This window comes from Gigantopelta aegis, chromosome 6 (genome assembly GCF_016097555.1).
Source record: "Gigantopelta aegis isolate Gae_Host chromosome 6, Gae_host_genome, whole genome shotgun sequence".
Taxonomy (NCBI): Eukaryota; Metazoa; Mollusca; class Gastropoda; order Neomphalida; family Peltospiridae; genus Gigantopelta; species Gigantopelta aegis.
The window spans coordinates 23,878,945-23,951,033 of record NC_054704.1 but is presented as its reverse complement, the minus strand read 5'-3'; the positions used below and the strand labels follow the sequence as shown (position 1 = coordinate 23,951,033).

Genomic DNA, 72,089 nt, shown 5'->3' with positions numbered 1-72,089 from the left:
TGGCCGCATACATCCCAGTACAAAACTTCATTTCGCTGACAAAAACAACGAAATGAAGGACCCCCAAGTCGAGCACACGAAAGCACGTGCAGTGTGCACACGCGAAACAAACACGTCTTACAACGTGGAGCTCCAGACTGGGAATGGTCAATTCATTAACGGAGCCGTACCACGCGGATGCGAACGAAACCACTTGCCAGTGACGAAAAATAGTTCCATCGATAAACGAGTTTTTAACTTCAAATGTTTGTAATACGAAATTGTCTGAAACAGATATTAATAAAAACAACAACTTTGTTTTATCAAAAATGTATGTAGTAAAAAAATAAAAATATTAAAAATAAAAAACAAAAAAACAACTGTTGCTAATCGCGCATTAATACAATAACACCACGGCCGTAATTAGGTGGCCGAGTTCAATATTGCAGCTTTTAAAGTGTATTTTATAGTAAAAATAAAATTAATTATGTATACTTGATTGATTATCAATGTTATTTTTAATCTAATTATTGCTTTAGCATTAACTGGGGTGGCTGGAAACTGTTGGAAATTACAGACGGGGTATAAGAGAATTTGGCTCCGCCCACAGGGGTATAAGGGATTTGTCCAACGGCAAACAACCAATGAGATTAAAGAATTTTACATGAAGGCGAGATAAACAATGAACAATGAAGACAAATTGAGAATTTTCAATGCCTGTTTCTTTTGGGAGGGGGACCTTTTTGGGTACCAGAGAATGTCTGGCTAGATCCCTGACATATAGGCCTATATGTAGTTATATTATAGACTCATACTGTAAGTAATGACTTCAGGGCCCCCAACCCTGACATTACCAAATGGTTTCTGGGGTAATAAAAATTATTTTTAAAAAATAATAATAATAATAATAAAAATAAAAAGGCGAGATAAAAGAATTTATTCAAGCTATGTCGGTAAATACCCAGTAAATACAGAATATGTAAAAGCTCGTAATATCAGGTTTAAACTCAGTCGGCACTGACAACTACTTCTAGACGACATTTTGGCTGCATAATTACAATTTAGGTGGTGCTTAATTCATTCCCAGGTGTTTTTATGAGGAAATCTAATAATAGCTTCTTGGCCGTTCAAAAGATCTGGCCTAGGAATGAGAACCATATACATGTATCTTTGTTGCTCATTTGTTTTGGCAGCAAAAACAAACTGAGTGGGTTGTTACGGAATATAACAGCTTATGGGGTTATATCAACGATTTGATTTGATTTTATCGGCTCCTACACCAATATCCCTCACCAATTGTTATTAACAAGCCCACATGAAATAAGCTTTTATGCAGCTGTTCAACTAGTTCAATCTGGATGTGGAGTTTTGAAGATGGCTGCCATTTATTAATATGGCTGCCATTTATTAATATGGCTGCCAAATGTCATTTCATTTTATACTCTTAGTGGTAATAACTGTTACATTCAGAATATTTATACAATGTGTAAATTGGATATGGCTTTAAAGGTAGACTAAACTCCAACAAGAGCCTTATGTGTTGGAAAGATGCATACCCGGACCACCGACACATACTGACACTTTAACAAATGAAAAACGCGTAATTTTAGAATTGATAAAAAAAAAAACCATGATTATTCCTGCTAACTGGGGGCAGCCATTTTGTTTCGTTTTTGTGACGTCCGGTGGTATAGCTTGGGGCGAAGTGACGTCAGCTCAGGTCCAACTTCTCTATTATGCACAGTGTAAACAAATGCTCTAATTTACAAGGCGCTTCGCTTCCATCAACCTGACTTGTAAAACAACATAAATGACTTAATAGTATAATAAACTATTTAATTAAATATATTTCAATTTGCATTAATATAACAAAATGGAGTTATAGTATTTTTTTTCTTGTAAAAAAAAATCCAAAGAAAAAATGCATATTATTAGGCCTATTGGTAGGATACGTTCGAGCAAAAACGACCACTCACGATACCCAAGTGATACTTTTCTTTTCTTTGGGACGACGTAATTGGTCAGTTTTGTGATTTTAGATGGGAAAGCCTACTTAATCAAGGGTTTTACAGAATTACTTACAGTAATAAAGCTGGTAAAGTCCATTACGATTTGAGGTTATCACACAATACCCTGTGATCTTAATAAAAGAGGCACGTCTTTTTAGTGTGTCTAGACACAGTGTCTAGGGACCGTGTGACGGAACATGCTCTTAATTTGTTTTCGCCTGTGGCGATATTAATTGTTTTAGAAGGCCGTGTGCAGTTCCATAATTGCACTTATCCAGGTGGGCAACTTGTTACGTAATACTTCTGCGCGACGGTCCTCGATCGGTACGCCTAATACACACCCAGAGTAGGTGTGGAGGCCATGTGGCTAGTAGTTACGTAATATCTCCGGTAGTGCTGTTTATGGCCAGGGGATTGGTCGCGGATTGGCGACAGACAGACTGACGATCAGAGAGAAATATACCGACTCTGGGAGAGGTGGAATATCAGATGATAGGGGGGAGGACCGCCTTGTACCCCCAGGCGATTTTCTGATTTTTTATAATAAATAGCTAGGGTTTAGAGATATCGGGGAGAAGCAAAAAGGACAGAACGAGAGGAAGGTATCCCGGGGGAACGTTATTCCGGTTGGACTTTGGTAAATATTTTATTTCTGCTCTGTTGTATAACCTTGATGTGATTGATGTGACTTTAAATATTTTAATACTGTATTATACCAATATTATTTAGACAGTGTCTTCGGTCATCTGACGAAGTAAATCGTAGTCTTACTGTTCTAACATTATACGAGTATTTGGTAATATAAAGCTTAGCCAGTCATCCTAGAAGACCTAGGTAAACTGTAGGTTATTGTCTTTATTGTGATAGGTACCAGTATTAATTCTGTGTTACAAGGTTACTGAATGAGTAGTTAAGGGTTAATTAAAAATTAATCAGTTAGGAATAGTGTTGTAATTCTTTTATTAATTAAGTTCCCCTAGAAGCGTTTCTCAATTATCACACGTATTGGGTGTTGTGTCACGGTGAAGTGATTAGCATATTGTGTAAACTAGACACCTAGAGATTAACTAATTAAGTGATCAGTTCTGGGTTGTTATTATTGTTGTTATTAATTAACTACTGCGGCAGTACATTTGTCAGTGTAGGTTAATACAGATTCCAAAGTGTATTGTGTTTTGTTGTGTTTTCTAGTGAACTAAACGTGCTATAATAATATATACTTTATATAAGATCTTATCTCTGATCATACCTAGACGAGCCAAAGCGGTTTTGAACTGCCCGTTACAGAGAGATCTAATAGATATACAGTTAGGAGAGAGATTTGGATAATCGTGTTTTATTCAGTTACGGGTATTATAGAATCCCCGTGACAGACCGTCTAAATATACACCTGCCAATCAAGAACCACAGGTACAGGTCACGGAAAGAAAAGAAAAGACCAATTAACCAAGAAAACACTCCGACTATTATTTCAGTACGTGGGTTAATTTATATACAAAATATAATACAGTTATTTCAACACTTTGACAATGGTGGTTTATTTTGTATTGAAAAATAAACCACATATACACGTTGCTGTGTTACTGGGATGATTATTATTACAGAACATTGTGATGCATCCGTAAAAATCAGGTATGTTTTGTTTCTTCATTTCGAAGACTAATTCCTGACGTGACACGTTAGGTATTACGTAACCACCAGCTCGCCAGAGGGCGTATTCACTGGGATGGTACAAAATGGCTGCGCCCGTTATATATAATAGCCGTCACATTTAACCGTTTTATTAATTAACTATACGATTATACTTGTTGATATTAAGCAATAATGTGCATTATGTATCGTTGAATATGCACACCAGTCCAAAAGCCTTGCTTTAGCATTCCTTTAAGACACGTTTTTCATATTTTTAAAATATCAAACATATTTATTCCTTGAATCGCTAAAATGTTTTAGTATATAATCGTGCAGAAATGTGGTAAAGTCACATTGTAAATGATGTTTACAAATATGGTAGAATAAAACCGTTTAAAAATAAAAGGTTAACCGTATTACTTCTCAACAATAACATACGTTTCAGTTAAGTATGTTTTTGTCAGTACTGAATTAATACAAATAAATTTAATACTACATAATACATTATGTTCCGAATGTTTCAAATTGTCGGAATACTAAATTGAAATTGTTTAAATTCTATCGAATGCGGCAATAAAGACATGGATTAATAAGTTCACGGTAATTATTAAGCCTTGAGATATTGACCCACAGAGGTCTAGTATAGATATATGAAATAAATGTGTGTTGTAATGAGCTAGTAGGACTTCTTGCTAAAAACAAATGTGTCTATTCTGACAAACAAGTTTGTCTCTACAGCTGGGATGTACTAGAATTAAGACTCCAACAATATCAAGGATTGTTGTTTTTCACTAATCACGTGGTCAAAGTGAATCTCAACTGTATAAATAAAAGGTAACAATTGCGTGACGTCATTTGTCTTTGTAACATAATAGCAATATTTAGCTTAGAAGGTAGAGCGCTCGCTAGAGGCGCAATGTCGTGCAGGACATGAAGTCGGTGTGAGTTAAAATGTTTTTCACGTCCAAACCAGTTCCTAGCGATTCTGAGATCGCAGTTTATGTTGTGGAAGCCAGACTTCGTTTCCAAGCGTCTAACAATTAAGTGATGTCATTAGTCATCGTGACATTAAGGTACATATTAAGCTTAGTGGGTAGAGCGTGATGTCGCGTAGAATATAAAGTCAGCGATTTTATTCTCGTTCCAATCAATGCCTTACGATTGTTGGATCGTTGTTTATGCTGTGGGAGCCAAACGTAACTTTCCGGGGTCACTTTGCGTGATCTGTTTTGTCATTGTAGGGCCTAACATAATGGCAATATTCAGCTTAAATATATTAATATTAGTTATATCCTACAAGACATCGCGTCTCAAGCTAAAGTGAAAAATTGCCATTATCTTACAATGAAAAATGGCGTCACGCAATTGTTATAGGCTTGCAAGCGAAGTTAGACTCCCACAACCTAAACAACGATCTAAGAATCGTTGGGTACTAGTTGGAACGAGAGAAAAAATTGAACTTGAGTTGCTGAAAGAGGAACAAATACCTTTAAACATTTCACAGCTGAAAACTGGTTGTGATATTAAACGTTGTTGTAGACTCCAAAGGGAATAATTTATATTAAACATTAAATTTATAAAATGTTACTGATCTAGATCTGTCTGGCACTTTGCCATTGCTAAACAGAGCAGTAACATGTTATAAATGTTACATTTATTATCTCCCCCTGGAGAAATAATTAATATGGTAGATATATGTTTTATACGTCATTTCTCTTTGATCATTTTGCCATGTTACACAGTGCGGTAACATGTTATAAATTATTAATGTATTAAGGGTATTGATATAGAATTTCATTTGTCGTAGATCAACGAAACTGTACTGCGCGGTACAATAGCAATGTTTGATACCCCTAGGGAATGTTATGTTCAGCATTGTCAGACAAAAACGAAATTTGTATTCTGTGGCACTATCAGGACCGTGATTAGTGGGGGCAGGGGGCAGTTGTCTTTCCAAAATGTACGAAAACCTCTCTTTTTTATATCACAAGTTTCCTTTCGGTTATCTGGAAAAGTTCCTCAAAATCTGTTAGTGTTCCGATTCTTGTTTTCACTACCACTAGTTATTCTACGTTGCTTACGGCATCATGTTATTTCAGTCTTTTTATGGCCTTGGAGACTTTCCTTCTGATTGGAGGAAAGCAATTATCATTCCTATTCCCAAGCCTGGTAAGGATCCAACCAATCCTACTAGTTATCGCCCTATCGCTTTGACAAGTTGCATTTGTAAAATCATGGAACGCATGATCAATCGTAGACTTGTCTGGTATCTTGAATCTCACAAATTGCTCACTAACGTGCAATTTGGGTTCAGATCTAGACGTAGCACGGTTGATCATCTTGCTAGATTTGAAACGTTTTGTAGGGAATCTTTCATCCATAATCAGCATTTGGTTTCAGTGTTTTTTGATTTGGAGAAAGCTTACGATACCACGTGGAAGTATGGGATTTTAAACGACCTCCATGGCATGGGCCTAAGAGGTCGTCTTCCTGTTTTTATATCTCAATTTTTAAGAGATAGATCTTTTAAAGTCCGGGTGGGGTCGACTTTGTCCGACATTCATCCACAGGAGATGGGTGTACCTCAAGGTAGTATCCTGTCTGTAACTTTATTTTCTGTGAAAATTAACAGCATCACCCAATGTTTAACACCTGGTGTGGATTGCTCGTTATATGTCGATGATTTTCAGATTTGCTATAGATCGTCCAATATGAGTATCATTGAACGTAAGTTGCAGCTTTGTTTGAATAAACTTCATCAATGGGCAACTGACAATGGCTTTAGATTCTCAAAGGCAAAAACGGTTTGTATGCAGAAAAGAGGTCTCCACTTAGATCCACAGTTGTTTCTGGACACAAATCCAATTCCAGTTGTGGAGGAGACTAAATTTCTGGGGGTTATATTTGATAGGAAGCTATCTTTTGTGCCCCATCTTAAATATGTTAAAAAGAAGGGCTTGAAAACTCTCAATATTTTAAAAGTTATTGGTAATACGGAATGGGGAGCAGACCGCAAGGTTATGCTCCGTCTGTTTAGATCTCTTGTGAGGTCTAAACTTCATTATGGATGCATTGTGTATGGGTCGGCACGCAAGTCTTACTTGCAGATGCTAGATCCTATACACAATCAGGGACTTAGGCTTTGTCTTGGTGCGTTTAGAACATCACCTGTAGAGAGCTTGTACGTTGATGCACACGAACCTTGTTTGGGTGCTAGACGTGCAAAATTTCTCTGCAATATGCTGCCAAGATTAAATCTTTACCAACACATCCAGCTCATGATGCGGTGTTTGACAACAAATATATGAAGTTGTTTGATGCAAGGCTAAATGCTATTCGTACATTTGGTCTTCGCATTAAGCGTTTTTTATTGCTTTCCAACATTGATTTATCAGACACTTTGGAAACACCTTCATATTTTGTTTTACCACCTTGGTGTCTTACACCACCTAAAATTGTATTTGATCTGGCGCGTCTGAAGAAAGATCGTACAGATGCTGTTGTTTTTAAACAGTTTTTCATGGAAATTCAAGACAAGTACCGTGATTACATTCCTGTTTATACAGATGGATCACGGGATGGAAATTCTGTGGCTTGTGCTACAGTTTTTCCATCAGACACTATCATTTCCATGAGATTGCCCGACTCAGCATCGATTTTTAGTGCTGAAGTTTGGGCAGTCATTAAAGCCTTGGAAGAAATTAAAGATTCCATAGCATCCAGATTTATTATTTTTACTGACTCACTTTCGTGTCTCCAAGCTTTACGTAATATGAAGCTGGACCATCCTTTAATTCATTAATTTTATGGCCTTCAGCATCAAATTTGTTGACACTTCGTGGCAGGTGCAAACGGATTATTGAACATTATGTTATGATTGATTGAATGAATGAATGAATGAATGAATGAATGAATGAATGGATGAATGAATGTTTAACTACATTCTAGCACGAAAAATACAACGGCCATTCGGTGTCAAACAAAGGTAAATATATTAATATGATCAAAATCGATGTAAAAATTCAAAAGTCAAACTAATACATGTGTAAACGGCTGTACAAGACTATTAATATTACAGGTTTGTATATTAAAATTGGACTAAAACGTAGAAACGTTTGACGTACACTGATCAGTGGCGGATCTAAGGGGGCTCCAGAGGCCCGGACCCCCAACCCCTAAATGTTGCGACAGTTATATTTTTATTTAATTTTTTCGGGCATCCTACCCCACCCCAAATTGATTTTCTGCATTCGCCATCCCACAGAAAGGATAGTACACACCACGGCCTTTGTTACACGAGTGATGGAGCACTGGCTGGAACAGGAAATAGCCCAATGGGCTCTTCGACAGGAATCGACCATAGACCGACCGCGCATCAAGTGAGCGCTTTACAGTTGGGCTACATCCCGCCCCTAGAAATTCAAAATACATAAGTATACATTAATATGAATACAGGTATGTTGCATAAAAGTACAATAAAAAAAAGCATATTACCTTTGTAACTTATTAGTTGCCCACGTTGCTATTGTTGTTTTCTAATAGTGTATATAAATACGTGCAATAATTACAACATTCGAGTCAAACTGTTTAATATTTCCGTGCGGAAAATCAGACACGGATCATTGTTATCAGATACAATTATAACAGTGTCACTAAATCATCAACACGTAGCTGTTAACAGGTAAATGCGTATGCAAAATATGTTCGTGTTTATCGTTCTATACCTGTACACTTGACATCAGATGCTCGATATGTGACATACATGCCCTTGGCATATATACTGACCAACATTAAAAACGCATATGATGAACATTGATTAATTTTCGTTTATTTGTTGTTGTTGTTTGTTTGTTTTGTTTTGTTTTGTTTTGTCCATTTTGAGGTTCAAGCACTCTGTTCTGGGCGTGCACCACTGAGTGACTGGCTGTCATGGACTGAGATTAGGCCTACTAGTTAATTTTGCGAAATTTCAACTTAGTAAAGTTACTTAGCCTACACCTTCGCTCTAAACAGAGTAGCCCAAGGCGCTGGGGACAAAAATAAAACAAAACAAAACAAAACAAAAAACCACCAACAAACACCATATTACCCCTTCCGATATAAAAAGAATGCAAGTCAGTAGGAACTGAGGTCCCTAGTAGGGGCCTATAAGTAGCATACGTAGATTGAACCAAGATACGTATTTCAAATGTATTTAATGCAACTACTTTACGAAGACGTATTCATGGAGACGTATTCTATGGGATAAAGTAGTGGAAAATGATAAATGTTTTTTCACAGTATGTTTCAACATATTAAATCATGTGTGACTGTTTAAAAATGTTTTTATACAGATTATTTTCCATGTTGTATAGACGTGAGGTACGGTGAAAATGTATCACCTCTTCTGTTTTCATTATTTCTTAATGACCTTGAAGAAACTTTCAAAGCGCATGGCTACAATGGAATTCGTTTTGAAAAAAACACCGATATCTGACGATGTGTTATACTAGTATTTGTGTATTGTTTTATTTGTTTTATTATATGCTTTTGACATGGTACTTTTCGCAGACAATTATCATCATATGCAACATATATTAGATGTTTTTAATGTGCATTTACATAGTACATAGAAAGTAACTATCAATTGCAAGAAGACTAAAGTTTTATTTTGTGTTCGTAACAAGAAGGATAATAAAAAAATTGTTTAATTTAAGAAACAAAATTTTAGAGAAGGTAGAAATCTACAAGTATTTTGGAATTATTTTTTGTAAGTCTAATAAGTTTACTAATACTAGTAAAGCTTTTTTTTCACAAGCGGAAAAAGCCATGTGTTTTATTTTAAAACGGAATGCGGTATGACCTTTCTGTACAAGTCCTCTTGAAATTGTTTGATTATATGGTAGGCCCCCTACAACCTATTTTGATACATGGTTGCGCTATTTGGTGTTTTGAAAACTTGTCTTATTTTTTTTTTAAAACTTTATAAAATAAATTGAACGGCTGTGAATATGTTATATGGAGAATTGGGCGTTACCCAGTCTCCTTTGATGTCAAGTTAAGAATAATCACCGTTTGGTTTAAAGTAATAACTGGAAAACACACACAGTTATCATTCTTTATATACGAATTATTACTGAATTATTATAAAAATGGAATATGTGATCATAAATGGTTAAAGTTTATCAAATCTAGTTTTGATGACGTTGGATATAATGATGCAGGGTGTAACCAGCTACCAGATGTAAATCTATTAAAACAAAGAATTGTTTTAAGATTATAGAATCAGTTCTTACACACATAGAACAGTGACATTGCTAACTCATCTAAAACATCCTGTTACACACTGTTTAAATCAAATATTGTGTTCGAGATTTATTTAACCAATCTAGAAGAAAAACCTGGTTACCATTATTACACCTTCGACTCTCGAATCGTTGTTTTCCCACTGAAAATGGAAAATGGAAAAAGATACCTTTGACAAATAGAACATGCTTTCTGTGTACAAATAACGAAATTGGTGATGAATTTCATTATATGTGTTGTCTTTTTTTAAAGATGAAAGAAAAAGACTTCTGCCAAAGTGTTGTCAAGTCTAGACCAAACGTTTACAAATTTAATCTGTTTTATTTGCATATAGCCTACAGTGTATGTTTTCAAATGCAAATATAAAGCCAGAGATATACACTTGCTTTGTTTTTTACATTTGAATATCTGATGTACATCATTATTATGACGAATGTGCCTTCTGGTCATTTATTTATTCACTTATATTTTACCATGTATCTCATATGCCGGTGAATTACTGCCAGAATGTAACTAAACTTCAGTTCGGATCAGTCGGGGATCGATCATAGACCGACTAGATTAATGTGTTAGAATACATTTATTGCAGGACATAACTGAAGGTAAAATATATTTAATGCAGAATGTCTCTGTAAGAGTACATCTATTACAGAACATTACAGAACCACCGAGATAAAACTTTTTATAGAACATAATTTTGTAAACTGTGGAAAAATATTTATTTGCTGTTATTCAGTATACTTCCGGTTATGTCAATCATGTTTGATTACACACCTATTTAAGAGTGCTCGTGTTATTTCCTGGTGTATATTAGCTCATATAACTGCTCATATTACTATCTGTTATAACTACATGTTACCTGGTATCTAATTCAACATGTTAGTTTTTTAAAGGTTCAGTAAATGCATGTAATATATGTACGGGTAAGTAGGAGACCGGGGGCGGGTCGTAGCCCAGTGATAAAGCTCTTGGCTGGTGTACGGTCGGTCTGGGATCGATCCCCATCAGTGGGCTCATTGGGCTATTTCTCGTTCCAGCCAGTGCACCAAGACTGGTATATCAAAGGTCATGGCATGTGCTATTCTGTTTGTAAGATCCCTTACTACTAATGGAAAAATGTAGCAGGTTTCCTCTCTAAGATTATTTCATATAGTATAATGTCAAAATTACCAAATGTTTGACATCCTATAACCGATGATTAATAAATCAATGTGCTCTAGTGGTGAAAGCCAGTACCGTAACACTAATATCTCCAGATTGGTGTCAAAATATGAAAAGATCTTGGCTAATGAAACTGTACTGATTTTGACAAAAGTTATAAAGTATCATTACTGTTTCATAATTTTTTATGTAATAAAAACACCATACTTATGTAATTTTGAATGAAATTTAATCAACATGATATAGTAAAAATATGTAACAATAACAATATTTTGATCAAAGTACCACAGTATTGCACATAAATACAAAGTATGATTTTTTTTGTTAGAATGTGAAAATTGAACAGTGAAAAAGTCAAACCAGTTCTGTAACTGAAGACAGATTTGTTTACTACAAGACAAAAATGGGAAACATAATGTCAGAATAAAATTGTACAAGTAAATTTTTAGCTGAAATTTATAAAACGTTTGTACACTGTATGATAAAAACTGTAAATGTTTACTACAAAATGACAGCAGATATATTAATTTTTTGTCTAAAATTTGAAAATTAAAAATGTTTGTACGACATGAGACAAGAATAGTAATTGAAACTGTACACTGTCATAAAACATATTTATTTATAATATGAAATTTATAAACATTTGTACACCATATTATAAAAATATAACTACAAAATGACTGTTTGTAAAATAATTATATTCAATTTTCACCTAAAATTTAAAATTAAATAAAAGTTTTGTATATCATGAGAAAAAAATAGTACATACCACTTTAAAATCTGTTGTATAAATAAAAATTTTATCCAAAATTTCTTTAGTGATTTGTAAAAAGTGGCTGTTATATAAGGTGCCCTAAGCCATATATAGTAGTAGGTTCAAATAAATATATATAAAAAAAAATCTCTGGGAAAATTGATGTATTTATTTTCTTTCATGCTTTTGTCAAATTAAGATTTTAGCACACTGCCACCCCACCCCCCCCCCCCCCCCCCCCAGGAAGGGTTTTTACCGAATATCTATTCTTGAGAAAACATTTAAGGTTTAAAGAAGTATTGTATTTAATAGTCAAACTTCTATTAAGTGCTGCTTCTATTATAAAATATATAATATTCTGATTTCAAAATCAGTAACATGTCCTTGCATTCAATTCAACATACTATATCATGGTAATCTGATTACGACTACTCATATTTAAACACCTGCAAGGATTCACTCTACTGAACATGCTCACAACTACTTTGATCTATTATTATAATGCTTGCTGTTATGAACTTTGAAAATATTATGACGAGACTAACTAGAAGCACTACATTGTATGTACTGCTCCATGGTCGTATTGGTGTACTCGCAAAAAAACTCTTAAAAAAACGTCCTTTCAATATTCAATAATATTGGTTCTTTACTGTTGTTCATAAAATGCACCGATACATCAAGCACATGCACATGCTTTCGTTAGATTTATACATTTTGTAATAAAATGCCCTTTTTTTAAATACTTCAATCTACTTAACTACTTGTGCAATTAAGTCTGGCTCAATTGTCTGCTTTAAAAATGTTTCATCAAAGAGTCTGAAAATACTAGTAATTTCACCAAACAACTGCAAAACAATTGAGCTAGTAACACAGTGTCTTAACCAATGGTTTCTTGAATGATGATGGTAAAAGTTGATATACAGCAAAAAGCTTCATGAGTGGCCTTAATAATACGTTAAAGAGTTGTTTTGCAACATATCCAATGAGCAAAAGCGAGTTGGATACATTTTTAAACAAGTAGTAAGATAAATGGTATCTAATGAGAATGAACTGGTGGTATTCTATTTCTTACATATGTCAAATCCAGTATGAAAATATATTTAAACTTCCTTTTCAACTAAATCTAGTTTACAGCGCTAGTACTAGCAGTTACACAGCAATCCGTTTAAATTTAATGTACATGTCATACAGCAATCAATTCTGATCATGCTTATTTAATTGGATGGAATGGCTGTGGTGTTACCTTGTTATCACCAAGGAGCAGCAAATCAGATGTTATTAAACTGATATCCCACTAGAGTGAGATCGCTATGTGATAACAAATATATCTTGCCCATTACAAGTGCCTCTTAACAATGCCAAAAGTAACTACTGTACACTCCACGAAGTGGCCAGACTAAGCCCACAGCTATCAGCTGATGGGGAATGGCAGGTGTGTGGCACAGATAGCCACAAGAGCAAGCACATGTCGCGGTGGGAGAGACAAGGACTGGGATGTGGAGGTGGACAGCAAAAGAAGTTGAAAGATAAGAGGAGTTGCCAGATCAGGAAGAAATGAGATAGAATTCAAAGGAGAGAAAGGAAAGGTGGCAGTGGGATAAAATATAGATCTCACCCAGTGGGCATGTGAGAAATTTTATGCACATCATCAACACAGGTTAAAAGACTTGTTAGAAAGAAAAAAAAAAGAAAGAAGTGTTTTATTTAACGACGCACTCAACACATTTTATTTACGGTTATATGGCGTCAGACATATGGTTAAGGACCACACAGATTTTGAGAGGAAACCCGCTGTCGCCACTACATGGGCTACTCTTCCGATTGGCAGCAAGGGATCTTTTATTTGCGCTTCCCACAGGCAGGATAGCACAAACCATGGCCTTTGTTGAACCAGTTATGGATCACTGGTCGGTGCAAGTGGTTTACACCTACCCATTGAGCCTTGCTGAGCACTCACTCAGGGTTTGGAGTCGGTATCTGGATTAAAAATCCCATGCCTCGACTGGGATCCGAACCCAGTACCTACCAGCCTGTAGACCGATGGCCTGCCACGACGCCACCGAGGCCGGTAAAAAAAAAAAAAAAAAAAAAAAAAAAAAAAAAAAAAAAAAAAAAAAAAAAAAAAAAAGACTTGTTAGAGGCATATTCCCTTACATTTTTATGGTACTTAGTTTTTTGCTTGCAAAATTAATTTCTGTACATCTGATATGTCAAAACCGAGGTTAAAAATAAAATATATTTAAACATCTTTTCCAACTAAATCTTGTTTAAGGTGCTGGTCTTGCAGTTACCTTATACATCTTATAATATTTTTTATGGTATTTAGTTTCTTGCTTGCAAGATTAATTTCTGTACATCTGATGTTTGCAGGACCTTAATGGTGCAGGTTATTTTATGAAACCTCAAACCTTTCAAGTGGTATCATATAAAATCATGATTTTTACATTTTCACAGGATGATTTTTAATCATCAATATAATGTTTGTACATAGGAGACATGTACCTTTAAAAAAGGGACGGATGATGCGATGTAAAGATAGAAGAGGTAGATAATGGTTTCACTATTAAGTGTTCAACAAATACATCAGTCTTTTTTAGAACATCAAAACATTCACAAAAGGCTTTCGTTTAACAACACCCCATAGTGTAATATGCTGTTGTCGATTATTAACAGAATTCACACAGAAAAAAAACTGACTGACAAAACATGGCAGTCTATATTTTCCTATTAAAAAGATGGTTGTTTTATCAAGATCTTGTGCACCACATCAGGAAGTCTCATTATGGTAGACCAGAATATAGAAGATCCTGCAAAAAACACCATGGTCATGATGTTAATATGCAATTTAGTGCAGGCTTGTCTAACTTGATCTCATCGTCTGGGAGTGAACATTCTATGGGAAGAGTATCTATCATATTGGCAGTCCAGCTGGTATCCTGAGAACTAGATAACACAAAATGGCCATGGTATTATTTGCAATGCAGTTAGTCATGGCTGTATTGATTACATCTGCTGCAAATGAATCATTATTAGGAATTAAGAGTCTTAGGTTTGTACTCTAGTAGATAGAATATGTTGAGAATTGCAGAAATCATCATGGTGGTGGGAATGAGTTGCACTATTGCTGAGGCATCCATGACTTGTTATGTCATCATCTGGGAAAGAATCACCTACAGGAAGTCTCAGGTTGATAGTCCAGTAGGCATATGTTGGGAACATCATGGTCATGGTATTGGTTTGCGATGCAAATGAGGCATGTCTGCCAGGTTATCTCATCATCAGGGTTGAAAATTAGGCGATCTTTAGGATGCTTCTCATGATGGTATCTTAGACAGTAGAGTCTTGGAACTTGAAGAAATAAAGACATCTTGGTGTTTGTCTGAACAGGCCAGTCAGCTCATCATCTCAGATGAACTTTCCTGCTGATGTGAGTGATCTACAGGCAGATTCTCTGATGGGTAAACCAGAATTTTGAAGATGTTCTGTGTTCATCCCGGGTTGAGCAGACTAAAACCGAGGTGAAAGGCCATCTCCACAAGGTTCTGTGGTGTGGATTCATGGAAACAAACGTACAGTTCTCTCTTCACAGGTCGGGAAAATCTCCGTCTGTAACATAAAATAATTTTAGAAAACATTTAAAGCATAATATAGACAGTGGTTCACATTTCCCATTGCCCATGCCAAAAGGAATTTCCATGTAGGACAAGTAAGTATGTTGATTGCAAAGTTATATATTTATACATGTATATTGCAGAATTGAATTTTATGTTTCTTTTTTTAAACAAAAACATGGAAAATTCCATTAATCTACTTATGATTACTTTTTATTAAGATTGAAAAGGTGAGACAAATAGAATAATGTTAGGAACAAGTAGATAAGTGATTGACACTTTTCTTTTAACATCTGATAGGACAAGATATAATATATTAAAATATTATTTTAAATTAGTATTGCAGACATCATCAGTGTTTGTTCATCTAAAGACAAGTAAGACATGTAAGCCTGTAACAATAAGTCTGTAAAGATTGATCAAATGTTACTCCTGCCTTTTACAATTATAAACTGTTATATTACAAACCATTCAAAGAGAAATATTTGTCTGCCAACAACATATTTGTTTTTGAGTTTTAAAAGTAACAAAGGTAACAGCAGGTAGCAAAACGTAACTTTCATAAATCATTACTATTACAAATATCACCATAAATGTGACTCACCCTACAACCCAATAGCAGAGAGAACTTGTTGATTTCTTTCCATCTGTGATGACGTGATGATCATCATGGAAGAGAACGCCATATTCCCGGATGTTCCTCAAACCGCTGTCTGTGTCAAACAGTGGTTCCTCATCACTGTGAGCATCCTGGGACAAACAAATCATTGTAAATACTACACTACAGTTCACAGGTATACACACTGAACATGAAAAGAAATGTGGATATAATTTTGATCTGTATCATTAAATTTGGTTTGTTTCAAAAAGGATTAACATATACTGAGATTCAGAAGAAGGAAAAGTTTTATTTAACAACGCACTCAATACATTTTATTTACGGTTATATGGAGCCGGACATATGGTTAAAGATCATACAGATATTGAGAGAGGAAACCCACTGTCACCACTTCATGGGTTACTCGTTTTGATTAGCAGCAAGAGATCTTTTATATGCACCATCACAGATAAGATAACACGTACCATGGCCTTTGATATGCCAGTCGTGGTGCACTGGCTGGAACGAGAAATAGCCCAATGGGCCCACTGGTGGAGATCGATTCTAGACCGACCACGCATCAAGTGAACGCATTACCACTGGGCTAGATTCAGAAGAATTAAATGTTGACATACCATCTTTCATTTTATAGAACGGAGCATTTGTAATCATTTAAACCTATTGAAATTACAAATTAACAATAACCCCGATTTGCAAATAGTCTTGGTGTTCAATATCTTGATAACATAGTAGGATCTGTGCTGGTTAATCTTTATATGCTGGCTTTTGTTATGTACATTTTTTTTTACCAAAGAGCACGACCCAAGCACTTAACTCAAGCAATGTATTGACTGAGTTAAATCCTGCCCTTTTTACACAAAAAACCCCCTAAAAAGTGCTAACCTTGCGTTGAGTTGAAACTGTGAACATGTTTTTGATTTGTGCAGAACACCTGTAGAAGTTGTGCAGCAGTTTTGCATGAGGAAGACTCTGTCTGGACGTAACAGGGGGAGTTATACATACTCCACTCACCACATCGTTATGGATGTAGTGAAATAAACAATTGCTTTTTCCTGAGGTAATTCTGTAAAAAAAAAAACCTCAAACAATTATAATATAAATCATAACTATCTTCAAATTGCAAAACTGTTTGGCAAATGTTTGAATTTATTTGGATATTAAAATACATAGTTATTTCACTCATCTGATAAGCATCTTATTACCCATATGGTTAAAAAGATCTTGGTACATATCAAAGTGTTACGCCCGACCTCGACTTCATACAATGACATGATAAACCTGGTGCATTACGACCTTACTGGAATGTTAATTAAACATGTTTAGTGATATAAATTCCTATAATTATTATCAGGTAATTAGGAAGTGTAGTCTATTTGTAACAAAATTAAAGTTCTTCATTCGACTCAACTGACTACACCGTGATAGTGACAGTGAGGTGATTTAGCAACACATAAATAATGACAGCTGTGTAATTATCCGACACTCAAATGTCAATGAGTTTGTTCATTTTAGGATGTCATTCACTCTTTCATTTCACAGAATTAAACCTCGATGAAAGAAGATATAGATGCTACTATCCAATAAATAATGGATGAAATTTGTTTTAAAACAAACTAATGTTCAGTATATTGAAAATAAAATGATAATATAAAAAATCTAACTTGACATATCAAGATTAGAAGACATTAACAAAATATTCAACTTTATTATTTTTGTGATGTAAGTTTTATGTTCTAAAAACTCTTTTTATCTGTGTTAGTTGTGACAGATATGATCTATTATGAACTCACTTTGAACACATTGTGTTTGCTAGAGAAATATCTTGTATCAGTGGGGTGAGTTCACTTGCATTTGGAAACAAGCGTGTCTTCCGGTTACTCTAAATAAAAATATAAAACAAAGCATCCCATGTAGCATCATGAGTAAAATATTTTATATTCTAAATGTGGATGTTTTTTATATTAAAAATAACATCATTAACCCATAAAAATGATATGTAAGTAATGTTTATTAATCATCGCCTATTGGATGTCAAACAGTCATAGAGATGAAACCCACTACATTTTTTCCATTAGTAGCAAGGGATCTTTTATATGCACCATCCCACAGACAGGATAGCACATACCATGGCCTTTGATATACCAGTCGTGGTGCACTGGCTAGACAGGGATCGATCCTAGACCAATCGTGCATCAAGCGAGCGTTTTCCCACTGGGTTATGTCCCACCCTTGTAAGTAATGAGGACCAAAACCGTGTATACTGTACACCAGAAACAAAATGTGTGCATATAAATTTTGTAATTCATTCGTAACATCAAGTCGCAAAATTTATAGTCACACATTATCTTTATTGCAAAAATGTGAAATTTACATGTGCTAATGAATTTTGTTTAATCTACATTTATTTGGTATTAATATTTTTAGTTCAGGGTGCAAAATAGCAGCCTGTGAAAAGCAATTCTTTTTTTTTAGCCTAGCAGGTGAAATAAATATTCACCTGCTAAAATTACCAAAAACAACTGCAGGTTATTTTTCAAGAGATGGATGTATGTAAGATCATCTCATCTTTTATTTAGCCGAGGCTCTGCACGTGATTTTAATATACAGTCGAATCCACTTTATTGCATATCGGTTTATAGCATAAATCGGTTATTTGCATATTTGTATTTTAATTTTATAATGCTCTAAAATATGTGCCAATTCTTCACACATTGTCCTAAACCCTCAACTGGATCCAAGCTGTCTTATTTCCAGCAGCCCATAGGTTTTTCTTAGCAGACCATATTTTGTATTAAAACAAAATAAAAAATAGCAGGCTTGTTTTACTTCCTATTTCGAGACCGGCCTCAATGGCGTCGTGGTTAGGCCATCGGTCTACAGGCTGTTAGGTACTGGGTTCGGATCCCAGTCGAGGCATGGGATTTTTAATCCAGATACCGACTCCAAAACCTGAGTGAGTGCTCCGAAAGGCTCAGTGGGTAGGTGTAAACCACTTACACCGATCAGTGATCCATGTCTGGTTCAATAAAGGCCATGGTTTGTGCTATCCTGCCTGTGGGAAGTGCAAATAAAAGATCCCTTGCTGCTAATCTGAAAGAGTAGGCCATGTAGTGGCGACAGCGGGTTTCCTCTCAAAATCTGTGTGGTCCTTAACCATACATGTATGTCTGACGCCATATAACCATAAATAAAATGTGTTGAGTGCTTTCTTTCTTTTTTTTCCTATTTCGAGGCCTGTAGCTGTTGTAAATAGTTTTACCTTAAAGAGCCCATCATTGCTGCCACTGCCACTGGACCCGTCCGATTCCACAGACTGCTTTCTGGCAGTGCTGCTCAATACTGGTCTAAGGGAAACAATCCCAGGTGGCAAGCTCAAGCTATTTTTTAAAAGGTCATCTGACGTTTTTGCTGAAATTAAACCAAAATATGAGGAATAATGTTTTGTTAGTTATTAAAGGTCATTTTGAAAAAAATCATAGTCTTTTTCACTATTATATAACTGCATATATGCAAACATCAACCAAAATATGTGTTAGTAACAGAAGCATTTAAAAGATAATATGTTGGCCACATTTGAACATTCTTTTAAAGCAGTTAATTATTTATTTATTTTAATTTTAATATACAACAAAAATGTAAATAAAACCTGACATTGTTTATAACAATATCAATCATCAAAACCATGTTTTCATACATATGTATATATGTATGCATCCATGCAAAAATAATTCTCTACAGTCAACTCTACTACTAAATCAACTATGAGAAAGACTATATACTGTAGATCCTGAAATTAATGTGATCATAATATTAATGCGAAATATGTGAGATCGCGTTATTCACATTAATAATATGACGCATTTGTTTCTATGTTTTGTCCAGCAATAATCCAGCAAGCTGTCACTCGCTATTAAAACAAATAAACATTAAAATTTTAATACATTTATAAAACAACTGGAGCACAATTCATTGTAGGCAAAAGAAATTGTCCAATAGTCAAGCAAAAGCTGACATGATTCATCCTGACGTCGACCATTTCTTTGTTTTTACTGTTCAAGTTCGCTGCAACTTTCTCAGCATATCTTAGGAAGATACAGTTGTAACGGTACATGTACATGTATGCTAATGTTTAGCCAGATTCAGGTAACTGTACACATTAGGTAAATGATTGCTGCAAAAATATGCTTCAAGTTGATCTCGCTCGGGACACTAGTGACTAAACAGAACTTTATTATGCTCAGACCATCACACAACAGCATATGAGGAACAAGTTAATTGATGTGTACACTGACATGTTAGTGAGTTGATCTCATTGAAGACGCCTATAACTCTGATTTTACTGAAAAGTGCACAGACATGTGTTATTAGGAAAATAATATTTCATATGGACGCCACTTGCATTAATTTCATGTCGCATTTTAGTCTGCCCACCGTCATTCACATTAATTTAGGGACGCGTTAATTTCAAGATCTACAGTATACATGTACTGTGACACATAAAAACCAGGCTTCTACAGCAGATATGTTTTAAGCAAGTATAACTTGATTTAAACAATATTATTTCTGTTTATATTAACAGATGGGATTGGTCAACAGGAATAGCCTATATAAAGACCTTTCCCTACATTATACAATTATAAGTATAACTTGTCACATATGCTTTTAAAATACCTGTTAAACTTTGGATCAGTTTATCTGTTGTCTTTGTGATATAATCATCAGCAACGGACAACATCGGAAGACCTTCTCCAGCCAATCTGAAATTACACAACATTGAACAAATAATCACAAAGAATAAATACCAAAACAGCATAAAAAAGAGGTCTCCAATAATCAAGAAATAAAATATATAAACAAAAGAAGAAAAAAAATAGAAATAGAAGTAAAAAAACACCTGAGAAAATGTTAAACTATCAAATAAAATATTACTTTCAATTACTATCATTTGTGCTTGAATCACTAATGCATTGGATGATTTACATAGAGACAGGAAATTTGCTCTATAAAACTAACACAATATAAATTGACTTTAGATTTTAAAAATATAAGAAATAACAGACCTGGATTCACAATGAGATACCACATGAATGGTCTGGGCTTGCATTAGAGTAGACCGCGCCTGGTCAATGTAGAACGGGTCTGGTTGAGGCTGGCCCTGAATCCTGTTAAACAAATATTATAAAATATAAACAAATATTACCTGACAATAACAGTGTTTTTAAAGAGGGAGGCGTACAAGAGGTAGTTCAGGATATACACAGCCACATGCTTGTGAAAGTTAATTATCAAAATACTTATATTTTTCATGCTGATACAAAAACAAAATTTTACTAAAATTATAATCTGATAAAAAATCTTTAAAAAATAAAAATTATAAAGTATAGCACTTTAGTATGAATATACCCATCTGATTATAAAACTAAAAAAATGTAAGCTTTTATTTATAATTAAAATCTTGTTACTGACAAAATATGACAACAATGAATTTAAAATGTCTATATAATTATATGGAATGTATCTATTCCAAAACAAAATAATAAACAAATAAATAAATAAACAAACTACTTACTGGGAAGCACAGCCTCCTGCCTCAAGAATTGTAGCAAACAAACCATGTTTCTGCAAAACAATATACCCATAAATATCTCCATGTTTTAATTTCATTAACATAAACTACATACCAACACACAAATAAATACACACAAACAAATACACACACAAATATTAAGTTCACCACTCTGAACTAACAAATATTTTTTTATCCATCTACATTTCTTTAACTTGTTTTGACACTGTACTTGATATTTTACATTATTTTTATAAAGTTAAAATCTCAATCTAACAGAAACTATCAACTTATCTCCACAAAGAGATAACAAATTAGCCTCATGCTTATAAAACTTTAAAAGTCTAGACTCCATTCTAAGTTTAATAATGTCTTAACCATGCTAAATAGCAGCTGCTAAATAGTATGTTTGCATGGACAAGGATTTATATAGAATACTAAACAAGCTTGCCTGTCATACCATGTTTATGAAATGAGTGAACAGTTTTGGTATCTGGTGAGACAGATAACAACACTGTTCACGAGTTTCATAAAAACAGTATGACAGGCAAGCTAGTTTAGTATTTTATTTATTACAAACCAACTGCAAACAAGTAAGCAGATGTAGGCAGAAGCAAGCAGATGTCGAGACCTACTACACGTTATTTTTCTACGAATTGGATCAGCAAGTGATCTACGTCACGTCACACCAATATTACACCAGTTGGATATTGAGTGATTGTTGTGACATGATGACATGAGCAATATCTTACACTGGTGTGTAATAAATATGAAAAACAAATCTTTAAGTTAGATTTTAACATTTTATAAGCACAGGGCCTGAAGACTTTGCTAAACAATGGAGTCTGGAGATTCAAACATGCTGCCCTGGGCACACACCTCAGCTATCTGGGCTATCTGTCCAGGACAAGGCTTTATTACAACAGCATAAAAAGAAAGATAACTCTTACCAGCCCAACTATGAGAAGAAACCACTGTGCGTGTGGTTCAGAATACCCGAAGTTGCTGTTGATCTGCGACACATCGTCACAGAACCTGGAGGGGAACACTTGACGCCAGATGACCAGCTGACTGATTGAGTGTTTCCCAGTCAGTGACAACAAACAGTGGTATTTGAGGTAGAGGTAGACGTCCGACAAATCTGCTTTAGACAGGTGACTGCATAAGAGGTAGCCCTGAAATATAGAACATACATTTACCGTTGTTCTATAGTTTGTATATTAGGAAGGAAGGAAGGAAGGAAGGAAGGAAATGTTTTATTTAATGATGCACTCAACACATTTTATTTACAGTTATACGGCGTCAGACATATGGTTAAGGACCACACAGATATTAGGAGGAAACCTGCTGATGCCACTTCATGGACTACTCTTTTCAATCAGCAGCAAGGGATCTTTTATATGCAAGATCCCACAGACAGGATAGTACATACCACAGCCTTTGTTACACCAGTTGTGGAGCACTGGCTGGAACAAGAGATTGGTCCTAAACCAGCTCAAACTAGGGTCTGCACCTTTAGGATCTATACAAACCCTCAATGGATATTTCTTGTTACCCATTGTGTCTTCATGATCAACTGCTTTGGGCTTTCAAAAACGAAAGCCAAGACATTTTTGTACAAAAATACCAATGTCAGGCTTGTGGAATGAAACTGCAGAGTTATACACATATTTAACCAGTTGCACCTACCTTATAAAATAATGCTGATCCTAAAATAGTGTATGATCTCCGGCAACCATAGAATGTATCAGACTGAAATAGAGAAAAACAGTTAACATGCAAATTAACTTCAGTAAAAGGCACATAAAAGATGATGCTATTATATACCTGTATTATGTTACTTTTTTTTCAATGATATACAATACCCAAAACACTATATATATTTGTATGTCACTGAAAAACAAAAATCCAATAACCATAGACTACTGACTGAGTATTAAAATCTTAATTGTCATCATTCATGATCAATTACATGAAAGTCTATGATCATGATCAATTCAAGTGAATAAAGAATTAAATTATATATATTTTAAAAATGAGAAAAAAAGGAAACAAGAAATGTCAACTAGCTAGCCAGTAAACACATGTATTTGATCGTAAGTCCGGTAAAAAAAAATTCTTACACATTAATAAAATGTAGATGTCTTTTTATAAGCACTCATTGATAAAAGTATAAAAATCCTTGGCAAGCTTCATATTTTATACTTTTATCAACTCGTGCTGATAAATTATTTATTACAAGACACTCGGGGAGTATGCTCTATATATTATCCATCATGTAACTACATATTTATCGTTTTCTTAAAATATGTATGGGATATTGCAATACCAAACCTATACTAAAAAAACAAAAGAAATGCATTTTTACATTTTTGTTTCATAATAAAATTACTTCTGCAGATACTGTCAAAATGGGTCATGAAATGTCCACAACCCATTGATAAATGTTTTAATACACTCAAAATCTAATGGGATTCAAAATGAATAATTTTAAATAAATTGAAGAAAACCTGATTAATATTCACATTTCACTTGATGTTCAGTATATATTTTGAGCAGATTGATTTATTAATCATCGGCTACTGGATGTCAAACATATGACACAATCATAGTGAGGAAACCTGCTACATTTTACCATTAGTAGCAAGGGATCTTTTATATGCATCATCCCACAGACAGGATAGCACATACCACAGCCTTTGATATACCAGTCATGGTGCACTGGCTGGAACAAGAAATAGCCCAATGGGCCCATTGATGGGGATCGATCCCAAACCGACTGCACATCAAGCGAGCGCTTTACCACTGGGCTATATTCTGCCCCCTTCAGTATATATCGTACACAAAACTATAAAACTTGAAATACAATACTGTAATGGAAGTAAACACCCTTACCATATCAACAAATTCTGCTGCCTCAAAGTCTGATAACATATTGCCAATATAAAGCTGAAAATAAATGAAAATTTGAATTTACAAGTGTATGTTGACAAGTGGAAAAGTACTGGTATAAAGAAATTATTTAGTACGTTTATATAAGTATAATAACAGAATTTATTATAAAAATGAATAACCAAAAGAATTATGATAATGAAATTCGCAACACTTGACTTTAAAACAATTTTCCAAGAAATATTACAAAGCAGCTGTACTGATCAATTTTAAAAGTTATAATACTAATACACTTTCTGTTGTTATACAATTTCAAGTTGTTACTGCTGATACATGAATTAATTATTTTTAAAAATGATAAATGATTATTATCTTGTGAGGGAAAACAGGGATTAAATATGCCTTAATGAGTTTATTTTTTGCTGTCCAGTGAATAATTTAATTACTTGTGTGCAGTGATGTTGATACAGCTTGAATTGTTTATTTTCCTGTTATGATTTATCGGTGCTAAATTATTTTGCACAGCATGGTAGACGTTAGCATTGCAATTACGATTACCATGTCTGTAATAATTAAAGGGAAAAAAATATAATTTAAAAGAATAGCACATGTATATTTGTTGACAGTATTATTGAAATCAATAAAAGGTACAATTGTACAAAAAGATGACTTCGGCTTGTACATGAAGCCGATGATTTTCTACTTGATATTTAGGGTCAAACTTAGAGGTTGGCTTATCCAAGGAGTCGGCTAATACAGGACAATATACGGTATGTGCCTGAACCTCTTTTGGATATAGGCACGCTAAGTAAAGCAAAGTAAAGTAACTATATATTTAATTTAAAACAACAGTAGATTCTCACCATAATATCATCACAAAGAGGTAGGTATTGCACTTCACTTGACTGACATAAAGATCTGACTAATGGAGATGGGTAACAATTTTGGTCTCCAGGCGATGCTGAGAAGTGACATCTGACAACTAATGAGAAGAGTTCATTCAGAAGTGGGTGGTGCTTGCAGTGTTTGAAAGCTGTGTCCAGTGACCCCAGCAGAACCCGGATTAGCCGCACAATCTCAACTGTAAACTGGCTGAGTAGGGAGGCCGATAACCTGAAACATAGAAAATAAATTAAATGAATCTGCTTGCTAACTGGCCTCGGTGGTGTGGTGATAAAGCATCGGACATAAGGCTGGTAGGTACTGGGTACCGGCTCCCACCCAGAACAAGTTTAATGACTCGATGGGTAGGTTTAACTACACTACAACTAACAACTAAAGTCCGAACCAAGTTGTTAACACCTACAATAAACTGCTCTTCTACCTTTATTTTTCGTTAGATTTTAAGGTACCTACATTTTGTCAAGAAATCTTGAAAAAAACATTACAATGACACAGATTCCACATACTAGATGATAACTATATCACCTATATCAACTTCGATGAGATTGCATAGGGCAAAAAGCATGTAATTTTTGCCTTTTTATGGAATACTCTTCAAGAGGGGTGAAAGCCTTCGAAAGTATGCGATGTAATTAATATGAAATCAATGTGCTCTAGTTGTGTCTTTAAACAAAAAAAATAAAAATAAAAATAATATGACATTATCACGTTTGCTTTTATATCATAACATTATAACATTGTTAGATTAAGTCATATCCTTTCACCCCTCTTGGAGAGTAAAATGGCAGACAGCAGAAAACTGTTTGTATATTGCCCTATGCAATCTCAGTGAAGTCAATATCAGTGACATTGTTAGTCTCATATGTGGAATCTGTGTCACTGTAATGGTTTTTCAAAACTTGTATATGGACAAAATTTTGGGAAAATGTAATGGTAATTGAAGGTAAGAGAGTAATTTATCATAGTTGTTAACAATTTGGTTCAGACATCTTTTTTTTTCTGTTTCATATAAAAATTATAAGGAATGCATTTATATAAATTTTAAAAATTATACAATGACCTACAACTGGTGTGATCCTGGTTTTGCTAGTAATTATACAAACACAAGACTATTTTGAGGAGCCCATCTGGCACATATCAGAAGTTTTATGATACCAGGGTTTTTTTTAACATGTATCATATTTATTTGCCAACATTCTTGGTAATTCTTTATTCTTGGATAGATCATAAACATCATTAAGCAATTTAATTGTTTCCTGATAATATTTGGAAATTTTAGGTAGAAGAATTGGGGACACATTTGTAGGTGAGTATGATTATATAGGTGACAAGATATGAGAAGAAATTACTATTACAAGCATTATATTAAGATATAGCCAGAAAGATCCTCCAATTTTTTTACAAAAAATATATATATTTATACTTCACAAAACCTATTTTCATGAGTCATTTTGAGTACAGTTTATTATGAACTTCAATTTGTTAAAATTCCAATAATTACAATCACTGAACAGTGAAGCAAATTTTCCTACTGACAAGCAGTGTTCAAAATAAGCATTTGTCTGTTTGTTCTGACAAGTGAAAATCTGCTTGGACAAACAAAATGTACCATGGTGGTTGTCCAGTGGACAAGTAAAAATGTACTTGAATAAAGTAATTTATTTGGACAAGTGAAAATATTGTTGGACAAGTCGATTTTTGGATGTGTTTGTCCGGTGGACTAGTGAAAATGTATGCTTATTTCTATCACTGACAAGGCTAGGGGAGGTCACTCTGGGTAGCATAAAAAAAAACCTGAGTTAACATGAAGATGATTTTAATCCAACTAAACTGTGTGTACTAACTTGTGAGCTGGAACTGTGATCAGCAGCAGATTTTTGTCTTCTTCATAATAACTGACATGAACTCTTTCATCATTTAGCACTACAGTAGATCTGAAAACAAAACAATACACAGTCATAATTTTACATATTCCTAGATTACAAATAATCATACTCATAAATGGGGACAACTCTATTAAAGGCTTCAGTGATGAAATGTACACACTGTGAACATGCTCTGAGGTGTGTATATGTAACAACAAAAAATACTGTAAAACAGGTATTATTCGCGAATGTGTAATTTTCGCGTTTTTAATTTAGCCACGAAAATTACACTTACACAAATAATAAAATCCATTAGAACAAAAAAAACAAAAAAACAAAAAAAACAGTTTAGCAATTTTGGCATGCTGTTCTGCATGATACAATCTATATTCACCGTGTTTTTGTTTACGATTTGTAGAAGTGTTTAATTTATCAACGGCATCATTGGCGGGCCTGTGTCGATTGAACTTTTTCGATCGTTAAACACGTTGAAGGGTCATGTAAACCAACAGTTTCAGGTTTGTCCTCGCTTTTTTTAACCACTGCAAAATTGAACCTGCCATAATGCTGTTTTTGTGAAGAATGATAAATGTAGTTCATTTTTGGAACAGACATTCTTACTGGTATTGTTAAGCTGTAAATAAACATTTAGAAATTAGTATAATGAGCCATTTTTAATTGGCCAATCAAAATAAGGGACACAAATGGTTTTGTAAACTTCCGGAAAAACGTCATCGACAAGTGACAAGAACAAAAGAGGTGAGACGTTTTTAACAACCGGTGTTTCATTTTCATTTCAACTTGTTTCCGTGCTTATATCCAATTAAGGTTCAAGCACGCTGTCCTGGGCACACACCTCAGCTATCTGGGCTGTCTGTCCAGGACAGTGGGTTAGTTGTTAGTTGGTTAATGGTTAGTGAGAGAGAAGAGGGTGTAGTGGCCTTACACCTACCCACTGAGCCCTTAAGAACTCGCTCTGGGTTGGAGCCAGTACTGGGCTGCGAACCCTGTACCTACCAGCCTGTGATCCGATGGCTTAACCACTACACCACCGAGGCCGGTGTTTAAACATTAAAACAAGATTACTAGTACAAGTGTTTGTCTTTATTTAACACTTTCTGGAGAGTTGATTTGAACCACATCCTGGATTAATTTCATTAATTGTACACACAGTGTGGTCGCCGCCGGACATGTGGCTGCAGCACTTAGCGTAGTCACTCAGAAAGGGATATTACATATACCTCTGTTGACCACTCTAGTGTCGATTTAATGTTATGTACCAAAGTATAGTTTTGTACGTGTTAGTAATTTAAAAAACAAACAAACCCCCCCCCCAAAAAAAAACATGACACCGCGAAAATTAAAAACCACGAACTGCCTGCATTTTTTATATCGCAAAAATTTACTGCCGTGAATAATACCCGTTTTACAGTATTTAAATCACAATGTTAATCTGTTTTACAGTATCTAAACAATGTTCATTCATTTCATTTCAACTTATTTTCTAGCTTATATCCAATTAAGGTTCAAGCACACACCTCAGCTATCTGGGCTGTCTGTCCAGGACAGTGGGTTAGTTGGTTAGTGGTTAGTGAGATAAAAGAGGGTGTAGTGGCCTTACACCTACCCACTGAGTCCTTAAGGACTCGCTCTGGGTTGGAGCCAGTACAGGGCTGTGAACCCTGTACCTACCTGCCTGTAGTCCATTGGCTTAACCACTGCGCCACCGAGGCCGTGTGAAAACATCAGCTCATTGTGACATCCACACCATCTACTCTACTTATTACAACAAAATATACCAACTCACTTATTGTGTTCAATGAAATTAAAGTTTTTTTGTTTAACGACTCCACTAGAGCACATTGATTAATTAATCATTGGCTGTTGGATGTCTAAAACATTTGGTCATTTTGACATATAGTCTTAGAAAGAAAACCTGCTATAGTTTTCCATTAGTAGCAAGGGATATTTTATATGCGCCATCCCACAGACAGGATATACCAGTCATGGTCCACTGGTTGGTACAAGAAATAGCCCGATGGGCCCACTGACAGGTACTGATCTCAGACCGACCGCACATCAAGGAAGCCCTTTGATTACTTTGTACAGCACTATTTGCATGTACAAGCAAACTGCATATATTCGGTTTGAAACAGACATTGATTACTGTGCACAATAATACACAGTATTAACTTTATCATTGTTAAACTACTGATAATTAATTAATTATTTATTATATATGTGTATAAGAAAATATTTACTAATAACAAATTGTAAAAATTCTCACATTTTGGTGTCAAATTTACCAAGTTCTTTCAGCACATGACTTAGTGTATAGAACATTCCACGGACAGCAGAAAATATTTGCTCCTGGGGAGGGAAGTGGTACAACAAATCTTCCTGAAAAAACAACATACATATTTTACATCTTTGCAAACCAGTGTTTCAGATTTCCAGTAAACTAATCTGTATTTGTTTCTTAGATGCTATGCAGACAATTAAAGCAGATAGAAATAGCTGCTGGCATATTATTTGTGTATATAATGAAAAGACAAGAACATGTCACGGTGAGAAAGAAATGTACAAGGACTGGGATGAGGAGTTAGACAGGAAAATTGAAAGACAGAGGATGTACTCAGAGTACTAGGGTAAAAAAGGATCTGGAAGGAAAAAAAGGAAAACGGGAAATGGTGAGGTAGCAGGCCTCTAAGAACTGAAAATTCAGATAACCTTTTTTATTTTTGCATAACCCTCTGTCACTACATACGTAAATGATGAACTAAATATAACACACAAACGAAAATGGGTTACGTAAAATTAGACTTGCATTAGCAATGTGCGAACTATTTATTTATTTCATTGCATTTCAACTTATTTTCGTGCTTATATCCAACTAAGGTTCAAGCATGCTGTCCTGGGCTAACACCTCAGCTATCTGGGCTGTCTGTCCAGAACAGTGGGTTAGTGGTTAGTGGTTAGTGGTTAGCGAGAGAGAAGAGGGTGTAGTGTCCTTATACCTACCCACTGAGTCGTTAAAACTCGCTCTGGGTGGGAGTAGGTACCAGGCTACGAACCCAGTACCTACCAGCATAATGCCCGATGGCTTAACCACAATACCACCGAGGCCGTATTTTTATAAATATCTATCAATACAAAATCTAACATAATATATAACATGTGTACCTTATCTAGCACATCATCTGAGGTCATTCCTTCCATTGAAACATAGAGAACACAAAGAGAGTTATCTGTCCCTGACAGCCAGCCATTCACCTTGCTGCTGGTTAACAACGAGACTAGATCATCACTAAATAATGCTGGTTTCGGTTCAAGTCTTGGACTGGTCCAAGCATTTCTCTGTAGGGTTAACTTAACCTGAAAAAGAAAATAATATAACATGGATCATTGATAATCCAGACCATCCACATTTTAACAATATAATATAACATGGATCATTGATAATCCAGACCATCCACATTTTAACAATATAATATAACATGGATCAATGATAATCCAGACCATCCACATTTTAACAATATAATATAACATGGATCATTGATAATCCAGACCATCCAGATTTTAACAATATAATATAACATGGATCATTGATAATCCAGACCATCCACATTTTAACAATATAATATAACATGGATCATTGATAATCCAGACCATCCACATTTTAACAATATAATATAACATGGATCATTGATAATCCAGACCATCCAGATTTTAACAATATAATATAACATGGATCATTGATAATCCAGACCATCCAGATTTTAACAATATAATATAACATGGATCATTGATAATCCAGACCATCCACATTTTAACAATATAATATAACATGGATCATTGATAATCCAGACCATCCACATTTTAACAATATAATATAACATGGATCACTGATAATCCAGATCATCCACATTTTAACAATATAATTTTTCTGATAATATGAGAGGAGTGGGACGTAGCCCAGTGGTACAGAGCCTGCTTGATGCACAGTCGGGTCTGGGATCGATTCCCATCAGTGGGCCCATTGAGCTATTTCTCATTTCAGCCAGTGCACCACGACTGGTATATCAATGGCCATGGTATGTACTACCCTGTCTGTGGGATGGTGCATATAAACGATCCCTTGCTGCTAATCGAAAAGAGTAGCCCATGAAGTGGCGAAAGCGGGTTTCCTCCCTAAATATCTGTGTGGTCCTTAACCATATGTCTGATGCCATATAACCGTAAACAAAATGTGTTAAATGCGTCGATAAATAAAACATTTCCTTCTTCCTTCTGATAATGTGAGAATACATTTTTCTAAATATTATAACATCATTATGATGTAGTATGATTTCTAAACACAAATCAAGATATACAAGATCACTGACTGTCTTGTTAAAGTGAGACAAAAAATCATGCAAATTTGTTTTCCACCATACACAATTTTCTGTGCATTCTAGTGTCAAAGCACATTGTTTAGGGCACACACCTCAGCAATTTTGGCTGGTTTTCATGGAAACGGGTAAATGGTTAGTTGTTAGTGAAAGAGAAGTTGTTACAGAGTGGCCTTATAACTCCCCATTCAGTTAATCAAACTCATTCTGCCTTAAGGCCTGTACCAGAATATGAACTCATTCTGGGTAGAAGCCAATACCAGAATATGAACCCATTCTGGGTAGGAGCCGGTGCCAGAATATGAACCCATTATGCCTTAAAGCCTGTACCAGAATATGGACACATTCTGCCTTAAAGCCTGTACCAGAATGTGAACTCATTCTTGACAGGAGCCTATACCAGAATATGAATCCATTCTGGGTAGTAGCCTATACCAGAATATGAATCCATTCTGGGTAGTAGCCTATACCAGAATATGAACCCATTCTGCCTTAAAGCCTGTACCAGAATATGAACCCATTATGCCTTAAAGCCTGTACCAGATACTAAGAATTTTAACTCATTCTGGGTAGCAGCCTGTACCAGAATATGAATTCATTCTGGGTAGGAGCCTGTACCAGAATATGAATTCATTCTGGGTAGGAGCCTGTACTAGAATGTGAACCCATTATGCCTTAAAGACTTGATCTGTAACAGTGGGCCTATATGATAAAGTATTGTGAAACAAATATCCGGAAAACTATATGTGGGATGGATGGACGGACAGACTGACCAACAGAAGGATGGAGATGACACCTATAATCGCCTCCAGTTGGACTAGGGATATCTCAAGTAAAGCAACAGCATTTATTGTGTTTGATGGATGACCTATCTAATTGTAGTCATGCATTACTATGGTCATGTGTGAAACATCCAAACTGCAGTCACACTGATCCCATGTTACATAAATTTAAGATGTACACAAATTGTTTATTATGATATATATTTGGAATATCCCTAGCAAAAGCCGAGTACTACATATGCAAGCAATAATATGTTTGTCTGTATATAATGCAGGCCTATTAGTCATAATTTTGAAGTCTGAAGGCATAAGATGAATTAAATAATTACTAATCTTTGCAATTTAGTTGGTCTTAAATCACTGAAGGTGGATTCACAGATGTCCTTAAATGCAAAATTCTATCATTCTAAAAATGAGATCCCTGCACTGTATGAGAGCACTGTCGATCATCTAACCATGGTCTTTCTACAAGATGCCAACAATGATGGATTAATACGAAACTAAACCTAAAGCAGAGTGTTATTTTGATCTCCACACAGCATTTTCAAACTAAATCTCCTTTAATTTGTTTGAACTTGTACAATCACAATAGGCAGCCGCTGATGCCGGTACGCTGAACTGTCCAGACTTGCCACATGAGTGAGTTAATCTCTTATTACAATGGATTACTGGGCATTACGCTTTGCCTGATAAGTTGATTTATGTGCTTTGCGAGTTTTTCAATTCGGGATTTAGAGATAATCCATCTGGCCTACCACACAGTGTGATCGAGTCTTTGAATCACTTGTTAAATAACTTATTCAGACAGTTAGTAATAAAGTACACCAGACCTTGTTGCTTAAGGGGAGCTAACACTCTCGCTCCCCTTCATTACCTTGAGATTAGTTTAAGAGTAACTTTAAATTGGGGTGGGACGTTCGCTTGATGCGCGTTCAGTCTGGGATCGATCTTCGTTAGTGGGCCACATTAGGCTATTTCTTGCTCCAGCCAGTGCACCACAACTGGTATATCAAAGGCCGTGGTATGTGTTATTCTGTCTGTGGGATGGTGCATATAAAAGATCCCTTGCTGCTAATCGAAAAGAGTAGCCCATGAAGTGGCGACAGCGGGTTTCCTCACTCAATATCTGTGTGGTCCTTAACCATATGTCCGACGCCATATAACCGTAAATAAAATGCGTTGAGTGTGTCGTTAAATAAAACATTTCCTCTCTCAACATCTGTGTGGTCCTTAACCGTAACGATGCATTCAACACATTTTATTTACAGTTATATGGCGTCAGACATATGGTTAAGAACCACACAGATTTTGAGAGGAAACCCAATGTCGCCACTACATGGACTATTATTTCCGATTAGCAGCAAGGGATCTTTTATTTGCGCTTCCCACAGGCAGGATAGCACAAACGATGGCCTTTGTTGAACCAGTTATGGATCACTGGTCGCTACCAAGTGGTTTACACCTACCCATTGAGCCTTGCGGAGCACTCAGTTAGGGTTTGGAGTCGGTATCTGGATTAAAAATCCCATGCCTCGACTGGGATCCGAACCCAGTACCTACCCGCCTGTAGCCCGATGGCCTAACCACGACGCCGGTCAGCAATGTAATCAATTACGATTGCGATTACATGACATTCTCAAAAAATGTAATCAATTATGACTGCGAAAATATGAAACATGTAATCGATTACGATTACTGATTACGATTACCCCATCTCTGATGTCGACCCACAATAAACTTCGCTCGACACAGTCTAGACCCATCCCTGCTCAAATTCCTGCTCACGCACCTGTAGATGTCTTTTTCAAATACTAGTACCGGCTCCTGTATACCCAGAGCACAGATTTAAGGCTTATTTGGGATATGTAACACCAGCACATGTACTTTTAGCTCTCGCCGTTAACCCAATCATTAACAGACAGGCTAAATAATGGAGGTGTTTATGCCCAAAGCAGTGTCCTTGATCTCGACAAAAAATAAATTGAAAATCAAAATGAAATCAAATGGCATGAAGAACTCTTATACTTTTTAATTCTTAAACTGTTTGATATTTATAGATGTACTTTACTATAGTACAATAGATATAAAATATTTTTTTATATAAATACTCTGCGTGTGAAGAATTCCTTTATGTTCTAAATGTGTTTAACCAGGCTATATGTATTATGTATTCATGCATGCATAATAATGTACATGTATGTATTACAAAATCCTTTTGTCACATCATATGAATTCAGTTTGAATAACAGCTTCACGCAAGATCAACTGGAGCATAAAATTACCAATGCACAAATACAATGTACTTGAATGAAAGTATTCATGCAATATCTGCCTTTATAGTCAAATTTTCTATAACGGGCACCTTGCATATCACCTGTTTATAAACTATAAATTATAGGTACAAACATTTGTTTATCTCTGTATAAAAGCCACTTCATATGTATCCAGCAACCACCATTTCTATTGACAGAATATGATGACATATAAAGCAAAGTCATATTCTGCTACCAGCAGGATATGACTTTGGATGTCACTCGTGTGACGTCACATGCATAACTACATCACAAAATCACTCATTTGACCACTAGGTCATCGTACAATGTGGCTGAAATAACAGAAATAATAGCTTTTCCCCATAATTTTTATGGTTTGCAGAAAAAATATAATAACTAGTTAATGATGTCGGATATCTGCTTTATCCTGTTCAGGCCAAATGATAAAGCAGATATCCGACGTCATTAACCAGTTGTTCTCTATTTATTATGTCTCTTGAGTGACACCTATAAACAGGTTTAACTCTGTAACAAAATATAAAATAGTTTTAAATTCTGGCAATATTATGCCTCAAGCTCTGTTCCAGAAATCATCAAATAGGGGTGGGGGTGCAAGAGGCACCATAAAAACTAAGTTTGTTTTGTTTAATGATACCATTAGTGCACATCATCATCGGCTATTGGATGTCAAACATTTGGTCATTCTGACATATCGTCTTAGAGAGGAAACCCGCCATATTTTTTCATCAGTAGCAAGGGATCTTTAATATATGTAGTAGTGTTGGTATAAAGTGCTCCTACTGGCAATAGCTAGTGGGGATTTTCCTATTAGCTCAGTTGATAAAGTACTAGACATTTGTACTGAGAGTCTGTGGTTCGAATCCCCTCATTGGAGGTTGATTTATGCACTTTTCGACAGTACATAACACAGCCTTGATATATCAGTTGAGATGGGAAAAAACAGAGTCAGAGAATGGGTCCACGAAGGTGGTTCAATCCTGTGACCCAAGCCCCTCAGGTGAGCACTCTACCGGCTGACCTAGATCTCTCCCAAAAGGTGCCGTAATTAATTCTAGTATTTTATGCCTGGTGGATCTGCTGTAAATATTTTTCTATGCCTATTTGTTTTAAATACAATGTTTTTGGTCAGCCATAGACCAGTGGTAATTAAAGTGCTCAGCTGACGCACAGTCAGTCTAGGATCGATCCCCATTGGTGGGGCCCATCAGGCTATTTTTCATTCCAGCAACGACTGGTATATCAAAGGTTGTGGTATGTGATATCTTGTATATGGGATGGTGGATATAAAAGATCCCTTGCTACTAATGAATAAATGTAGCATATTTCCTCCCAAGACTATATGTCAGAATTACCAAATGTTTGACATCCAATAGCCGATGATTTATAAATCAATGTGCTCCAGTGGTGTCATTAAACAAAACAAACTTTAACTTTAGCTTTTATAAAATAAACTGCTTTCCATCCCCCTCTCCCATCCCTCCATTGATCAACTCTGGAACAGCCCTAACTTACCTGTTGTGGAGATGAGATGGTAGAAAGGATCTTATCAATGTTATCCCACGTGACACTGACGCCATTGATCTTTTTCAAGCTGTCATCTAAAATAAAGTAGTATTCAATATTAATGTTTTTAATGTATACTTCAAAAACAGAATAAAACTGCAAAGCTCAACCTGGTTAATTAACTGTATTAGATTGTACACAGTAGCAAACTAAACAAGCAATACATGTCCCTGAACAGGGGCAACACATTTTCTTATCTCCTTTGTGAAAAAATGGTTGCATTGCCAAACAAAAATATATAATTATTATTACAATGACATATTTGCTTATATTTGCAGATATTAAACTTGGCCACACATGATGTATATCTAGATTATATCTATATTTATATGAACACCAACCTGTGGTATGTGTACAATGATGTTCTTAAATATGTACATGTATCTAATGTATTTCGAGTTTTTGTTATACATCTTGTTGTTAAAGAATTTCATTTATTGGTCTTTGTATATGTTTATTATCAACCATTTTGTCACGTGAATGTTATAAATTGTATATGTATATATTCCTCCTATGCCCTTGAACAACGGCCCGAGTGTAAATAAATTCTTGTCTTGTCTTGTCTTGCCATGAAAGTCAAATTTGATCTGTAAAAGAACTTAATAAAAACTCTACATGTCTACACTAAATCTCAGTTCAATATCTTGGGGCATTGCAAAAACAGTCTGGAAAGCTAATTTTCTTATCACCAAAATTAAAGGGCCATAACTCTGTTAAAAACGGGTAAATCATCATGAAAGTCAAACTTGATTTGTAATACATTGTAGTACATGTTAAGCATATACACAAAATTCCAGCTCAATATCTCCATAAAACTAGATGTGGAACCAATAGACAGACAGACAGACAGACAGACACTGAGAAGGTGGCGAAACCTATCGGATCGGTAGGGGATTAAAAGCCATAAATCAGAGTAATTAATATTTTCAGAAGAACAGAAAGGCGGGATGTAGCCCAGTGGTAAAGTGTTCGCTTGATGCACGGTCAGTCTAGGATCGATCCCCGTCGGTGGGCCCATTGGGCTATTTCTCGTTCCAGCCAGTGCACCACGACTGGTATATCAAAGGCTGTGGTATGTGTTATCCTGTCTGTGGGATGGTGCAAATAAAAGATTACTTGCTGCTAATCGAAAAGAGTAGCCAATGAAGTGGCGATAGCGGGTTTCCTCTCTCAATATCAGTGTGGTCCTTAACCATATGTCTGACACCATATAACCGTAAATAATATGCATCAAGTGTGTTGTTAAATGAAACATTTCCTTCCTTCCTTCTATCTATCTATCTTCTAATATACAATAAAACAAAACAAAACTTTAAATTGCAAGTGATATTTTTATTAAAAATTTTTAGTTTAAAAATATATGCTAGCATTAACTCCTCCACCCTAACGCTCTTGAAAATGCTGGTAAAAGTGAATGTCCTTTAACAACTAAAGGGTTACAACTCTTTAAGTGTTGTTATTCTCAGGTACAACATGTCAAGGTTATAGCTAGCAAAAACCTTGATCATAATTCCTTCAATTAACAACTGCAAACACTGATAGTGTGTGTATATATATACATGTGTGTACATATACATGCATTATACCACCATGATTTATTACTATGTAAATAACATTTATTAATTTCCCTTTTTTATTAGAACCCCAATCACTCTCAAATGCTTCAGAGTAACACTTTTGTTATTCTCGTATGAAATATAACACCATTAGACAAAGCAAGCCCAAGACCTGACAATAATTCCTTTGAATCAACAAATGCACACAAAAATATGACCCTGGAAATTAAAGAGCCAGTCAGCTTTTATCCTGTTTATATTTCCTGGTGACCACAAAGAGCCATGGCCATCTCAAGTGCCAAATGCTGACTGACAGGGACAATTTATCCCTACATGGAACTGTTGCTCTTATGATTGGGATTAATTCTTTTGATGATCAATACCGACAGATTTGTCTTTATCCCAGCAGGGGGCCACTGACCTGTCTGCTGGATATAAACTATGGTAATTGTAGCAACAGTGAGCATAGAGAAAAATGTTTTTCTTATGTTAATGCAGTGTTCGAGATTAAAATGTTTGGCCAGTATCCCAGTTGGATACTAACATTTCAAAATTTGGTATCCCACCTGAGAATTTAGTATTATATGGTATCGCAGTGGGATACTGGGTTCTTGAAGTCTGGTATCCAAAATTAAATTCTGGTATCCTCGGGATCAATCTAATTAAAATTAGCTCCACTATTACATGTGGATCTAACAGCAGCCAGTTGGAGCTCATGTCCACCAATCAAAACCTTACTTGCAGAATCATGCCAGTGATTTAAAAATAATTTGAAAACATTCCGAATTATCCTGAGGGTATACGACATGTTTCGTGTGAATTACGAATGCCTTAAAACATGTTTTATTTTATAAAATAAATAATTTGTAATGTAAAACTGAAGACTGATTTAGTTTTTTATAAATAAATAAATAATTTTTAATGTAAAATTGAAGACTGATAACCCATCCCATACGTAATGATATGGTTCGCTGTACTGCAGCCACTAAAATAGACTCGCCCAATATTTTTAGAATTTGTATGCTCCCAAATAACGTTATAAAAGGCGAAGTGTGATTGGTCAATATTTAAATTATTATTTACAGACGAAATGTTACCTGGACATTGAAGACGACGCAATGTTGTTAACAATCTGATTAAAATTAGTTCTACTGGTCTAAATAAGGCATTCGTAATTCACATGAAACATATCGTATACCCTCAGGATAATTCGAAATTTTTTCAAGTTATTTTTAAATCACTGGCATGATTCTGCAAATAATGTTTTGATTGGTGGACATGAGCTCCAACTGGCTGCTGTTAGATCCACATGTAATAGTGGAGCTAATTTTAATTAGATTGCCCCGGGATATCGGGATACCATTAATCTCGAACACTGTAATGCAATTAACTGTTAGAATTATGGTCTGCTATTTTGTATCCTAGTAATGTAAATAGAGGAGAGCCTTACATGTACTACACATGTGGCTATTAAATAAACCATTTAAAATTCTGGGAAAATTTTGTTCTATAAATCTTGATAAGCAATATTTCTATAGTCAGTTGAAAATTGATTAGCAATTACTATTTAATGTTTAAAAATTGTGTCGTGATCTCTAAAACATGGGCAGCAAATCACGACGCGATACTGAACAGAATGTTCCCTGAAATTATATTACAAGGTGTTTCAACATATATTTACTGAGTGAAAGTGAGTTGGATATATTTTTCAAGAATTATCTTGAGTTGTAAAATGTAATACCCAGTAAATATGTGTATAATATTCTATTTAATACATATTCTCAAAAACTAGGTTTGAAAGAAATTTAACATTTATTGCAACTAAAACATATTTAGAGCACTTGCAGTTTTCATAGGTTCAAACTGGTTTAAGTAGTGTTAGTTTAAAAAGAAGATTCACTAGCAAAATGTGGAAGCAAGATGATTCAGGAAACATACCCCACCTCTTATCAAGAAATCAAGACTATCATCAAGTGAAAACAGAAGGAAAGATGGAAAACACGATATGGAGTGACAAACCACGACCCATGGGAGACACTTCAAAAACAAGACCAGACTACAATCTTCAGGCTTCGCACAGGCCACTGTCACCTAAACTTCCATTTCCACAAGCTCAATATATGTCACACAAGCGACTGTCAATGTGGTACAGGCCTGCAAACACCAGAACATATCCTACAACAATGTACACTACACAACTCGGAGAGAAGCCACTTCTGGCTGCATGGAAAAGATCTACATCAGAAGCTCTGGGGATCCAGGGAGGACCTGCAAACAACTGCCCAATTCATCACTCAGATCGGAATATCTGAATGAGACAATTTTCATAAATTTGAACGAAGAAGAAGAAGTGTTACTTTCAGAGGATGGTTTGGCTTTAACATCTAGGCTATTATCATGGCAGTGTTCACGCTTAAGAAACATTTAATAAATAACAAATAAATAATAAACATGGGCGACTTTTGCAGAAGACATACGTGCGTAAGAAAACATCATGCGGATGCAATAAAATAGGCATTATGTTCACAGACAAACAGGGTTTTCCGAACTCTGCCTTGTTTTCACCGAGTTAACATGGTGAGAAGTTTGCATTGCAAACAACACCGTGCGACGATCAAAACATGTATCAAATTTGCAGATCAACATCACAAAACACAAAAACATGAGTCGTTCGGCAGGTTATTATTGCCAGAAGTGGATTTTGGTATTGACTCGCCTAGAATTTTTTTTTTTCAACTTCGGAAGAGCTGGGCTAAAAATGGCAAATTTGGAAAACTGAAAGTACATGTACGTGGGGGTTTTTGCTATCTCCACAGTTATGGTTTTCGGTTTTTCTTTCATAACGAAAACCAAACTGATTCCACGGTTAACCGCACATCACTACGATGAATATAAATCTAAACATTCTGTCATTCCACTGTGACTATCAATAAATATTTTTGTCGCCAGGTAGGCAACCTGGAACAGGCATCTGACTTGCCCATCGGCATTTTCAGTCACCAGGGGTGATCGGGCAACCGTTAAGATCAAACCCTGTCATGGTGTAGTTATTCAGATGTCTTTAAATTGATCTTCACCATAATATATTGGATATTGTTGTAATAACAAGGGTAAAAGAATTAAACTGTCTGATCAAGTCTATATATCTGTGCACAATAACCTACCGGTACATAAATTGTACATGACCTTTTACAATCTATATTCATATATACATGTTTTTGACAACTGCTTAGTTACAACTGGGTTCTCGTTTCTGCAGCTACCAACAATTGTAACTGACCATCTCATTTTGTCTGCGAGAGATCAGCAATTTGTTTTTTTCAAGTGCTACCACTGTTGACAAAATATATGGGAGAGTGGATTTAATTATTATATTAGGTAATATTTTATATCTATTGAGGTAACAATGTGTATTCACATCCGATCGAATGACAATCCTATAAATTTAATAACTTATATTACATGTACACAATGCAAACCTGCTCAAGCAAACACCTCAGTTAAATAGTCATCTGACTTAAGCACAGTGTGTGTCAAACATTTGACCTCTCTCACCTTCTCTCCCTCCAGTGGTTCAGTTGAAAACGATTTCATGGCTATGTGTCACTTTCAATAAACTGACTAATACTGGGTAAGCATAGAGAATTTCATATACTGGGTACTAGTACAAGTCATATAAAGGGTTAACAACTCAAAGAATTTGTTTCTTTTGCATATAAATAAATATCTAGTACATTAGTCATTCGAGAAAGAATTATGCTTAAGGGGGATGGAAGATATGTAGGATAGGGAAAGGAAACAAAATTATTTTTATGCTGAATTAATTTTGATATATGTTGTTTTGGGGGTTTGGGGTTTTTTTTAAATACTATTATATAGTACTATATAAATATCGTTTGAAATGTTTGTTTATGAATGATAGGGATTTTTGCATGCGTAACTATGGGAGCATAGGCATTGGAAGATGCCAGCAACTGAGGATGGTGATGGGGGTGGCAGTTATTAATTCTTCTTTTAGATGGGTCACTTAGCTTCAGATTTGAAGGGGAACAATATTCTGAGGGTTTTACATATCCTCAAAACACAAACTGAAATGAAATTTTAAATGTTTTTTCTAACTAATATGAATTTAATTAACTTGCACTTGCACAGTTAACTTAAAAATAGAAAGAGCAAACAAGTTTGGTGGTATTAAATTATGTACAAGAATGTTAATAAATTGGCATACTTACTAATATGAATATTTGTTAACTTCACTGCCGGTCCGTCTGGTAAAAATCCTTTTACTATAACATCCTTTTTCTCACTACATCCTCTAGATACTGATTTTCCATTGACGCCATCAATGCCAGGAACTATTCCCAGTAATTGTTCGCACGCTGTTTTATATGACTGTAGAGTAGTAGATACACCAGGATTCACAGAGATCACAACTTGGTAATATTTCCCTGAATGACCCTTGCTATCCATCTCGTTTACACACTCAGAAAGTTCTGATGGTAACGTTAATTCTGAATTTATGGATTCCAACTCTTCTGAAAGCTCTGGAAGTGTAAAAATGTCCAGCTTTTCTGAAATTAGTTTTGATATATATTCTCAATATTTAATATTTAATCTATTTTAGCACTTTTAAAAAACTTTGTGTTACCATAGCAATCACATAATGGAAACTATATCAAAAATTCAACTTATTAAATATTTATACTTGTCTATTAAATTAACCTTTCAGAAAACCTGCTTGAGATTTGCCGATTATATTCGGTAAAATATTGTTCACTCTGCCATATTGGGCCAAGCTAATACTATAATAATGAGTTAGGTCAGTACTACAACAATGGGTCGAATTAGTACTATAATAGGTCAAGAAACTACTATAATAATGAGGAAAGAAAATATAACAATGGGTCATGTTTGTATTATTATAATGGGTCAAATCAGTACTATAATGATCGGTCAAGACAACAATTATTGTAATATCAGGTCAAGAAAGTATATTTTGTATTTTAATAAATAATAGATCACTTTGGTACTATAATCACCTGTCCAGCCAGTGCACCATGACTGGTATATCAAAGGCCATGGTATGTGTTATCCTGTCTGTTGGATGATGCATATAAAAGATCCATTGCTACTAACGGAAAAATGTAGCAGGTTTCCTCTCCAAGACTACCGGTATTTGTCAGAATTACCAAATGTTTGACATCCAATAACCGATTATAAATAAATCAATGTGCTCTAATGGTGTTGTTAAACAAAACAAACTTTCTAAAATCACCTGTGTTTCTCGTGTTGCGTTCTCCTTTTGGTGACGGTTGATCATTATCCGTCGAGTATCCAGTGTCTTCACTGTTAGAACACTGGCACACGGGCGTGGTGCACCATGGGTTCGACTCACTGCAGTGACTCAAGGGAAAGGAAACACCACCAGTGTCCACATAGAACAGTTCTCCATCTTCTGTGATCCTCGACAGCCAGGGAGACGGAAGTTCTCGGTAAGAACTATAACAGAAAAATCACATTTTATATTGTAATTGAATTAACACAGGGAATGTAATGTATATAGCATTAATACCAATAGCGATATAGAAACTATTATCGTTTAGTTACCATTACAGGAAGTGCTAATATAATAGAGCCCAGAAGTGTATCCTAGGTATAAGGCATGGCCAAAGCAGACGACAAGTCTCTGTTCTGAGTATGAATAAAAGCCACTATCATTTTTGTTCAGGATCGCCTCGTGATTGCTACACAAGTTTAAGAGATCGCTACACAGTTTTAAAACATTAAACAGTAGTTGCTAATCAATTTTCAATTGACTAAAAATATCACGATTCAAGATTTTGAAAACAAAATGTTCCCCGACAGGATTTTTAAAGTTAACCTTTTGACAAAATTAATTACTCTTTATCATTACTGTATGATTTTCTTTACTCTAACCCTAAACATAACCCATTTTCTTTCTGGGGGAGGTCCCCCATACCCCATTGACTGTGGATGCATTCAATTCCATAGCGCCACACCCAAAAATTTCTTTCTGGTGAAAACACTCCCTGTAACACCAATATCACCTTTAAATTCATATTTTATAAACCAGTACACAGATATATTTTAGTTAAGATTCCATCCATTTTGGGTACTATGATGTCTGTGGGACAGTGCATCTAAATGATCCCTCATTGCCAACTGGTTAGAGAGCTTATACAGGGGACAACATTTCAAAATCTTGGGTAATGAGAAGATGGTTCCTATGATTATCTTTCAGGGTTTCTGCCAGAAATAAATTTTTGGGTATGGCGCTATAGAATTGAATAATTACAATGTGTGTGCTGAATGCAACCGCAGTAGACAGAGGGTATGGGGAGCCTCCCCTAGAAGGAAGGAAGGAAATGTTTAATTTAATGACGCACTCAACACATTTTATTTATGGTTACATGGCGTCAGACATATGGTTAAGGACCACATAGATATTGAGGGAGGAAACCCGCTGTCGCCACTTCATGGGCTAATCTTTTTGATTAGTAGAAAGGGATCTTTTATATGCAATATACCATAGACAGGATAGCACATACCATGGCCTTTGATGTACCAGTCGTGGTGCACTGGCTGGAACGAGAAATTGCCCAATGGGCCCACTGACGGAGATAGATCCCAAACCTACCGCGCATCAAGCGAGCACTTTACCACAAGGCTATGTCTCGTCCGCCTCCCCCAGAAAGACAACGAGTTAGGACTAGGGTTAACTTAAAAAAATAATAAATCTGCCAAAAATGTTGGGTATGGCGCCATACCCATTTTACCCTCTGGCAAAAACCCTGACTTTACTTAAGTAACCAATTCAGTGGTGGATCCAGAAAATCCATTTAGGAGTGCCCCAATGACATGAGGGGGAATGCCACAGGAACTTTGGGGGAGTTTGCAAGGGGATCGTAAAAAAAAAAGACAATTAATATATAATAAAACTATAACTGTCGAAAACATTTAGGGGTGGCCCGGGCCCCTGCCCTCCCTCCTAGATCCGCCTCTGAAATTGTCCAGTTACATCAATTATATTTGTTTAACCTAGCTAATCAATTACCAAACCTAAAACTGGTATTTGACATATATTTTAATGACAGTATTTCCACATAATACTGTAAATTGAACAAAAATATAAATTGATACATGTCATATATAAATTGATACTGCAAATCATTAATGAACAGTTTCTTTAATACTTGATAAAGTCAACTTCAGAACATGTAAAGGTTCACCATGTAACAGATTGGCTGTTCGCATCAACTTAAAATGTTGTGTAACTGACACATGAACATGACCCAAGTGAGTGTGCAGGAATTTTAGACGGGGGTTTAGACTGGCGAGCAAACTTAATAGGGGGTCAAGTCATGCTCCCCAAAATATATATTGGTAAAAAAAATGTTTAAGTTTTCTCAAGCAGGAGAGTTTCAATCGCCGAAACCCCCCATGCACATGTACCTGAAATGATGGTTTGTGTGAAATATTGTGTCCTGCTATGAGACAGCAAAAAAGAAAGAAATGTAACTGCTGCACAAGGCGGAATCGCCCAGTGCGCGATCACGTGGTCTACGTCTCGAAATAGATCGCCGAGCTTTGTAATTGTTGCGACGGAGTGTCACGAAGCGTAGCTGAATCTGGGTGCTGTCGGGTTTCTTTCTGTAGTATGTGCATTAGTGATTAATATGTGGATTTTTTTGTATCACTTAACTCGAAAATGATTGATGTAAAGGTATTTGACGTCAAACATAGGATTGTTGTGGTATTAGAGCGGGACTCGTTGCCTACCGTTTGGTAGTCAGGAATTGCCAAAAATATACATAGGTTGGTCTCTGACTGTAATGAGAGCGTGTTTATGTCCAAATGTCCGTCTAGCTCTCTTACAGTCAGAGTACTCGGGCTACCCTAACCCCAACCCTAGCCCTAACCCCAGCCATAACCTTAACCCTAACCCTAACCCTCAACCCTCAACCCTAACTAAAAATAATAATGGAGGGGACCGGGCGGATATTATACCCAAAAAAAATCAGATAAAAAGCTGCAATGTGGGTTTTTTAGCATATCCCCGTTTATAGGTGTTCCCAATTTAATGTGCACAGTATACTCGACATTACTATTTATCAACTTCAGCTTACCAAACTTCAAAGAAGAAGCCGATCCGTTCAGCTTAGTCACTAATTACACACAAATACTTCCTCCTATCTAACAACTACTTAACACTTTAACGTGGAAGACGTTATAACTAATTAAAAGAAAAAACTTTTACAAAGTTATATTTATGAATTCTAGAAATGCGGAAGTTATAAAAAGTGAGAGATAAGCTATCCATTCACAAGGAGCGATAACCGTTGATACCTCATGGTTTTATATACTCCGCGAATAAATTATTTCAACGAATTTACTTCTTTTTTTTTTCTTTCGAAATTAATTTTGTTTTAAAGCGACTGAAAAATTAAATATTTTTTCTAAAGTAACCTCATTCCAACAAGAAGGTTGTGCAATGTATATGTGGTTTAGTATTATTAGTGAACCAGTTTTGGTGAGCATATATATTCGGTTCTAAAACATTTCAATATTTATAGACAGACAGTTGTTATCCAAATAACTACCGTTTTATTATTATTTATAAGCTTAAAATGAGCACTAAACTGGCCGCTATGTAGCAAACTTTACCACAAATGTGTCAAAATCTGTAGCATGCATCAGCCGTAAATATTGTTAACTACGTAACCTGTTTCGGTGAGTGAAACGTTTAGTGGTATAGCTTACAGCAAAAACTTTCCAACATAAATCTTTTCAGTGTTTTATCAAAATATGTATGTTGTTCAATAAAACATGTACTTATAATAATTTATAAAAAGATTTTTTAGATACAAATTACAGAATGGAGTCCTCGAGAACCAATTATGGTAACAGACAACATTTTCGGAAAACGAATATAACAATTCTGATATCTTGCAATCGTGTTGTACGTTGAGCAAATGAATTGTTATAATGGTAAAATTGTTTGGTTAAAAAATATATAAGCTGCATTCTGAGTTTTAATAAATATATAAACATATATCCAGAAATATATTATGTTAAAACATAGGATCATATATTTTTGGCAAGTATGTGTAAAGAGAATTTTGCCAGCAGACGCCGTGACAATCATGTGACTTCAATAACAAGATAGCAGTATAGCTGACGACATACAAAAATAACTTTTAAAAATATGTTTTCTTCAAATAACAGTCTTTGAAAATCATAGAAATAAAAAGGTATTAAGAAATGCGCCGTGTTTATGGGTGGGTATAGTTCAATGTTGCTTTCTGTGCTTGTTTTAACCTTATTTTTATGAAAATTTCTGTGAATGTGACAGACATTTGTTTTCTTTCAACATGCAAGTCAACGACGTCAGATATCTTCAAATGTACGTAGGCCTACTGTTGCGCACAAACACGCAGCCACTAAAACAGGTCCCTCACTGAAACAGTCAACAGACAATACTAATAATGAAATGGGTCTCGCAAAATTAGTTCAAATAATTTTAACTTCATGCTTATAAAATTATTTGTCTGTCTGTCCCGTTTGTTCTGTCTCTCTCTCTCTCTCTCTCTCTCTCTCTCTCTCTCTCTCTCTCTCTCTCTCTCTCTCTCTCTCTCTCTCTCAAGCTCTAAAGCTCTCTGTCCAGCAAGCAAACCTAATTTCAGACGTTATATTTTTTAAGCATAAAATTATGTTTGTCTGCCTGTCTCTTTCTTGTTTCTCTCCCCCCCTCCCTCTCTCTCTCTCTCTCTCTCTCTCTCTCTCTCTCTCTCTCTCTCTCTCTCTCTCTCTCTCTCTCTCTCTCTCTCTCAAGCTCTAAAGCTCTCTGTCCAGCAAGCAAACCTAATTTCAGACAATATAACTTAAACGCTATTTATAATGTACTTACGTCAGAGATTATGAGTAAACTAATACTCTAAACATATAATTTACGGTAATTGGCGTGCGCCATTCCAGCATTTTAATCTAATAAAATAGTATATATATAATCGAATACTATTGTCCACCGATGTGTGAAATTAAGTTATTGTATAAACTTCTAACACTTTCAGTGGTTCAATAACATATCAAGACTTATGTAATACCCTGGCGCACGGACGTAACACACTGTAACCAATATTGATGTTGTGGTGGTCATGCCATGTGGGTTAAAACTGACAGATGTTGGTAGGTGCTAAGTTCGTTTCACAGAGTGGTTCGACCCAGAATTGAATGCATCACCGGGATCAGTCCGGAAGTGTAAGCAACACGTGCCGACCAGTGCTCTACAACTGGTATCTCAAAAAGGTGTGATATCTTATGGGTAAATTGCATAGAAAATATCCCTTTCTGCTAGCCGCAGGGTCGTTCTTAGACGAAAATAACGGGGGCGGTGAAAGCACAAAAAGAATTAAAGTTATAAAGATAGTTTGTTTTGTTTAACGACACCACTAGAGCACATTGATTTATTCATAACCGGCTATTGGAGGTAAAACATTTGGTAATTCTGACATAGTCTCAGAGAAGAACCACTACATTTTTTCATTAGCTTCAAGGGATCTTTTATATACAGGGCACAGTAATAGACGATTTTTCTAGGGTTAACGTTCAAGTTGTATTCATCTGCTAAACATTGGATTTTTCGGGGAGCTTCGAACTCGGGGTAGGTGTGTACACCAACGTGTTCTTGCTTAATCCGCGTCTGCTATATTATAATTTATACAGTCGATGCATTTTCACTCCATACGTTTTAATTGACAGATTAAACATATCATTGCTATTAAACATTAGCTGTGGTAGCGATAAACCACTGCATATTTCTGAAATACTAGTATTTAAAAGCTTATAAAAAGTATCTTGTTACCAGTGGTAATAAAGACGAACAAGTTTAATGGGTGGCTAGCTATAAAATGAGATGCAAATAATAGCCAATTAGAATTCATGATATGTAATTTCTATCCATGGTAATAGGTAATAAAATCAAGAATAGTCTAAAAGGTATATGTCATCGTGAGTACAGAAACGGCAATGTCAGTCCAATGGCTTTAAATAAAGTGTGTCTTTCACCATCAAAGCATACACTTTTTATTACACCGTAGTGGAAGTGATACGTATTATTGACCGTAAACCACAATTTGTTATACCTTTGGGGAGGTCAATTCTTATAATTAAAGTTAGTAAATAATGTAATAAAATACTTGTTTGAATACATTTGTTAGAAGCTTTGAATACTTTAAATATATTACTGGTTGTGAAAACTTCATTGAGAAATGATGGGTGTAGGAATTCAAACTTTCATTTATAAATCAGATGGAAGTAACTGTCCGATTTTTGTTCAGTAAAGTGCGTTGTAATAAATATAATAGTATATTCGTAAGACACCATTTATATTACTACTCGTTGGTAGTACGAGACTCGTTGTAATATAAATGGTATTTCACGGGAACTCGTTTAGTATTTGTTATGTATACTTTACATAGTGCCGTTCTGGGTTTGTTTAACATACATGAATTAAATTTAAATAACCATATTTTAATCTATAATCAATATACACCGACATATTCATTTATTCATCATCCATCCATCCATACATACATACATGAATTTCTCGATAGCTCAGAACGTATCGTGGCAAGTTTGTAAGTTGCGGGCGATTCGGTGCCATAGGTTAGAGTCCAAGCAACGGCATGGGACAATTTGTGAGGCCAGAATGGACTTAATTATCCCCTGCGTCAGTGCGTTAATGTCTATGTATGTAACAGTCAACCTCGACATACATACAATATATAGATATTCATACATCAATACATGCATGCATGCATGGATGCATACATACATACATACACGCATGTACTATCGCCGCAGTTTTATTCATTTACTCATAGGAAACCAGCCTTCTAAAGAAAACGAAGCCTGATAGAAACGTTCATCATAAGAAGCATAAAAGTTTGTATTCTTTTAGAAAATGTCCTGTTTTTAAAAACAAAACAAACAAAAATGTTTGTTTTTTTACATTTAATGAAACAAGTGATTGTGCTATGTATCCATCTATCCATCCGTCCATCTATCCGTTCGTTCGTTCATTTATTAATTAATTCATCCATCCACCTATGCATCCATCCATTCATTCGTTCATTCAATCATTTGTTCATTAATTAATTAATTAATTAATTCATTCATTAATTCATTCATTCATTCATTCATTCCAATGCCGCTTCCTAAATAAATCGAAGCCAACTATAATTGCACAGTATAAAATATTTACACGTTCAAGGAGGTCCAGTTTATAGCAGTGAGTTAATAATGAATTGACAGGTGACAACTTTCTGATAAAAACAATCAAACTGTAAATACTTTGAATACAAACGATAACACAACGGTTAGGTTTATCGCACCCAACAATGAGATTTGGGTTCGTTATCGCGGAGGAGGCGTGCTCACAGCCAAGCTACTGTTCTTACTCTGTGGGATACTCGCTGATTGTGATAAAGCCCAAGCTAGTCTGTGGTACATAATACCCTAGATGTTGTGGGTGCCAATGATAAAGCTTGTGGTTGCGAATATTTGCCTTGGTACCCATTCAACTTGCCTTAGTACCCATTCAACTTGCCTTAGTACCCATTCAACTTGCCTTAGTACCCATTCCACTTGCCTTAGTGCGTTAATATTTGTTATTAAACAGAAGACAACACCAGCTTGCGCAAGAAGTCGTGCACAATGAGAACTCTCCTTTAAGCTTAGTTTCTATAAAGGTCATTGGGCTATTTCTCGCTCCAGCCAGTGCACCACGACTGGTACACCAAAGGCCGTGGTATGTGTTATCCAGTCTATGGGATGGTGCATATAAAAGATTCCTTGCTGCTAATCGAAAAGAGTAGCCCATGAAGTGGCGACAGCGGGTTTCCTCCCTCAATATCTGTGTGGTCCTTAACCATATGTCCGACGCCATATAACCGTAAATAAAATGTGTTGAGTGTGTAGTTAAATAAAACATTTCCTTCATTTCCATAAAAGTATGCAGCTAGTCGCCGACCGACGCAGAATTTTCTTTTGTTTGGGTAGAACTGTGTTAGTGGCCGGCGTGTTACAGACTGCATGGAAACCTTGCTATACCTGGCTATATTCATGTTTCATCACTTCGGGGTTATAAGGACACTGGGGCGGGACGTAGTCCAGCTCCCGCCTGTTACCAACTACGGTTGGACTGCTGGTGCTCCCTTGCACCTGCCAATGCAGGCGGTCCCTCCTTCACCTCCCCAACCTCTTCCTGTCCTGGACGGAGGAACCGGCCGAGGCCGGTACTTGTGCCCAGGACAGGCGTGCGCTACAATAGCTTGCTCTGAATGTGCACATTAAGCTTTTTGGCATTGGCATTGAAGTAGTCCAGTGATAAAGCGTTCGCTTGATGCGCGGTCGATCTCGAATCGATCCACGTCGGTGGGCCTATTGAGCTATTTCTTGTTACAACCAGTGCACCACGACTGGTATATTAAAGGCCGTAATATGTGTTATTCTGTCTGTGATATGGTGCATATAAAAGATCCCTTGCTACTAATGAAAACATGAAGCGGGTATCCTCTCTAAGACTATATGTCAAAATTACCAAATGTTTGACCTCCAATAGCCGATTATTAGTAAATCATTGTGCTCTAGCGTTGTCGTTAAACAAAACAAACTTTATAAAGGCACTAACTCGAATTATTAGACAGTGTAAAATATTTTCGGTTAGTACAGTTTTTCTACCATTGTATTATGCATTTACTTCTAACTTAAATTAATAATTTTGGTTACAAATCAAACTTGTTTTTGTTCCATGGTGGTGTTTGTAGAAGCTCCAAATGGATGTAATGCGAAACAGAAAAGGACATAATAAACATTACCTTAAAAAATACTATACTGAACACAAAAAGAATCGAAAATATAAGTTTCAGCTGTAACCTTAAATTTGTTCTCTTTTTTTTTCACAAGGAATTAATACATATTTAGATTCATGAAAATTCCAGGCTGATATACCGTTTATCATTTTACAGAATTCGGCGTTTGTAATCAAGTAAATCTATTATAATAAAAACTACCAGAACTCTCATTTGCGTTTCTTTTGGTTTTCATTATATTTTGTTAATGCTGCTTTATTTATTTTTTCTCTCTAATAGACATTAAAAAAAAAAAAAAACATACACAAAAACAACACCCTTGAGTATCTACGAATACAATTAATGATGTATTGTTTACAACCAACCGATTTCAGCTAAATACTATCAACCTAAAACACATTCGGGTCACGTAATTAAATATTTAAACGCACAGAGGCGAACATTTACAATCGCCTTTGGATTAATTGGAACTCATTCTTCGGCATGTATTGGGCCTTTACAAACAAGCCCACAGAATAGTGCGAATGTTTTTCTAATTTACCGCTGTATACCGGAGGCAAATTTGGGAGCTAATGAAGTGAAAATAGACTGGGGTTCAACACTTTATTGATGTTAAAATATCCACTTGAGCGCTCAACCCCGACACCGGTTGAACTTGTAGTTTAGTTACGGACACTTCCACTTCTTTTCGTTTTCACGTCAAGCGTGTATATTATTGCGCCGGATGGCTTGATGGCATATGTCTGAAAACAAAACTTTCACCATAAATAACTGTAAATGCATTTTAGGTGATGTTATTACCCAGGCTACTGTGTATGGAAATATTTGAAAGTATTATCTATATGGTTCAAAGCTCGAGCTAAGTTCAAAGCTGCAACCTCGAGTGGATTTCATATATTTAAACATTTACAATAGACCCTCCACATTCATGTTCGTTATTGTGTTGTTAAACATTCATTCATTAATCCATCCATCCATCCATCTATTTATTAATTCATTCCAAATTATAGGTTAGGTACGGCCTTCCCTCTCAAGGCCAATGAAGGGCGAGACTTAGCACAAGCGATCGCTTGACGCGTGATCGATCTATATTCGATCACCGTTGGTAGGTCCATTGGGTTATTGTTCGTTCCAACCAGTGCAAAACAACTGGCGTAACAAAGGCCGTTCGATGTACCATCCTGTCTGTGGGATGATACATAAAAAGATCCTTGCTGCTAATCGTAAAAAGAGTAGTCCCTGGAGTGGCGGCAGCGAGTTTCCTCTCTTATTATCTGTGTGGTCCTTAACCATATTATGTCCGATGCTTTATAGCGGTAAATTACTATGTCTTTCTGCCTTCCTTAGGGCCAGTGGTTTGAGCCCTTCCGGCAGTCATTTTTAGGAGTTAGTGTGAGAGATTTACTGTTAGTCATCAGTCAAGTCAATGGCTACAGACCATACATCTTCATTATCATCGTGCTGACCTCTCCGCGATGTGCGGTCACACTGTTGTTGTTGTTGGGGGTTTTGAAATTCCCCCCTTTTTCTGTTGTTGTTGTTGTTGTTGTTATTGTTATTGCTATTGTTGTTGTTGTCGTTGTTATTTTAATGAGCAGTGGGTTCCGGGTAAATAAACATAATATCTGTAAATAACTAGAATGTGTAATAGGTTTACAGCCACACCATCCAATGCATACACAAAATTGTCTGTTTTTTTGTTTTGACGTACAAACCATGACCCCGTTTTACGTAGTGATCACCTAAAGTGCATAATTACGTTATGATCTTAAAGGGACATTCCTGAGTTGTAAGATTTTTCCGACTAAACTTGCATATTAAATATATTTTCTTGTTTAGAATATCAGTGTCTGTATATGCAATGTGCTTCTGGTCGTCTTAATATTTGTAAGAAGCCCAAAAATATTTTAGGAAATAAAATGAAATTTAACCTAGTGCTAATAATAGAACGACCAGAAACACGTTTAATATACATCCACTAATTTTTTTGTAATTACAATCGTTGAAGAAAAGTCTCTGTTAGTCGATAACATCTTAAAAATGGCAGCAAACTCAGGACTGTCCCTTTAAAGCTAAGATTGCTTTTTAAAACGGGGCCCAATTGTTTTATTTCTACTGCATGGGTTGTAGGACCAAACCCCTCAGTGGACTCATTCTGATTGGTTTTTGTTTTGTTGTTTTTGTCCCAACCAGTGCCCTGCGACTGGTATTTCAGGCCGTGATATGTGCTGTTCTGCCTATGGGAAAGTGCATATAAAAAGATTCCTTTCTACTAATTGACAGATTTAGCGGGTTTCCTGTAAGACTATATGTCAGAATTAGCAAACGTTTGACATCGAATAGCAATTGATTGATAAATCAATGTGTTCCAGTCACTAGTGGGGTTGTTAAACAAAACAAACTTCAACTTTAAAAACAAAGCGACACACTCCCATACCATCGACTGAGCTAGACCTCCTAAACCGACGCTAACAATGATCAGATCTGACACATACTGATACATACAGGTATACGTTTCAACTGAAACCTAGGCGAGTGGGGTGAATTTATCACCATCAAGTCACTTTCTCCGCGTGCATCTATCAAAAGCACTATCTGCTATCCGGGAGAGTTGAGACGATAGCGTCCTGTAGGCTTAAGACCAGTAGATTTCCAGGTGTACATGAAACGTATCATTGGATTTTCTCGTCATTCTCTACATATTAATCAAACTAACAATAGTAGAGGTCGAGGAACTGTGGGAACCGCGGGGTCTATGCTCTTTTCTCCAACTCACCCAAGCCCCACTTCTCCCTGTTACTGTGCTAAAATGCCCCCGATCCCCTGGTACTGAAATACATGTATTTTATCTCCAAAAAATATCAAACTGACAGTGCCCTTCCACCTCACCCCCACCCCCTTCACTTTTCTAGTACACACAGCGGGTCTTGAGTAGCATGGAATTATATCACAACAACGGGTCGGATTGCCTACTAGGTATCAAGATGAATAATTGTATCGTAAAACTTGAATTGGGACATCGAAAAATCATTCACAGTTACCCGGAAACTAAGTTGCTCTTGTGTACGCCCAGCGCCATGTTTAAAAATAAACACCAGTATATAGTATACAGCAAAGATACACGTAGCCAGGTGTTATCAGTAAGCGTCTGAAATGCAATGTAAATAAAATCTTGCTTGTTGGACCATTGGTGTATCCAGGAGATTATACTGGGGGGTGGGGGTGGACCACATCGACGAGTCGTGCTATGGGGCGACATGCAAAGATAGTTGTGAAAACGAGGTGATGATGGGGATGACATCCCCCCCCCCCCCCCCCCAGCTAGCCTCTTTGCTAACATTTTTATTCCATTTTAACTAAATTTATATGTGTCATTTTGAACGTTTTGGTCAGCACTTTGTTTGTTTGTTTTGTTTAACGACACCACTGGACCACATTGATTTAGTAATCATCGGCTATTGGATGTCAAACATTTGGTAATTTTTACATAGTCTTAGAGAGGAAACCCGCTAGTAGCAAGGGATCTTTTATATGCACCATCCTACAGACAGAATAGCACATATCAGTCGTGGTACACTGGCTAGAATGAGAATAGCCCAATGGGCCCACCGACGGGGATCGAGCCCATACTGACCGCGCATCAATCGAGCGCTTTACCACTGGGCTACGTTCCGCCCTTCCAGGGATAAAGCGAGGATGAATTAAATGGACAAGAGCTGGGAGAAAAAAGGGAAGATTCGTTTGAAAAATGGTCTTCTGTGCACTTGGTGTGTGGGGTTTTCTCTCTCTCTGTGTATGTGTGCGTGCGTGTGTATGTGCGCGCGTGTGTGTTGGGGGTATTTGTAAGTATGCATGTATCTTTGATCTTTGTGCTTGCCTGTGTATCTGTTTTGTGCATGTGTGTCTTCTCTGTCTGTCTCTGTCTCAACTCTAGCGGGACGTAGTCCAATGGTAAAGCGTCGCTTGATGCGCGGTCGGTCTAGAATCGATCCCCAACAGTGGACCTATTGGGCTATTTCTCTTTCCAGCCAGTGCTCCACAATTGGTGTAAAAAGGCCGTGGTATGTATTATCCTGTCTGTGGGATGGTGCATATAAAAGATCGCTTGCTGCTAATCGAAAAGAGTAGCCCATGAAGTGGCGAAAGCGGGTTTCCTCACTCAATATCTGTGTGGTCCTTAACCATATGTCCGACGCCATATAGCCGTAAATAAAATGTGTTGAGTGCGTCGTTAAATACAAAAATTCCTTTCTTCCTTCCTGTCCCAACTCCCTCTCTTTCACTTTTTATCTCTCGTCCTCTCTCTCTTTTTATTCCTCTCTCGCTATATCTGTCTATGTGTCCATCCATTCATCCATTCTTCCTTCCTTCTATCCATCCATCCATCCATTTATCTATCTATCCATCGATTCATCTATCTATCTATCTATCTATATATCTGTCTGTCTGTTTACCTATATATCTGACTATCTATATATCTATATCTATCTTTCTCTATCAATGTAACCTGTTATCTTCCGTTGTATAGTGCTAAGTGAGGATAAAATAGAAAATGCCTTTCCCTCCTCCAAATTAAAAAAAACAAACAAACAGAATCAAAAACAAAATACAACAAAACAGAAGTTTATCGCAAAGTTAGACCGAATGAAGTGTGATCCAGTTTGACTCCTCGTAACTACGATGTAGGTATAATGTGCCCCTAGCTGGAATGTGATATCCTAATAAATGAAATATAAACGAATATAATAGCATTGGTAAATCGACGAACAAACACGTCTGCCATCTCGGTTTCCCTATAACCGGGTATCGTCGTGTACAGAACCGCATATTTGCTGGGTGTGAAGCTGGTATTTTTGCACCTGTGTAGCGCCAGGTAAACACAATACACACAAACACGGTCCCGTTTGCTTAAGCAAGTATGGAGACAAGTACGCTGACCGTTTCTTTTGAAATCTTGATTATTATTTTTTTGACGACAACCCACACATGGTCTCGTGTGGTCGCCGGTTCTCTCTCTGGCGACTCCTATCACCTAACAGAGTCGTTTGAACACGCTGTTGGTCTTCCGACATTGCATAAAACCCATTAGCAAATGTTGAACATGTAAATAAAGTAATAATCGAAGCGATAGTTCAAGTATTTAATGTTTCCAGTCACAAACACGCGGTGTGTGGTTGACAGCCGCTGGTAAACGCTGTGAACAATGTGACCGCTGTAAAAGTCGGCCTGTTTACGTTTATACACTGCACTTTAGATGAAGCAAACCATATTTCAAACAAAAAAAGATAATAATTTTCTTAGTTTTATGTTCATGTTTTAAAAGTCCAAAATGTCTGAAACTGGTGATAGAAACGATTTGGTTAATTCGGTACATCAAGGAAAGGAAATTAATCTTTATTTTATGAAACTTTAGGCAAGTTTTCAAATGTCATGGTATGTGCTGTCCTGTGTAGGAAAATGCATATAAAAGATCCCTTGCTGCTAATTAAATACAATATAGCCAGTTTCCTCTGAAGACTACGTTTCAGATTGAGAATTAGGGCCTACCAAATGTTTTTCATCCAGTAGCCGATGAATAATTAATCAATGTGCTCTAATGGTGTTGCTTAACAAAACAAACTGACTTTTTTGTTCTAGCACGTTTAAATTGCAGTTATGGGTGTCTAGAAAGTGAAAGGACAAACCCACTGCTGAAAAATAGGCAATTTCACATATATACATAGCACATGTATACCTTTTGACATAGAAGTCGTGGGACATCAGTTTGTTTCACAAGTAATAACAATGGTGGCATAACTTGATATACTAATGTACATATCGAATGAATGAATGATTTCACCACAATGACATACATATATATGACACTTCTTATAACAAAATTAACTTGATGTTCAGGGAATTTGATCAGGATCGAATACTGCATAACTTAATTAATTAATGTCATATATCTTCCCTGATTGTGGTCCTTTTGTTACGGTCTTACAGGATGTAGAAAGGTAGTGTTGAATGGAAATCCGTGTTGCATTCAGAGCACATTTTTAGTATTACATTGATAGACGTGGTTTATGTCGTAACTGATTGTATACTAGCAATAGGGATTCTTGTATATGGCATGAGTGATACTAAAGACGTAAGGCAAAATTCACTTTGACCAATCATTTTATGTTTTTATGTTTCCTTCCTTCTTTCTTTCATTTTCTATTTATTTATTTTATTTATTTCATACATTTTTCTTATTCATTCATTATTTAATTTATTCATTCGTTGTTTCTTTCATCCAATCATTCATTCATTCATTCTTTCTGTCTTTTCTTCTTTCCTACCTAGATTACCACGGTATGTTTGTTCACGGTCAACCTAGCTAATTGTTTGTGTAGCCGAGAGTACGCACCGCTGATGACATTTTCACAGAACAACTCTCTAACGTAAAGATGAAGTGCCACCATCACTTTCCACCGCCAAGCACGGAGCCCGTACTACCTCGTTCCCGTCAGATTCTACAATTACAGCTCGACTTCTTACACCAGTACTCGATACTGTAGCGTGTACGACTGCTACTTTTACAGATCAGTGGCATATATCGTATCCGGACATAAGGTTTAATCCGTTCTTTTAAAGTTTTTAAAGTTAGGACCGTAGGATCTATTTCAGGATCATAAGATTATATTTTTGTTCTATAACATAGAAATAAAAGCAATAATCTTTAATACGAATACGAATACGAATACTAATATATGTGTATATGGATTGCCAATCATTTCACAGCGTGTTACACACATAAATACATTGCAATGCATTTACAAATATACATCTCATTTATTAACAGTAATGTTAAAAGTGAATATTAAATTAATTTGTACAAAATAAATAGCAAATGTTGTCAAATTATGTGCATGTATATATATATATATATATATATATATATATATATATATATATATATATATATATTATTTTGTTTTACTATTTGAGCCTTGATTATAAAGTTGCTTATGTTAATACAATCGTAAGTTTATAATCAAGGCTAAAATAGTAAGACAAAACAGCTAAGAATTCTAAAACTGCTGTATTTTGGTCTCCATATGATAGGAAATTGTATTTTAGGCCATTTAAATACTTATACTAGCAAACATAGTGCGTGAGAACACCCACCTAGATCTTACCTTCGAACGTACGTTAAATATATCCTTCCCACGGGTCTGTTAATTATGAAATTGATTTCGTTGTATAGGTGTAGGTGGACTTGAGCATAAACTCAGTCATGTATAGTATTCTGGCATAAGATTCTTTGTTTAAAGTGTGTCTACTGCATACTGAAACAAGTATGTGAATTTCATTTTATAAACTTAAATTAAATTCCAGTAAATAAAAGTACCCATCTGGATTCTTCTTGAGTGCACGACAGAGCAAGAATAAATGTTTGTTTACGTGTTTTAATTTGTTTGAGAGCCAAGACGAAGACGATACCTGACCTTATGTTTGGAATGATGCGGGTACACGTGACTCGTTAAGTACGTGCGAAGCCTATTGCATGGGCTATAGGGCGGGCTCAGGGATATACTGGTATACGAATCAAATCCCATGGACGACAGTAGTAACATATGTGGCCAAAATTGATACATGCAATGTTCCAGTCAACATATATATACGTGTGTGTGTGTGTGTGTGTGTGTGTGTGTGTGTGTGTGTGTGTGTGTATATATATATATATATATATATATACACAGACATCCTAGTAAAGAATGTTCAGGTTTGTTTATCAACACACCGAAACACATTCCATAGTTTGCACATGCATCACGCAGTTGCTCCGTACACGTACGTGGGGTGTCATTCTCGATTTTGACAAGTTCCAGGAAGGTCCATTAATCACTGTGGAACATTATTTCTGTCAATCGTTTTCATTCTGTTGATCATACTGTTGTTATTGTTTTGTTTTTAGTCAGTTTTATTGTTTGAATTTGCGATTTACTGATAAAAAAAACCCCGTCAACTTTCAAATTTCACTTCTGACCCTAATCATCCTTCAAGACCGTTGGTGGTCTTAAAACCTACTGTAATACTGAACTACCAGTTGTAATGTTTGCCCAATTAATTCACTATTATCATATATCCATTCCCCACAGCTAATATACCTTACAATTTTGACCAATTGTAAATTCTTATCAGAGTTCCCCTACTTTTTTTTGAAGAGTATATATTGATATAAATATGTATATCACTTATATAAATACATCTCCCTTAAACTAAATCAGGAATTGGGTGGTATGTTGCTAAACAAGAAGCGTGTTTGATTACCCTAATGCCGCATAAACATTGTCCTCCTTGTAGCAGCACCCGGCATTTAATTCAACCCGGTACAATTATACCAGATGAAATCAAATGACAGGAATATACCAGCGGATAAAACAACACTTTATGACAACAGTTCCTGTCATATACCTCGCCAATGAAGGACGTGGTAATATTTAATAGAGTATTAACATTTTTACCTCAAAACGAATATTCTGTGACTGTCAAAATGTTTAGGTCTTATATGACTAACACGTGTTGCACGTTCCCCGTTCCCTGGAAAAACGTTTAGGTCTGATATGACTAACACGTGTTGCACGTTCCCCGTTCCCTGGAAAAACGTTTAGGTCTGATATGACTAACACGTGTTGCACGTTCCCCGTTCCCTGAAAAAACGTTTAGGTCTTATATGACTAACACGTGTTGCACGTTCCCCGTTCCCTGGAAAAACGTTTAGGTCTGATATGACTAACACGTGTTGCACGTTCCCCGTTCCCTGGAAAAACGTTTAGGTCTGATATGACTAACACGTGTTGCACGTTCCCCGTTCCCTGGAAAAACGTTTCATCTAGAAGATACTTTTCTTTTAAAGGGACATACCTTAGTTTTAACCCGTGAAAATTAACACTAAGTTTAATTAGTCCTAATCTACAAACCTGAAACACATTTGGATAAAGTTACAATTGAGTGAAAGATGAGTCTGTGACTCTGAAATGGTGAAATACCCTCTAAAAATAGACTAAAACTCGACTCCATAACTGTTACTTCTCAGACGCACGTGCGTTTTTAAAAATATGAAAAATGCATTTTGTGATATTAAAAACACCAGGATGACCAAAAACACTTCCAATGTACGGAAATTGATAATTTAAACCATAAAATCTAAGTAAAGTATGATTTCAGTTACCAAACACGGCTTAATAGTAAAAAATATGCCTTGGTGTTTAAAAACTAGAGTATGTCCCTTTAATAAGCAAGAATCGATGTTTGGGATGGGTGGGGTGCTGGTCTTCAGATATACCATACGCCGGTTACATGTCCAGTGTTTTACGACATAGGTCTACATGCCATAGGCCGTGGCATATTTTCGATTTGGAGTCATATAACAGAATTGCGTAGATTTTTACCATTAGATATATTCATTTTTTTTCTATATAAAATACTGTTTTTTAATGCTACAAAAAGAGCAACGGGCGAATTCGAGAAAACAAAAACAAAACATCAACAAAAACAAAACAAAACATCAACAAAAACAAAACAAAACAAAACCTTCCAGAACCCGTTATTTTACCAACAAAATAGTGTATTCAACAGACAAAATCAGGGATATACTTAGTCTAAAATAATAAAATGGACAGTTAAACATTTTTGTAATCAAGATACAAAAATATAGAGTGTTCTTCAGTCAATCAAAAAGGAAACTAAAAGGGGGCGTTTCTGAAAGGAGCAGTTTCAGGGGGAGAGGAGCGAAGGAGCAACTGCAAAGTAAGACCGTGCAAATAGGTGTGGCAAAAGTTTTATCCAAAGTTTTGTAACCATTTTATCTCACTATATAATCAGAAACAAATTCAAACAAACAAATAGTAGAAACGTATTAGTTATGTGGTGTCGCACAGTCAGAATAACCTATCGGCAAGATTTATTCATAAATAATAAATAAACGACTGTCAAACGCAGGTATGCTTAAATGAAACAACTATATAAACACACAGGTGAACGTTATCGTCGCCTTAAAGAAGTTTAAAGAAAAGTATTAGTTGTACGTTTGTGTGAGTAGGCCTATCCATTAACCATGTGCTTTTGTGTGTTCAAATATTGTATCGAGTATCACACACCCATTAGGTGGTCTTATTCAACAAAAGTCGCAAGTCTTATTGTGGTGTAAAGAATAACTGGAAGTCCCATTCAAACTACATACAGCTGGGCTAATTTCGTATAATGAATACAATTCCAGGCAGTGTATTATATAGAGTATACTGTAGACTTATGATAAACATGTTAATTTAGAAAATCATTTGTTTTCTATAATCCGGTGACTATTAATAATCACCTCAACTCACTACTCGTTTCAGCCATAAATTTGGGTTTTTTTTCAATGTATAGTATTTTTCATGTAATAATATTAAAATAAAGTATTGATAAGAGTTTTACTAGTGGTCAGACGGATCAATATGATTTATGTCCATGTTTTAACGTAGCTTGTAGCTTTTTTTTAAAAATAGGGAGGGGTGTGAAGAAGAAACAGATACATAAAGTAAGAAAAGAAGGCAGAGAAATAAACAAACAAGCAAAAATTAAAGAGAAATAAAAAGAAAATGAGGGGAGAAAAATAAAGAAACAACAAAGAGAAAGTGAGAAAAGAAGACAGAGAAATGCAGAGAGAAGCAAAGATAAATAGAGAGAAAAGAGATTTAAAAAATATAGTAAGGAAGCATTACTCACACACGAGAGAGAGAGAGAGAGAGAGAGAGAGAGAGAGAGAGAGAGACACACACACACACACACAGACAGAGATAGACAGAGATAGAGGCAGGCAGACAGACAGACGGAGAGATGGGGGGGGGGGGGGGGGGGGGAGAAGAGAGGATAGAGGAGATTGTGTTTTATTTATATGACTGTCTGCATATACATGTATATTTATTTATTTATTTTTACTTACATTTATTTATTTATTTATATCGTTTTAATATTTATGGAAATGGTCAATCATTGTCCGCTTACCTGTGGCTGTATATCATATGGATGGAGTCGAATTCCGAGGACGAGATAGATTTCCTTAGCGGAGAACGTAATCCAAACATCGCTAAAAATGCAAACAACAGGTCGACTCGTTCAGGTGCGAATTACTCGAAGGACTACACGGGTAGGGTCTGGACGCCGACTTGACCCGCAGCAGTAGACCCAGTGACTTGTGCAACATCTCGAGCAGGTGAAAACGCTGCTACTGTCGCCTGGCCCGGTTCGACTTTTATCTCCTGTAAATATCAGATCGTTACCCAGCACACCGTCAAGTCAGAATGAGATGACGCTCCGCCATCGAATGCTTTTTCTGTTCTGCCCCAGCTACGATTTGCTTTTATGTTGATCACACGACTAAAACCGAAAACCTCATTTCGACAGCATTTCAAAAGCAGTGAACTGATGTTTGTGACTTATATAGCGGCTGATTTTGTCATAGCATTTTTATTCCTAATTGATGAAAAAGTCAGCGTGATGATTGTAGGCCTGTTGAAAAAGTTTTTATATATAATTGCACCCGAGGCCACTTCACCGAATATTTGAAGGCAATTATTTATGCCATCCTCGATTGCTTCTGATATAAATAGCTCCAGGCAATCCTATCCAGGGGATGGTAATTTGTCAATTATGTTGGTACACTTCTAGTACCCATCAATAATAAATGTCGGGAAATTGGTTCAACTCTGACGCTGAATTTCTATAAGATGACATGAAAGCAAAGTTAAATAATCTAAAGCTTGTTTTTGAACGTCACTTCACCTGTGGATTTCAGCATAAGTTGTTTTTAGTTCCATTGTGGTTAGCAGCGTTAGTCCAACTGATTTTTCAGCGTTAGTCCAACACAGTATTTCAATTTTAGACCAGTTTATGGTTTTCACTGTTAGCGCAATTGTGGTTTTTAGCCTGAGGCCAACTGGTTTTGTTTTTAGCGTTTATCAAGTTGTCGTTTTCAGTGTTGGTCCAACTGTGATTTTAGTTGTATTTCATCTTTAGTTTTCAGCGTTAGTCCTGCTGAAGGCTTTTTAGCGTTGATCAAGTTGTCGTTTTCAGCGTTAGTCCACTTGTGATTTTCAGTTGTATTTCATTTGTAAAGTACTTTCACTACGTTAGTCCAACTGTACTCTTCAACGTTAGCCCCACTGCAATGTCTGGCGTCAGTCTATTTAGTGGGTTTTTCTTTCTCTAACAGTAATGTTGAAGAATTCTGTGTTCAAATGTTTATCTTGTACTCGTCCGACTACTCGGGTAGTTTACCCGTGCGGTATATATATATATATATATATATATATATATATATATATAATATTATACCGGCTGTTCTGTGCGCCAGAGTCGTACTGTACTATACGTCGGGTTGGCGCAAGTGTTTCCTGCTTGGAGCCCATACACGTTTTCAAATCGATATGATAATCTCGTGATTATCAGGCTAATGCCGTATGAAAAAGCGAGAGGGATTTGTCGTGACCCTGTATTCACGTGCTATTAACAGAGTTTTATATTCCTCTACTTCAGTTACCTCTCCGTTCCTTTTAACACCGACCGCTGTGCCGTCACCCGAAGGGCAGTATTAAGCGAGCGACTGTGATATAGACACGCGAGGAAATTCTATTGACAGGTATCAGAATCTGTCATAATATTTCTGTGGTCGGGTGGATGAATAAGAACACTGAGGTGTTTTTGGTGCTGTCACCCTGAAACCTAATTTTTGTCTTTCATTTCATAAGTCATAATACTTTTCAACCTTTCATTTTCTGGATTTTTTTCGTCTCGATATTGGTTTGATCTGTTTGTAAAGCGGCTTAAGTAAACAGTACACCGCTTAATTTGTCTGCCCGCCTGTACTATCAAAGCACCTAATTACAGGTAAAACTAATAACCCTACAATGGATTCGTTTATATGCAGCTGACAAGCCTTGTGACTGCTTTTTCCAATTTTTTAATTTTCTTCTTCAATGAATTAGTAAGGGTTTTCCCAAATTCTCAAATGGGTGGGGCGTAGGTAAACATTTCAGTTTAACTGGGTTAGGATCTACCTAGCTCGCCTGAGGTGATTGCGTCGCAGGATCGAACCACCACCGTGGAACCCTTATGTGAATGGGCTTTTCCCGTCACATCCAGTGCCCCACGACTGGTTTATCAAAGGCCGTGGTATGTATTGTCCTGTCTGTGGGAAAGTGAAAATAAAAGATCCCTTGCTGCTAATAGAAACATGTAGCGGGTTTTCTCTAAGAGTATAAGTCAGAATTATCAAATATTGGACATGCAATAACCGATTATTAGTTTTAGTGGTGTCATTAAACAAAACAAACTTTATAACTTTTTTTATTTTAACTTGATTTTCGTGCTCCATTGCCTCTATTACACCAGTTGTAGAGTACTGGCTGGAACGAGAAGTAGCCTATTGGGAACACCGATGGGGATCGATCCTAGACCGACCGAGCACCGGGCGAGCGCTTTGCCCCTGGGCTACGTACGTCCCGTCCCTTACTAGCCTTCAAGTTTGACGGCTTACCCCCAATGCCACCGATATCAGTTGTTATAATAAACAATATTTGTCTGTTGTCATATGATAGCATGTTAAATTAGCATGTGTTTTTTTAATGATATAATGGTTGAAAATAGTTATGAAGAAAGGGAACTGGCAATACGCTTCGTACTCCCCGATCTCCCAACCCCCCCCCCCCCCCCCCCCCAGTAACAACCGTTTTTCACCACAAGGTATTCGGTTAAACTGATACTTAATTTGTACCTAGCTACCATGTATTACCTGCAGGGTGTTATCAATAGTACAGTAGTACAGTGATATACATCAAAGGAGATTTACAAACCTTTGACAGCTACTGTTCCTCAAGCTTTAAACTACATTGTTCATTTAGATATTTGATTTTTAAAAATCGTTCAAGCTGAAGCGATTATCAGTTTATCGGTGAAAGTGGAGACGAAAAATGCCGATACGAAAGTGGAGACGGTGAAACGTAGTCACGATCCGTATTATCTCGTTTATACAGGAAGGCCATGCCTAGCTTGGAGGGGGGGGGGGGGGGGGGGGCAAAATGCACAAACGTGAACTTTTAAATTTGCATGTGTCCTTTTTGTCTAACTGGAGAAAACCCTATATTAGTATGATATTGTTTTGTTTTGTTTGTTACTTTGTTTGATTGTTTTACTTCCCCATCCCATGGTTATTTATAGTAAATCGCCAAACGTTTGTGTGGGTCGCATAACAATATACTGAGTAAGGTGGACTCTATATACCGTCTTCTATTTTTTGTCTAGATACAAAAGATTTCAGATTCCTTTATGACAAAAACCACTTTATACGATCTATTCATTCGACTGACTGTAAAAGATGGGGATGAGCTGATATGATAGAGCTGTTCTGTATACACTTACTGAATTAGTGTTTGTTTGCGTGCATACCAAATTCACTTCGATCCCACGCCGATATGTACCTCCCTCCTCAAATACAATCCTTCCTAAAACTGCCAGGGTACCCATCAATCCCACTCATAAAGTTAATTATCCATGGCTCCTAAAACAAGTATGGCTGTTTACACTAGTGCATTTAAATAATATACTAAAATGTGTATGTAAAATCATGTTCAACACTTAAACAAAAATTTTATGAAAGAGAGAAAAAAGTATTTTATAACATTGTAGCCATAAATAGGTTATGTTCAGAAATAAGGCTACAAACACATGTTTTTTCCCCCATATCTGCCCTGTGTATTGTTTTGTGCTGGGGTGTAGCAAATAATGCATTCCTTCAATCAATCAGTCAATTAATCAACCATCCATTCATTCATTCATTCATTCATTCATTCATTGCTTTATACAAGTAAACGTGTTATTCGTTTCATCTGTTTTCTAAAAAAAAGATTTGCCTTGTTATTTACGGTTAGACGTGTTTAATTCGTTTCAAACTCTTTTTGAATATGGTCTCTTTTAAATGAGTTTTGTAAATATTCAATCAGAAATTAATTACAACATCATTATACTGCATTCACGCAGCAAAAAATCACATTCTATCTAATAATTACCGAAAGGTTGTGGCTTAAATATCAATGTAGGACAAACAAGTCGATATTGCTTCCAGTGGCCTCCATGCATTTGTGCGTGTCTGGCATTGAAAATTGGCTTCACAAAACCGCAAAATAAACATGCTAATTAATAAGGTTTGTTGCCAAGAAGGAATCAATTTGGCACACTCGTTCTCCATAAATACAATTACCTCCGTCAATACACATTGTTGACAGTGCCAAATGCAAGTCTTGTAGCAGCCCGTAACTATTTGAACTACTTCGTGATCAGTTTATTTGGCACGCTCAGTTTGAGAAATTAATTCAGTACTTCGCTGTAATATTTATAGGTAAGGTTTTTCTTTAACGACACCTCAGCACATGTTTGACCTCCAGCTCTTTTGAGTCTAATATGGTTATTGGAAACTTGGTATAGATGGTAAGAGAGAAAACCTTTGAAACAGCGGTAAAGGATATTGTGCGGTGTGCACTTTCCCATAGAAAAAACCCTTTGAAGAACCAATCGGTATTCACCGACTGGGACCATTTTACTTACTATACGTAAGATGGAATTGTTTGTCCAAAGCTGTTTGCGTCTTCATTGATGTTAGTCATGAGAGTATGCAATCTTAACTCACTGTCAGGCATGGGCGTCATTTGGTGGGGGACAGGGGGGGGACATGTTCCCCCCACTTTTAGCAGTGGGGGGGACAGAATATCTGATGTCCCCCCCCCCACTTTACTCTAAATAATGTTCTCAGACAGCCACAATGACCTTCATTTTTCAAAATGTTCTGAGGGGGTATGCCCCCAGACCCCCCTAGAGTCGCTTCACGCCTATGGCGCTCGCGATTAGTCGCACGAAATATTGTTAGAACCCAATTGCCCCCCCCCCCCCCCCACACTTTTTCCTTGCATATGACGCCCATGCTGTCAGGTGCTTTACTAACTACGATATACGGTTCCCACGCCGTCTGTCAAGGTCAAGGTCAAAGGGTTTTACGTGCACGTTCAGAGCAAGCTGTTGTAGCGCACGCCTGTCGTGGGCACAGTTGCCGGCCTTGGCCGGCCTCTCTGTCCAAGACAGGAAAGGTGGGGGGGGGGGAGGAGAAGGGACCGTCTGCACTGGCAGGTGCAAGGGAGCACCAGCAGTCCGATTGAATCGGTAGCAGGCGGATGGGTTTTGGGTGCTATGGAATTTTGAGTGGAGCGATTTATCAAAAGAGAAAAGGTGCGCAGTTTTGTTGAGTGATTAGGCGCAATTTTGAACGGTCGGTCGAATGGTAAAATGAGCTACGCCGTCTGTGGGAGGACTGTAATTTTTATAGCATGCACCAGTACAGGTGCCAAAAATCTTTATAGATCTTCCGTATACAAAAGAATGTCTGAATGCGCACACGGATGTGGGCCTACATAGAATACTATTAAAAGCAAAGAAATGAAAGTAGTTTATAGAAATTGCTTAAATAATTCAGTTACCCATAAATAGACCTACCTGTTTGTCCAGTGTTAAAGTTTGTTTTGTTTAACGACACTGCTAAAGTGATTTGGTTATTAGCTATTGGATGTCAAACATTTGATAATTCTAACATAATTAGTCTTAGAGGAAAATATTGTTTTGTTGATTTATTAATCATCGGCTATTATATGTCAAACATTTGGTAATTTTGACATATAGTCTTAGAGAGGAAACACACTACATTTTTCCATCAGTAGCAAGGGATCTTTTATACATACCATCCCACAGACAAAAGCACATACTACGGCTTTTGATATACCAGTCTTGGTGCACTGGCAGGAACGAGAAACAGCCCCATGGGCCCACCAATGGGGATCGATCCCAAACTGCGTTTTTACCACTGGGCTACGTCACGCCCCTAGTCTTAGATGTTTCCATTAGTATCAATGGATATTTAAATATGCACTTTCGCTCAGGCAGGACACAACATACCGCTCACAGCCTTTGACATATCAGTCGTGGGAGCACGATCCAACCACCTCAGCAGAGTGATCTACCGATTGAGTTTGATTCCATCCCGGCCTTTCAGGGTAAGTTAATAGTAACGTAACTGTTAGTGCTTAGTGCTGTGTGGTCGTATAACTCCGTGTTGAGCAGTTAGAACACATTCTAGGTGGACTTATTCCGGGTTGCGAACCCAGGACCTACCAGCCTCAAAACTCGATGGCTTAAACGTTAACCACTACTCCACATGTGCTGCGAAAAACATGGAGTAAATTCTGTACGGGATTATTCCGATTCGTCCCGACAATTTATACAAGATCCAATTAAAGTAGAATGTGTGCGGACGTGTGTGTACCCAACCAAACAAGAACATTGTTGTTGTGTCCACCCAGTGTCCACGAACAATGGCCGATCACACCTTCGTGTTTATATATAGCTCTCCCTTTTATGTGGAGCGGTGATTCTGTGGACACGTCTGTGTGACGATGGCTATTGGCAAGTCAGACACGACTTCGTTAATATAGTATTAGCGCAATCGGCATAACCCAGGCCCGTAGGGGCGGATCCAGGATTTTGTTAAGGGGGTAGGTCACATAATTCTAAAAAGGACAATTCTGAGTTTGCCTGAGGAGTAAGATCTACAGATGCTCCCCGAATAAATTTTGAAATAAAGATGCTCTGAGATATGTTATCAGCTAGGAGAGTTTAGTGTTGTAGGCTATGTTGTGGATGATGATGATTTCTGTTTTGTTTAGTGATTAAAAAGGGCACTTCAAACGGGTGGAGGTGGTCATGGCACTCTATGACCTTCCTCTGGGTCCGCCTATACAGGGCCGTTTTAGTTTAGAATAACTAGGGGGTGACAGTAAAACTTTAAAAACTGAGGGTCTTCGTCAAATAGAGGGGCGGGATTTAACACAGTCGGTTGAGTGCTCGCTAGAGATGCTTGCGTCGCAGGATCGAACCACCTCGGTGGATTCATTCAACTGATTGGGCGTTTTTCTCGTTCAAACCAGTGCACCACAACTGGATAAAGGCCGTGGTATGTGCTTTCCTGTCTGTGGGAAAGTTCATATAAAAGATCCCTTGCTGCATTAGGAAAAATGTAGGGGGTTTCCTCTGATGACTACGAGTCAGAATTACCAAATGTTTGACATCCAATAGCCGATGATTAATTAATCAATGTGCTCCAGTGGTGTCGTTAAACAAAACAAACGTGTTTTTTTCGTCAAATAGACTTTTAAAAAAGTACTTTCATACTTTATAAAAACGATCCCTGTATTCATTCCATAAATAATTGTCTTCCCCTAAGTGAATTCATTAAGGCTATTTCCCGTTCCAACAACTGATATTGTGATGTTGTGCTGTCTGTCTTATAGTGTATGTAAAAAGTATTTGAAAGAATAGCTTGTGTGGTATCAGCGAGTTTCTTTAATATTTTACACCAAGTGTAAAAATTACCTTGTATGACACCAAGCAGCTTCCAACAACCCCTCTCCCCCACCCCACATCTCTGAAGATAATGCATTGCCCATCTCCATCCACCAAAATTAAATTAAAATATACCTGCACCACCCTTCCCAATTGCTATCATCTTCCGACGCCTATAATTCTTCTCTTTACGAATTACATGACATGTCCGTACTCTACAGCGTGCTTGAAAGCACGTAAATAGTTTCAGCTCAGAAATGGAAATTGCAGTGACGTATGACTATAGGTGGCCGTAATTAAATATAATATAGCCACCATCAATTAATTTTCCTTAATGACATTGTTATTATGTTAATTCAGTATATGCTTTATAGACTGTTACAGTTCAAGCACGATGTTTGATGGTTAATTGTCAGTGAAACAGAAGTCGGTGCGGTCGCATTACACACACACCGAGCTAAAAAAAAAAAAAAAAAAAAAAATGTACGGGGATGTGAACCCATTACCTACCAGCCGTGTGGCTGATGGCTTAGCCACTATAACACTGAGACGAAGTTGGATGTTGACACACTAATGTACTATGACGCAGTTCTCATTTGGTATCGGGAGCACTAAAATTTTAATCTATGCTGGTAAACATTTAGTCCGAAGGGATGTAGAAAGTGTGGTTCTTTCTACGTCCGGATATTGTTACATACCCTATATATAGCTGGTATTCAAAACCACGTTTCAACAGTTTCTCAACCGAAATAGTGTAACAAACCAAAAATGTATAACCTACCGTACTCACTAAATACCGATTGCAGTACTTGCATCATTATTAACAAAATAAATCTTTCAACAACAACATCAAACGTTTTCCCGCCATTTTAAATTTGCTAAATAGAGGGAAGCAACTCGCCCCGCACATTAAGAAAAGTATTGACTTAATACAGGCCTCGGTGGTGTCGTGGTTAAGCCATCGGACATAAGGCTGGTAGGCACAGGGTTCGCAGCCCGGTACTGGCTTCAACCCAGAGCGAATTTTAACGACTCAATGGGTAGGTGTAAGGCCACTACACCCTCTTGTCTCTCACTAACCAATGACAATGAACAACTAACCCATTGTCCTAAACATATAATCCAGATAGCTGAGGTGTATGCCCAGGACAGCGTGCTTGAACCTTAATTGGATATAAGCACGAAAATAAGTTGAAATGAAAATTAAATGACTTAATATGCAGCCTGCACTAGTAAACTTTATGCTACATGATAACTCTATAGTGAGAGCTCTTAATACATCACTTTAGGGTGGGCGGAAAATCTTTGAATCTCTTCTTCTTTTTCTAATTCTAATTCTAATTCTAATTCTAATTCTCGTTCATGTTCTTCTCCTTGTCCGCTTCTTCTTCTTCTTCTAGTTTTTCTTTTTCTTTTTCTTATTGTTTAATGTGCAGTATGCAAATATATGTACTGATAAGGGTCAATGTTTATTACTGACAGTTAAAATATGTTACTATGTCTTAATCTTAACACAGCTTGTAGCCACAGCGTGGCTGAAGTTCACCTCTGGTCACGCGGAACACTGAATAAGGTGAATTGGTCTGGTAGTTTGCCCTAGTACTTAAAATAAACACCACACCAGTCTACATAACCGTGTTTTAAGGATATTAATGGTGTTAGTAATCTATCACTTTAAATTTGTATACTATTTTTTAATTAATTTCAATTAATTTCAACTCATTTTCGTGCTTATATCCAATTAAGGTTCAAGCACGCTGTCCTGGACATGCACCTCAGCAATCTGGGATGTCTAGGACAGTGGGTTAGTGGTTAACTATTATTGATTAGTGAGGGAGAAGTCAGGGTAGCGGTCTTACACCTACCCGTAGTCATTAAAACTCGCTCAGTC

General features: G+C 36.4%; 1 protein-coding gene across 2 annotated transcripts; it reads right to left on the bottom strand.

Moving 5' to 3' along the window:
- Positions 1-13,954: 13,954 nt before the first annotated feature.
- On the bottom strand, positions 13,955-63,139 carry LOC121376124 (protein inturned-like). Of its 2 annotated transcripts, none has more exons than XM_041503924.1 (19): positions 62,768-63,139; positions 43,138-43,361; positions 42,095-42,433; positions 36,256-36,341; positions 30,460-30,651; positions 29,564-29,676; positions 27,256-27,345; positions 25,372-25,621; positions 24,512-24,565; positions 23,306-23,368; positions 22,567-22,791; positions 21,620-21,669; positions 21,111-21,212; positions 20,722-20,807; positions 19,310-19,458; positions 17,841-17,929; positions 16,933-17,113; positions 16,036-16,181; positions 13,955-15,426 (listed from the first exon to the last, which is right to left on the bottom strand). In XM_041503924.1, the coding sequence occupies exons 1-19, from the start codon at positions 62,845-62,847 to the stop codon at positions 15,309-15,311; spliced, it is 2,637 nt and encodes an 878-aa protein (XP_041359858.1). In that variant the 5' UTR covers positions 62,848-63,139; the 3' UTR covers positions 13,955-15,308. The 2 variants fall into 2 exon arrangements, with proteins under 2 accessions (XP_041359858.1, XP_041359859.1); XM_041503925.1 differs by lacking the exon at positions 62,768-63,139 and adding an exon at positions 46,010-46,149.
- Positions 63,140-72,089: the final 8,950 nt, after the last annotated feature.

Excerpts from the sequence above, each read along its gene's own strand:
- LOC121376124 (XM_041503924.1), bottom strand. The coding sequence starts at position 62,847 with ATGTTTGGATTACGTTCTCCGCTAAGGAAATCTATCTCGTCCTCGGAA. Across the intron at positions 36,342-42,094 it reads GTTAACAAATATTCATATTA|ATGACAGCTTGAAAAAGATC; the intron begins GTAAGTATGCCA and ends ACTTTATTTTAG. Across the intron at positions 16,182-16,932 it reads CAGTTTCAACTCAACGCAAG|GATGCTCACAGTGATGAGGA; the intron begins GTTAGCACTTTT and ends TGTTTGTCCCAG.